A 72,089-nucleotide genomic window follows, 5' to 3' on the forward strand; every position below is an offset into this window, starting at 1 on the left:
TTAACCTAGGAAGGAGAGCTGGTATGCCAAGCCTCTTATTTCTGAGTCTTTGCTCTCCCCTTTTCCTCTGGGTCAGCCTCTCTTTCTTTTTTCTCCTCTCTGGTGCTCTATCTTTTTCCTCTCTATCCCCCTGGATCTCCCTCCCCTCTCCTCTAGGTCTCTTCCTGTCTCTCTGTGTCCTCTTCTCTCTAAATTACTGTCTGTGCTGTGTCTTTGTGTTCTCTCTCCTCTGGGTCTCTACCTATCTGCCTCTCCATCTTTTCTCTCCTTCCCATCTCTCTCTTTCTTGGGTTTCTGTCTTCCAGCCCCAAGTTCATCTCTGTACTCCAAATGATACATTATCCTGTATATTCAAGAGAAAAAACATGGCCAGAAGTGTGGAGCCATTATATCTCACAAAAAGCAAAATACTTCAGAACAAAACCCTGGAAAATGATGTCTTAGCAAATGGACTGAGCAATCATATAAGACTTTGAAACTTCTACGGTAATGACTCTTGGGTATACATAACCAAAGTGAAGTGAAGGGTTAATGTCCAGGTAATTGAACCAAACAACCTTAACAACCTGGTTATGATCTGAATTCCTGACTTGAAATTTGAATTGTTCCCAGACCCTGAACAGAATAGAGAGGTCTCAGTGTACAATAAGTGCTGAGTTCCTAGACTTAGCCCTACATTCATATGAACTTGGGAAAACTAGTACTGGATTTCCTCTCCATGACAGACATGATCTATATTCTGAACTAAAAACAGCAATTTCTGGGCAAATGGTTTTCATCTTTTTTTCAGCATCCTACATCTTGGGATGGAAACCATTCCCTTTGGTCTTATTAACTTTATTGTTGTTTTGTTATTAATTTGAAATGAAACTTGGGAACATTAAAGCAACCAATACTTCTGAGGATGCTTAACCCTGGGCAGAGGGATCTTTTGATGTAAATGCTCCCAGTGTGGTCCCTCTCCCACAATAAACACATTATCATTTAAGAAGGCAGGTTCTGTCTTTTATTATAAGACAAGAAGAGATTCTGCTCATGCAGGAGGCATGGGCCCACTTCACTGGAGTGCAGCTGCACAGCTCTGCCATTTTCCAACATATAATGGAAATAAAATGAGAAGCTTTCCATCCCAGGCTCTTCGGTCATCTCAAGGTAGGTCCTTTTGCTGTTGTACCACAAGCGGTTTAGACAAGAGTCCTTGGCAAAAAAATGTAATCTTGTGTTAAAGTACTCTGGATTTATTAAAAATATTCTGCAAAGTTACCCTGTTTCTTGTGAAGGATTAGTTTGGCTCCAGAGCTGATACTCTAGGTACGGGTACCTAAGCAATTTACACTCTTTAGATCACTGCTTCTTCACAAGCAGTACTGATTCACCTCCCAGAGGTGTCCCAAGAGGTAACTAAAGCAATGAAAACCTATATAAATAGAACAATGCTGAGTACAGTGGAGCAAATGCCATAGAAATCAGTGAAATCCTAAATGGGAAATTAGTACTATCTAAAGACCAAATGGAATAGAGTCAAGGTGTCAGTGCTTCTAATAATAATAATAATGATAACATTTAAGTGCTTACTATGTGCCAGGCACTGAACTAAGCTCTGGGGGTCAGGGAGAAGGGGAGAGAGAGGGGGCAATACAAGGAAATCTGGTTGGATGCACTCCCTGTCCCACATGGGGCTCACAGTCTTAATCCCCATTTTACAGATGAGGGAACTGAGGTGCAGAGAAGTGAAGTGATTTGCCCAAGGTCACACAGCAGACAAGTGGTGGAGCCAGGATTAGAATCCCGGTCCTTCTGACTCCCAGGCCCATGCTCTATCCACTAGGCCACACTGCTTCTGTGCCCAGGGACTAAAAAAATATGACAGGTCCCAAACAAAATTGGGAGAGTGTCTAAAATAATCCAAATTAACACTATCTCTCTTTTTAGTGCCCCTTTTATGAGGTTTCATAGAACTTGGTGTTTGTGTTGGAGAAGTGAGTACTCTGACCACATTTCTGGAACCCAAGTTGGATGGTAGTGGGGCCAAAAAGAAGAGGAGAGACAAAAAGTTCAGGGAGTGGGGGGGGGGGGGCGGGAGGCTGAGATGGGGGAAGGATCAGAGTAGTGGCCAGAGAAAGAAAGGGAGAGAAGGGAAAAAAGAGACAAAACAAAGAGCAAGGGAGAATAAAAAAGGGATGAGGATAACTCACCGAGAACCCTATCCTGTCTTCTGTTGCTGCCACCCAGGTTTAAGTAATAGCAGCCTGACTTCAACAGAACTGTTTTTTTTCTGGGCCAAAAATTCAAGTAATGGACTAGAGGAGCTACTTCTGCTATGCCCAGAGAGACAGGCAGTTATTACAATCAGTCAGCAGCACTACCATCAATTGAGTCAGGGATGGGTGGGATAGCAGCCATCCTAACCAGGTAAGGAGGAGGATATGGGCACATGATGGGGAGAAGGGCATGTGTTTATGGTGTAGGGAGACAGAACCAGGGTGAAAAAATGGGGTGTTCCAACTTCCACTAGTTCCTTTTATGAACTCAAAATATTAGGGGAAATTAAAACTCTGATATATGTATACACATACATATATATATGGATTCTTTTATCCAGGCACTCATGTATGGGCTTCTTGCAAATCCAGAATAGGTTTATTAGAGTTTCCATAGAGCTGAAGTGCTGATGGAGTCTGAATACCCAGAGGAGACCTGTCCAGGGAAGAAGCACTGCAGACTATCATCATTCATTTATTCATTCAGTTATATTTAGTGGGTGCTTACTGTGTGCAGGGCCCTGTGCTAAGCGCTTGGGAGAGTACAATAAAACAATAAACAGACACGTTCCCTGACCACAATGAGTTTACAGCCTAGATGAGGAGATAGACATTAATATAAAGAAATAAATTACAGATATGTATATAAGTGCTGTGGGTCTGGGAGGAGGGGGAGAACAAAGGGAGCAAGTCAGGGTAACACAAAAGGGACTGGGAGAAGAGGAAAAGGTGGGGCTGAGTCAGGGAAGGCCTCCTGGAGGAGATGTGCCAGCGTGGCTTAGTGGTAAGAGCACGGGTTTGGAGTCAGAGGTCGTGGGTTCTAATCCCAGCTCCGCCCCTTGTCAGCTGTGTGACTTTGGGCAAGTCACTTAACTTCTCTGTGCCTCAATTACCTCATCTGTAAAATGGGGATTAAGACTGTGAGCCCCACGTGGGACAATCTGATTACCTTGTGTTAACCCCAGCACTTAGAACAGTGCTTGGCACATAGTAAGTGCTTAACAAATACTACCATTATAATAAGGCTTTGAAGGGCCAGGAGGAGTAGTTGTCTGTCAGATTTGAGGAGGGAGGGCATTCCAGGCCAGAGGCAGGATGTGGGCGAGGGGTTGGCAGCAAGATAGATGAGATCGAAGCCCAGAGGATCGAAGTGTTTAGGCTGGGTTGTAGTGGAAGAGTAGTGAGGTGAGGTAGGTGGGGGCAAGGTGATGGAGTGTATTAAAGAACAATGGTGAGGAGTTTTTGTTTGATGCAGAGCTGGATGGGCTAGAGTTCTTTGAGTAGGGTGACATGTCCTGAACGTTTTTGTAGAAAAATGATCCGGGCAACAAATTGAAGTATGGACTGGAGCCGGGAGAGACAGGGGGTTGGGAGGTCAGCGAGGAGGCTGATGCAGTAATCCAGGTGGGACAGCATGAGTGATTGTCTTAACGAGGTAGCAGTTTGGGTGGAGAGGAAAGGGAGGAGTTTAGCGATGTTGTGAAGGTGGAACAGACAAGATTTAGTGATGGATCCTTCTCCAACAAGTCATGAGAAGACTTTATGAGATTGCCAGGCACTCTTTGGAAAAACAGCCAGGTGAGGGACAATTTTCTCTCTCCTATCCCCGTGTGATGTTAGACAGTTTGCCCCAGCGTGTTTGCTCTGCCTGTAAAATCAAAGCACTCTAATTTGTGGAGAGGAACCCTGCAGAGTACTTTAATGAGTCTTCCCCGGCAGCGTTACACAATTCTCCTTTAGCTTCCATCAGGTGACCTCACTAAAACTGCCATTGCTCTGAATTGATATTGTGCATTGATAGGTTTCCAGTATGGGCTGCTGCATTACCAGTCTTTCTGTGTAGCAAAAGACCATGTAAAAATTCCATAACTGGACCACGCTTTTCCCACAAAACAGGGATAATATGTGTTCTCTAACTCACCCTGGTGTTGTGAGAAGAAATGAAATGATGTCTCTGTTGTTGTTTGAATTCTGGAGATACAGGTGCTTTGTAATGCTAAGGCATTTGGAATTCCACTTCTGTATCCTGCCTGCTCTCCTTATCTAAGATTATATGAAACACATTTATGACTTATTTATTGGAACCTGCTCTACCTGGCTGTATTACACAGCTGCCCCTCCCCAAACCACACCATGCCGTCAGCTTAAACTTGCTCACCTGTGATATCATTCAAGTGAAAATGGGAATTTTGAAACTACAGAGAAGCAGTCTGGTTAAATGCAATTCAGTGAGCTGGCATCTTAGCTATTCTGTCATGGCCAAGAGTAATTCTGTCAAAACTTCAGCAGGAAAACAATTTGACAAAGCAGCTAAAGCAAGAGATGATATGATATGCTTGAGTTGTCCTAGAACAGGAGAATGTGGGGCAAAACTTTGCAGACAAATAATAATGAAGAAGAGACAGTGTGACCTCATTGTCATTAAATTTCCAGTACACAAGTAGAATGCCAGTTAGGAAAATAGGACTTGGAAACCATTCCTTGAAAGCATAACATGGCTTGCTCAGCCATCTCAGCTAGGAGTCAGGAACTAAACTAGATTAGTTGCCACTAGACCATAAACTCCTGTGAGCAGGAAATCTGTCTACCAATTCTGTCATATTGTACTCTCACAAGTGCTTAGTACAGTGCTCTGCACACATTAAGTGCTCAATACATACCATTGATTGACTGGTTAGGAGCTGCCTCAGAAAAAGATGAACAATGCAAGTTTAGGGTGAGGTCCCAGCTGAGACATTCTTCTTTAAAATTGCCAGTACTCCAATCATGTCCCTTTTTTTAGAGATCAGCTTCTAATTGGGGTCTGGGTAATTTCCAGGAGTTTAACTTCCTCATGAATTCCATTTCTCATCCCTGACCTCAGAAGTAGTCATGTACAACAAAAGACAGTGGTGGGGGCAAGACCCATATCAGCAAAAGTCAACCTAAACCTGCCCCACCCACCCACCACGAGGAGCCCACTAGCTACTTGCCAGACTGCCCTCTCTTAAAGGGCTATTTATCTGCTCTAACCAGGGCCACAGTTGGGAGGTTGTGGCAGCATAGTGGTCTCCCCTCCCTGAACAGCACAGCTACTGCACCACGGACCTCTCCAGCCCAGCTTGGAATTTCTGCCAGTAAGCATGGTTGTTCTTAGTTGGAGGGAAACTCTGTACCATAGTAGTAGTAATAATTATAATATTTGTTAAGGGTTTATTATATGCCAAGTGCTGTGCTTAGTTCTAGGGTAGATATAAAATAATAAGGTCAGACACAGCCCCTTTCTCACATGGGGCTTAGTCAATTATATTTACTGAGCACTTGTTGTGTGCTGAGCACTGTACTAAGCACTTGGGAAGAATACAATATAACAGAGTTGGTAAACACATTCCCTGACCACAAGGAGCTAACAGTTTAGAGGCTCTCAGCCTAATCACCTTGACAGAAAGCTTTTCTCAGCCTCAGGGCAGTGCTTCTTCCCAAAAGGAACTCTGGATCTAAACTGGTGAGGGGAAGGGAGAGGGAGAGAGAGTGAGCATGTGTGCATGTGTGTGTTTGTGTAGGGGGGAGATAGTGGCTCAGAGCTGGTCCCAGCATCCAGTGCCATAGATCTACCAGACAAGGGACAGAGGAACTAAAAGTCAGTTTTCCCAGGGTAAAAGACCAGGCAAATGGCCACCCATAAATCCCGGAATAGGACTGATTGACAGATGCCACTAGGACTGCTATGGGATGACATCTCTTCCCTCACCCCATTGTTGGCCTGCAATGAGCATCCTCATGAAGGCAGTTGAGGGGAAGGGCAGGACTGTGGACTGGAAAAGCCCAAAATGCTTTTGTCAATCAAACATGCTAATCCCAGAGTACACTCAGCGGTAAGATTATTGGAAACTGGTCTGGGATGCAATGGTGCATTATCCACAAGTGTTAGCCTGGCATTGACATTTGCTGCTTGTAGAATTTGCCACTAGACAAATCTTTAAAAAAAATGCCTTTCTGGATGCAAACCTGATCAGTGATTTAAATTAACTTACCTGCACTTACACTCCAATTTTCAATTGAAAAATAAGCCCAAATTAACCAGCACTGACATGGGAGCTAATCTATTCAAATACTATCCCAATCAAGGTAAGGCATTTTCCGTTCATTGAAAGTATAAAAGGTTACTCGATCAAGAAAGATTAACTATTTGATATTTGGGCCCTCAAACATCCAGAACTGAAAAACTGACCCACCACTCACAAATATGTTACCATTTGACAGAGAAAAATACGCTTTTGGCTACACTGCCTGCTGCATTCTTTAAAGGGAAAATTGAAACTATACTTCCATAAGGGTCGGCTGGTTATTATCAGGGAAAGGTTCTTGTAAAAAGTAATACATACCATTTTCTCTCCCTAAATTGCATTACCTTGTCTGTGTGCAAGCTACTCACTAGTATGCCCCAGGATAAGATGTTTTCCTGAGGTAGATAAAACCCCCACATGCTTCTGATTGCCCATCCATTTAAAAGTGGTGGATGAAGAACACCACCTGTGAAAGAAAGCTAATATTTTTCTGTAAACTCAGCATCATGGAAATGCTTTCAGAGGAAATGCAAAAAAAATTAAATCCCGAGAAAAACTTTATTAAAATAAACAAGTAGTGCTATTTTCTCCAATCTATGACCATTAGCTAATTTCAGAACTGAGGCATTTGAGGTCATAACATGAATGGGAATATTTAAAAAGTTTGGAAAGATTTAGAGATATGAAAGTGTCTCAAAACTAATGAGTCTTTTCATGTTTACATACTGCACGTGTATGTGTGCACACATGCAGAATGTTACACATGGAAAGGCCTTTAAAGCTCACCTCCTCCAAGAGGCCTTCCCAGACTGAGCTCCGCTTTTCCCTCTGCTCCCTCTCTACCCCCCCTCACCTCTCCTCAGCTAAGCCCTCTTTTCCCCCCTTTCCCTCTGCTCCTCCCCCTTTCCCTTCCCCTCCCCTCAGCACTGTACTCGTCCGCTCAACTGTATATATTTTCATTACCCTATTTATTTTGTTAATGAGATGTACATCACCTTGATTCTGTTTATTTGCTATTGTTTTAATGAGATGTTCATCCTCTTGATTCTATTTATTGCTATTGTTTTTGTCTGTCTCCCTCAATTAGACTGTAAGCCCATTAAAGGGCAGGGACTGTATCTGTTACCGATTAGTACATTCCAAGCACTTAGTACAGTGCTCTGCACATAGTAAGCGCTCAATAAATACTATTGAATGAATGAATGAGATAATCATAGTGAGAAAGTATTGCAACACAGTAAGAAAATGCAAAAAAGACTATAGGGAGCACAGTGGGTCTGAGAAGAAACAGAACTTGAGTTCTGTGCAGGGGACACATGCCGAATTGGGAAAATGTGTACAAGGTAGACAGAAGAAATATTTTCAAACACACTGAAGCAAAACCTTAAACACTGTGGTTTATCCATGGGCATTTGGGGGATAGCAGTAGAACACAGATCTGTCTGGAGCACAGCAGAGATGGAGTGATTGAGAAATGAGGCTTCAGAAAGATTGTGATAATGAGGGAAAACAAAAACTGTATCAGGCACTGTGGGAACCAAAGTTAACGGATCAACAAGGGACAAACTTTAAGTGCACAAAATGTGGATGGGATTGTCAGTCACACATTGGCTATATAAACCAAACATAAGCACACATTGATAAATGCCTCACCATCAGCCATAGTATCTCTAGGGACAGTATGTATTTTCTCTTTTCATGTATTTCTCTGTATCTCCTTCTCTCTCTCATAGTCTCTTTTTCCATATGGACACCTTTATGTATATGTGTACATAGATATATATTTTAGAATGAGAGAGAGAAAGGTACAGACACACAGTTCTTGAACTGCAGGACTGCCAATGTAACTCCCACATATATGAAGAATTCAGAGGTTGCCATATATGGGAAATTGGTAGAATCTATAATTAAGCTTAGGATCAGTAAGCATTTAGAATAACACAACCTGCTGATGGAAATACAACTGTTTCTGTTAGACTGTAAGCTCCTTGAGGGCCTGGATCATGTCTACTATCTCTACTGTATTGTAGTCTCCCAAATGCTTAGTCCACTGCAGAGCACAATGTAAGCTCTCAATAAATACTATTGACTGGTTGATTTCACTAAGGGGAAATCATGCCTCACTAATCTGTTCTAGTCCTTTTGAAGGGGTCAACAAGCAAAAAGGATCAGGAGAATTTACTTAGATTAAAAAACAAAAAACTTTGACAAAATTCCACACCAAAGGCTTTCAATAAAACCTGAGGAATGTGAGAAGGGGTTTGTCACGCAGAGAAAACGGTCTAAAATGTAGAAAGCAACAAGGACAAATAAATAGCTACTTTTTAGGATGGATAAGTGCAATGAGGTGAGTCTCCCAAGGATGGGTGCTAATATCGATTTTGTTTAACATCTTCATAAATGATCTGGGGGAGGAAATGTGCAGGGAAGTGTCAATGTTTGCAGATGATCCAAAGCTTTTGCAGGTGTTGAAATGGTCTGCAGATAGGAAGAAACTGGTAGATGGGTTTCAACTGAGCAAATACAGAGTAATAGGCTTGGGGGAAACTAAGCTCAACTGCAGCTATGAGATTATCGGCTCTGTGCTATCTGTCACAAAGAGATCTGGGAATTATTGCTCGATGTTCCTCTAAATTGATATGGGGTGGTAACCATAAAGGCAAACCAATATAGGGCATCATCAAGAAATGGATATCAATCAATTAATCAATGGCACTTACTGAGTGTTTGCTATGTGCAGGGCACACTACTAAGCACATGGGAGAGTACAACTGAAGAGAGTTAGCAGACACATTTCCTCCCACAACAAGTTTACAGTCTAGAGGGGGAGACAGACATTAATATGAATAAGTAATTTATAATATATAATTTAAAGATATGTACATGTGTGTTTTGGGGTTGAGGCTGGAGTGAATACCAAATGCCCAAAGGTCACATACCCAAGTATCCATCCAGTGCCACAGCCATACTGGGCAGTTCGTATGGGACTAACATGAAACTGGACTACGGCTCACTCTAGTTACTTACATAATCCAGATTTGGAATGTCAAGAGAGATCATGGCAATGGTAGTCTGAGAAAGGAGACTGTTAGGAAGAAAATCAGTACTCCACCCACATGCATATTAGCCATTCATACCTTGTCAAAGGATTTCATGCTCATCTTTTGCCATCAGTCAATGATGGCAATTAGCAAGTATGGGCACTGTGCAAGGCCAAGGGAAGAGTAAAGGCAGACATTGCCCATAGCCCACGTGTGGTTCACAATTGAAATGGGGGAGGATAGACTCCCTCCCCTGCCACCCAGGGTAGAACTAGTCTCAACAGAACACAAAATCATCAGAGGTACTAACAATCTCCCTGTCACATCCACCTTTTGTTTAACCCATTTTTTTTCCTTTATTCATCTAGCTCTCCCTAGAGTATTTAGCTCCATTTGCCACACCCTCCTTTAACCTTGGGTCTCCATCTCTGTGCCTTGGCTTTGGGGATATTCTCCATCCCTATCACTATGCTGGTCCCTCAGCCTGACATTCTGAACCTGCACATCCACCGCTCCTGCAGGGAAGTAGCACTTCCAACCCCTGGTGTCTAGCAAAAGGATGGAGGTGGTGCTCTGCCTCCAGTCACAGCCCCTGGACCTGGTACCCCACTATTGAAGGAGTTTCTGACTGCAAGAGGGAGGCTTGGAGGGCCTATTCTAAACTGATCTAGCCTTTTGGCCTACCCTGATCTCCACACTTCCCATCTTGTTCTCAAGAGACATTCCTCTCATTCTGGGAAGATGGGAAGGCATAGTCCTCATAACACAGAATTCCTTCCTCCCTTTCCTCCTTACCATAAGCCTCTTGAGTTGGCTAGCCACATCTTCTTGATGGCTTTTTACAAAATATTTTTTTTCCATTCCTCCTCATTTATCCCAGGCTTTCAAGGGCAGCATGCATCACAATAAGTAAATTCAAGAAAGAAGGGAGGTCCTCTTCCTATTGTGTACTACTTGATCCAAAATGAGTAGTATGAATTGATCTACAAATTACAGCCCCAAAAGACATTAAAGATGCCAGCATATTGTGATGGATTTAATAATAATAATAATTGTGGTGTATGTTAAGTGTTTACCTTGTGCCAGGCACTGTACTAAGCACGGGATGGATACAAGCAAATCACTTTGCACACAGTATCTGTACCACATGGGGCTCACAGTCTCAACCTCCATTTTACATATGTGGTAACTGAGGCACAGAGAAGTAAAGGGACTTGATCAGGGTCACACAGCAGACAAGTGGTGGAGTAAGGATTAGAATCCATGACCTTCTGACTCCCAGGCCCATGTTCTATCTACTATGCCTTGCTGCTTTTCTTGAGGAATAAACAGAGCACACTAAGCAATCCAGTCTTTATCACCATTACCCTATTATAGTCAGCTGTGTTGAGTAAATTGGCGGCATCACATGAGGGTCTGCTCCTAGTTTGTTCAGGTGACCTCATACACAACAATGAATACTGTACTAATACTACTCATAGGAATCTGAGCTACCAAATAGCATATTCTTTGGAAGGAAATTAAAATTTGCTCAATCTGCTTTCTACCTAACTTTGGGGTCAGGCAATAGCATTTGTTGAGTGCCCATTGTGGATGGAGTGCTATAAGAGAAATATAACTCTCAGACTCTTCTAAAGAAAAGCTTATTTTCAATATGGTAGCTTTTATATAGGCAGTTACCATCTTGGATTGCTTACTCTAGAGGCTGAAATGTGAAAGATTTAGCCTGAGAAATGTGCCTATATTACCATTAAATCATTCTTTGATGGAGGAAGGATATCCTGGAAATACATTCCCCTTGCCTTCCCTTCCATCACTGACTGAAATATTTTTATTGTTCTGCAAATTTTCCATGAAACTAGTCTTGACTGACTCTTCCCCACTGCCTTACTTTTCCATCTGGAAGGCTGCATATTTGATATCTGTGAGATAGTAGTTTTAAACCCCCACCCATTTAGATTTTGAAGTCACCTTTGACATCAGTTAATCAATGGCATTTACTGAGAGCTTACTGTGTGCAGAGCACCGTACTAAGACCTTGGGAGAGTACAATATAACAGAACTGGTAGCTGCAATCCATCCTCAAGGAGTTGACAATCTAGTGGGGGAACCTTACAATCTAGTGGGTTGGGCTATGGTAATCCCATGACTTGTCAACTCAAGTATGACTTCATTCATTCAATTGTATTTATTGAGTATTTACTGTGTGCAGAGTACTGTATTAAACACTTGGAAAGTACAATTCAGCAATAAAGAGAGACAATCCCTGCCCATACCGGGTTTACAGTCTAGAAGGGGGAGACTGTCTTCTAGGTCTTTATTAATAATAATAATAATAATAAGGTTGGTATTTGTTAAGCGCTTACTATGCGCAAAGCACTATTCTAAGCACTGAGGTAGATACAGGGTAATCAGGTTTTCCCATGTGACGCTCACAGTCTTAATCCCCATTTTACAGATGAGGTAACTGAGGCACCAAGAAGTTAAGTGACTTGCCCAAAGTCTCACAGCTGACAGGTGGTGGAGCCAAGATTAGAACCCATGACCTCTGACTCCTAAACCCGTGCTCTTTCCACTGAGCCATGCTGCATGAACTGGAAACCTTTGGCTCCTAGCACTCTCATGTATAACCTACTTCTAATGGTTAATCTTCAGAGAGGGCAAAATTAAGCCATAAAGCTCAGTACCCTGCTATTACAGTGTTTTTTCCTAAAGCTGTCATATGGTCAGATTTTGTGCCTTTGTCAGATTATATCTCCCATTCATCTGTTGCCAAGCTCTTTCACCTCTCTCTCTCAGCTAACTTGTTTCTTTCTACTTGAACAGTAATACTTTGAAGTTTAGATTCCAGATTCGCAAGCCCCCTTTTATGACATACTTACAGGCCAACCTGCCACTTTGGCCTTCATTCCAAACTACTTGCACCATTATAATTTGATTGACAATTGGCTGCTTTGAGCCTGCCCATCAATGCCCTGCACCACCTAGGTGAGTGGGAAGTGGGAAGTTAAAAATACAACCTAGACTTCTGGTGATTCAGTTTGACTTGTTTCAAAGTGTTTGACACCCCAACCGCCCCCTCCCCCATCTTATTTCAAACCTTATTTCAAGTATTTATTTTTAAACACCTTACATAGAGGTAATAAAGGAAAAGCACCTGGTAGAAATAGTTTTGCATAATGGTAGATAAAAGATGAAATGGCTGAATTAAGTGAGAAAGCAAGCAGAGAAACATAAAACACTACTTTTGAATTTCTTCATCTCTTACTACTCCAGGCTGAAGAGTAAGAGGAAAAATTTGAGACCATTCCCTTTAGAAGACCATCTAACTCTCCCAGTGAAAGTAGGAGGCAAACAAGACACTTGCTCTCCTGTTAGGAAAAGGTTTCCATTAAAGACAGCTGAGGGCTGTGCAGAACTCAAATTGTCCAATGGAAAGGAAAATCACTTGATTCAGATTGGAGAGGGTCTGTTCCTTCTCCAGGCCCAGGTCCCTCAGGATGCCATTTCAATAAGGGCTCTGTACTACTCTTCCCCAATAGAACATTTCTATGAAATCTAAGAGCTTGCCCAACCCAACTTAGACTGTGGGTTGTTAGTAAATGATAACTCTGAACTCAAGGGCCAGACAAACCTCCCCTGCATGATTGGGTCAGGGTATGCCATGTCAATTCCCAATCAGCACAGTGTCAAAAACAAGTCTGTCTCCAATCAATCAATCAACTGTATTGAGTGCTTACAGCATGCAGATCATTGTACTATGTGCTGGGAAGAATACAATACCGTAGAGTTGATAAGCACAATCCCTGTCCTCTAGGAGTTTACTATCTAGTGGGAGAGATTGAACATGTTGGGAAAGTGTCTAATAACTCTGTTATATTGTACTCTCCCAAGTCCTTAGTACAGTGGCTCTGCAATACAGTAAGAGCTCAACAAATACGATTGATTGATTGATTGATGTTGGATGCTGGATCCAGTTGGAGTAGTGGCCACATTTTGAAGCATGATTCTGCCCAGCCTCTTCTTTTACAGGGCCCAAATGGCAACAAGACCAATGTTCAATGCTTACTTTATACCAGGGCTTTCTAGGGCTGAGTCCTGGAATCTCTGAGCTTAGCAGTGCATAACTTCTGCACCTCTGGACTTTTTGTTCAAGAGTGCCAGCTCCTTGTGGGCAAGGAATGTGCTTCTGTGGCATTTTCTAAGCTCTTAGTGCACTATCTTGCACTCCATAGGTGCTCAATAAATGATATTACTACTACATCTATGACTAATTTTACTACTACTGCCTGTCTGGACCTTTACACTACTGCTTTCGTGGGCCCAGGCACTTAATTTGTAATGAAATAAGGGCTGGTCACAATGCAGAAGCAATGAAATATGTATGCAACTACTTCTGGAAACAAAAATGATGTATGTGGCAACAGGGGACATGTTAAGAAAATGGGTCATCTTTACTTTTTTTTTCTCATTGTATTATGGCAATTAGACAAATTACAGACCTATAGTGAGTGCTCCATAGATAGCCACAGGATATTCACTGATAATCATCCAGTCTGTTCTACTGACAGATAACTACTAGCTGATGAGATGAGTCTCCTTTCCTTTACACACATTACATGAAAATCAATATTTAATTACAGCTGCTACTGCTTGTGTTTTTGCTGTGGAGTTCTGTAGAGGAACCTGGAGCTGAGTTCTACAAAACAAAGTGTGCTTCATTCCTCTTGTTGTTAAAAAAAAAAAAGGGTTTAGAGATGACATATAGCCTGAAAATTACCACCACCACTGACCACTGATAAGATTTAGTTCTCTATAAATAAGCCCTAAATTTACCCCCAGGAGAAAGGAAGCATTGTGGCTGCAACGAACACAAACTTTAGCAAAGCATTCTAAACAAAGTCAATCTGTGAATGCTACTAATAGAAATGAGATTGAATTGGTTTGTGGATAAAAATCACTTCATGATGTGAAACGTAGATGTGAGAAGGAAAGCTGGCCAAGGGAGCAGATTCATAAATAATCTGCAGAGTAAAGTTAAAGGTTACTAAATGATTAAATTTATTAAATTCCCAGTTGCATACAAGTCAACAAAAAGAATAAAGTGAAGTGTGTGCCACCAGCTATGGCTATTTGGGGATGTTTTAATTGGAACTTGGGGTTGTGGAGGCAGAGTTGGTCTGGATGCAAAATTCTTATTGGGAAGAAGCATTAAGAATGGAGAGGGGAATGGAAGGAATCAAGATTGTTTGGTTAATGCAAGCACGTAGTCACTCGGAGCCAGTTAGGATAGCAGCAGGGAGCGGGGAAGTAAAGAAGCCTCTGGGAGCTTCTTGGAGACATATGTGACCCACAGGCTTGAGAGTCAGAGGTTGTGGGTTCTGATCCTGGCTCTGCCCCATGTCAGCTATGTGACTCTGGGCAAGTCACTTAACTTCTCTGTGCCTCAGTCAGCTGATCTGTAAAATGGGGATTAAGACTGTGAGCCCCATGTGGGACAACCTGATTACCTTGTATCTACCCCAGAGCTTAGAACAGTGCTTTGCACATAGTAAGCACTTAACAAATACCAGCATTATTATCATTATTATTTTTATTATATTGAGGCTACTGGGATTTTCCCACTAGCCAGTAGGGTGAAGGGCAGTGGGAAAATGGGTGAATTGAGGTAGTCCCTCCCAGGCTACTAATTCTACTCTGCTAGGGATGACTTCATACTATGATACTTCAGGTTGCTGAAGGACCCTATAATGTGGAAGCCATTTGGAGGTTAGTAGTCATAAGAATCTTCCTCACTGATCGCTTCCTCAGTCACCTCCCTATAGAAAGCCAGCCCTTTGTCCTTCACTGATCACTATCTTACAACCTTTTCCTTTGTTACCCCAAGAAAAACAAAAAGGCTGTTGAGGAAACAAAAAATATTGATGATTATTTTTATAAAACAAATGGAACAAGAAGGTAGATTAAACTAGATATAGGGGAAAATAGAGATTTAGAAAGAGCAAGATGGCATAAGCTGTACATTTTACAGAAACATAAAAAAGGCTGTTACCCAGAAAGACTGATGTTGAGCAATCTTTTCCCAAATTGCCAACTCTAGTACCTCAACATCCTTTTATCTACTTCTCTTTTTCCCTCTTTCATCCCTTTAGTGAATTTTGGCTTTAGTCCAAATCTTTCCTTGAAGCAGACATCTTTTCTAACCTCAGTGAGAGTATACATCTTTTGCTGGCATTCTATCTGAGGCCTTACACACTCCCTAAAGCAGAAAGACCTTTATTTTAAAACAGAGCCCTGATTTAAAGGAGAAAATCAAAATACTGTTTGGTCTTGGGATGTCAGAAGAGTCATACAACATTCATGGCAATGGTATCTTAGAAATGTTATTGTCTGTAACTTCACTTTCTCTTTATGGTATTTAAGTGCTTACCATATGCCAGGCACTGTATTAAGCCCTGGCATAGAGAGAAGCTCCATCCCACCTCCTCCACCCACCAATTTGGACACACAATCTCATAATCTCTAACCGCTGCACAATCTCTACCCTCAGCAACTCTGAAATCCTTCTCTCTGACAATAACCTTTTTACTTGCCTCCTCTCCCACACTCCTCCTCCCCGCAAATCTGTACTATTCCCCCCACAGAGACCTCCACTCTCTCAGCACATCACACCCCACCTAGCCTCCATACCCATTCTACCCACTCTTGATGGTCTCAACTCCACCCTCTCTACTCAACTCACTCGCTCCCCTATCCCTTCGTCGCTCTCGCACCACTAATCTACAGCCCTGGATCATCTGCAGTGTCCTTCACTCTTATGCTTGAGCTGCTAAATGCTGCTGGCAGAAATCTAAACATCAGGTCGACCTTGTCCACTTCAAGTTTGTCCTTTATTGCTTTAACTCTGCCCTCTCCTCTGCCTGGAAAAACTATTTCTCTTCCCTTATTGACACCCATGCCCATCACCCTTGTCAGTTGTTTCAGACATTTAACTCTTCAGGCCCCCTGTGTCTTCCTCCCCCCGCCCCCAGACCCATCCCTTGCCCCCAACGATCTGGCCATCTACTTCATTAAGAAACTTAACACCATCAGGTCTGAACTCCCCAAAATCACCCCTCCCCCTCGGCCCCCTTTTCAACTTTTCCATCCTTTCCAACAGTGTCTTCAGAGGAGATCTCCTGCCTCCTCTCAAGTGCCATCCTCCCCACACGCACATAGGACTCCATTCCTTCGCACCTTATAAAAACTCTTGCCTCTTCCCTCCTTAACTACCACCTTCAACGGTTCACTCTCCAATGGCTTCTTCCGCACTGCCTTCAAACACGCCCACACCTCCTCCATCCTAAAAAAAACCCTCCCTTGACCTCACAGCCCCCTCCAATCATCGCCCCATCTCCCTCCTACCCTTCCTTTCAAAACTCCTGGAGCGAGTCGTCTATACTTTCTGCCTCAAATTCCTGTCCTCCAACTCTCTCCTGGACCCCCTCCAATCTGGCTTTTGCCTCCTCCACTCCAAATCCAGATGATCTCCTTCTAGCGAAAGCCAATGACTCCTACTCCATCCTAATGCTCCTAGACCTCTCAGCTGCCTTTGACACTGTGAACCATCCCTTTCTCCTCAATACGTTAACCAACCTTGACTCCACTGACTCCGTCCTCTCCTGGTTCTCCTCTTATCTCTCTGGCCGTTCATTCTCAGTCTCCTTCACAGGCTCCTCCTTCCCGTCCCATCCCCTAACTGTAGGGATTCCTCAAGGTTCAGTTCTTGGTCCCCTTCTATTCTCCATCTACACTCACTCCCTTGGAAAACTCATTCGCCCCCACAGCTTCAACTATCATCTCTACCCAAATCTATATCTCCTCCCCTGTTCTCTCTCCCTCCCTCCAGGCTCACATCTCCTCCTGACTTCAGGACATCTCTACTCGGATGTCCTCCTGACAGCTAAAACTCAACACGTCCAAGACAGAGCTCCTTATCTTCCCTCCCAAACCCTGTGCTTTCCCTAACTTTCCCATCACTGTGGACGGCATGACCATCTTTCCTGTCTCACACGCCCACAATCTTGGTGTCATCCTTGACTCCACTCTCTCACTCACCCCACATATCCAATCTGTCACCTAATCCTGCTGCTCTCACCTTCACAACATCACCAAAATCCACCCTTTCCTCTCCATCCAATCTGCTACCACGTTAGCACAATCACCTTTCCTGTACCGACTGGATTACTGCATCAGCCTCCTTTCTGACCCCCGAAACTCCTTTCTCTCCCCACTTCAGTCCATTCTTCACTCTGCTGCCTGGGTTATCTTTCACCAAGAAACATTCAGGACATGTCACCCTCCTCCTCAAAAATCTCCAGTGGTTGCCTATCAACCTGATTCAAAGAAAAACTCCTCATTATTGGCTTCAAAACTCTCCATCACCTTGCCCCTTCTTACCCCCCCACCTCCCTTCTCTCTTTCTACATCCCAGCCCACACACTCTGCTCCTCTGGTGCTAATCTTCTCACTTTGCCTTTATCTTGCTTGTCCCGCTGTCAACCCCTGGCCCACATCCTACCTATGGCCTGGAATGCCCTTTCTCCTCAAATCTGCCAATCACTCTTCCTCCCTTCAAAGCCTACTGAAGGCTCACCACCTCCAAAAGGCCGCCCCAGACTAAGCCCCCCTTTTCCTCAGCTCCCCCTCCCTTTAGTGTCAACTCAACTCGCTTCCTTTTCTCTTCCCACCTCCTCACCCCACAGCACTTATGTGTATATGTATATTTCTATTCATTTATATTGAATCTTGTTTACTTGTATTGATGTTTATATCTATAATTCTATTTATTTATATTGATTCCTGTTTACTTGTTTTGATGTCTGTTTTCCTCCTTCCAGACTGTAAGCCCAGTGTGGGCAGGGATTGTCTCTATTGCTGAATTGTACTTCCAAGTGCTTAGTACAGTGCTCTGCACCCAGTAAGCGCTCAATAAATAGGACTGAATGAATGAAAGCTAATTAGGTTGGACACAGTCCAGGTACCACATGGTGCTCACAGTCTTAATCTCCATTTTACAGATGAGGTAACTGAAGCACAGGAAAGTTAAATTACTTGCTCTAGGTCACACAGCAAACATGTGGTGGAGCTGGGATTAGAAACCATGTCTTTCTGATTTCCAGGCCCATGCTCTAACCACTAGGCCATGCTTCTTCTTCTTTTGTCAATTTAAAAAAAATTATCAATTGACTTGCTTACTCTGTCATCCATTTAATGGTTACCTAAGGCTGTGTGTTAGTCTGCAAACTAACTTACTAAATCCAGTAATTGATTAATTGACTGTTGCCCAATCTAAATAATAAATTTAAATTTTCTGGTGCTATATCATACTGTGTACCAGGAGGTCGAATACTCAGACTAGAAGTTCAAATTTCCAATTCAGTTTTGATGTTAGCTGATCCTTCTCAATAGTGGCTTAGGTGCTCTAAACCATGCAGAAATACAATCCCATCTACTATTTATGTGTATGTGGATCCTTCAAATTAAAAAAAAGTCTCTACTACTGATCATTCAGCATCTAACCCATGTTGACACATTCCCCTTTTCATCTTTGAAAACTTCTGAGAAAAATTTAATAAGTATGCCTCATGATTGAAAACTAGAAGTGTAATTAAATAGCTCCGTTCCACTTACCTTACCTCACTGATCTACTACAACTCAAACCCCACACTTCACTCCTCTAATGCCTACCTTGATCTCAACTGTCTCTCCACTGACCCCTTACCTACATCTCCCCTCTGACCTGGAACTCCCTCCCCTTCACATCCAACAGACCACCACTCCCTCACCTTCCTTAAACCCTCACTTCCCCTACTTGTTTTCCCTCCTGTGATGCCTATGCACATAAAACTTATGTACACATCCATATACTCTGCCATTTCCCCTATCTGCAATTTATTTTTATGTCCATCTCCTCCTCTAGATCGTAAGTTCCTTGTGAGCAGAAAACATGTCTATTAACTCTATTATATTGTACTTTCCAAAGCCTTCAATACAGTACTCTGCACGGGGTACAGTACAGTAAGCACTCAATAAATACCATTGATTGACTGATTGATTAATTTGATACTGGTCTAGTAGTTGCTCACTGCAACTGCTTTTCCATGTCAAGTAAATAAATGTCCCAAATAAAAATTATCCAATTGCTTTTCTGAAAAACTCACAACTTCTACTAAGCCATTGCGAATCAGGAAACACCAGAATTTCTGCACAGAGATCAAATATATGGCAGGTTTAATTACATTTTTCAAACCCAGATCATTCCTTCTATTTTTTAATTATTATACCAGTAAACCAAAATACAATTGCACTCCCAGGACAGAGTAGTGAAATAAATTAAGTATATCCTGAATCCCAGGCTCTGAATTCACACCTATTATCTTTGTAATGACACTTTATGCTAAAAAATCTATGTTGGATTTCAAAAAAATCATTTGTAATCCATATAATGAAGATGGCAACACATACAGAAAATGTGCTCCATCTAATTCAGGATGGGTACTCAATTCTTTACTGATTGCAATGTAAAGAATTCAGCCCTCTCCCAATTTAATGCCTTTTACTGATACCTGCATTGATGTGTTTACTTCATGATGGTCAGGAGAAGTTGACTGAAAGGGAAATTCAGAAGGGAATTTTCTTGCCATGTGGCCCCACTCTCAAAACTCTGTTAAATCATATCTCATCCAACAGTCTTTCCCTCCTTCTGTGAGGCAGTGTGGCTTAGTGGAAAGAGCACGGGCCTGGTAGTCAGAAAACCTAGGTTCTAAACCCGGCTCTAATACTTTCCTGCTGTGTGAACTTGGGTCAAGTCCCTTAACTTCTCTGGGCCTCAGTTAGATGGGGATTAAATCATACTCCCTTAGACTGAGTCCCACATGGGACAAGGACTGTGTCCAACCTCATTAACTTGCATCTATCCCAGTGCTTAGTAGAGTGCTTGGCACATAGTAAGTGCTTAACAAGTACAATAATTATTACTACTACCTATGTACTTGGAACTGTACCCCTTAAGCACTTGATATTCACCCCACGCCCAGCCCCATAGTACTAATGTAAATATTCTTATACTTTGCTATTTCCCCTGTCTGTAATTTATTTTAATGCCTGTTTCCCCATTGAGAATCTAAGCCTCGTGAGCAGGGATCATATATTTGCCAACTCTACTGTATTGTGCTCTCCCTATGCTTAGTAATGTGCCCTGCACACAGTAAGTGCTCAATAAATACCACTGATTGATTGAGCAGCTTCCAGGATGATATTACTCATACTACTGAAGTAAGAAGGTGGAACTCAACAGACATCTGTTATTTCTCAAGACAAAATTATGAGGATTTGGGAGTGGGAGGTTAAAATCATGAAGCAGTATTTCTTAAAGTGACCACATATATTTAGGAGTGGCAAGGAAGAAGGCAGTAAGTCTAAGAGTGGAAGAAAGCCTAGTACAGTACAGTTCATGGGCTCAGAACAAAAGTTCTTTCAGTTTAAGGATAGTAAGTCAATGTAAAAGGTCTAATGGTCTGCTGATGCCCTATGTTAAAAATAAAAATAAAATAATACCTCATCAATAGGAATTAAAGCATCAAGTCACATTGCCTTGTATTTTTAATATTACATCACTTTCAAAAATTATATGATTGAACTTCATTCTTAGCACACCAAAAAGGGGTTTGTTCTTTTCAATAAAGACTCAGAAGTACTTTCATGGACAAATCCCAACCCTAAACAATTTCTTGCTTTCAAAAATATTGCTACTGCAATATTTATAATGCCCACTCTCCACAAACTCCTCACTCCCAATTCAGCTTTCCAAATTTTGATTTTATTTAATATGACCTTTCAGGGTAGCAGGCACATACACACACAAATTTGATTTAGAATTTATCTGCAGCTGAAAATATTATGACAATGTATAACAATTAAGAAAGTCTTTAATATTTTTCTTGTACTATATATACAACTGCCTTTGGGTTTAAAGATAATGCTAGTGTGGTGAGATTCCTTCACACTTTATATATTAAGCACTTAGTACAGTATTCTGCACACAGTAAGCACTCAAATGACATTGATTCATATTTTAAAAAATTATTTAAGTGTTTATATGTTCCAAGTGCTGAGTTAGATACAAGTTCATTAGGTTTGACACAGCCCCTGTCCCTCATGGGGCACACAGTGTAAGCAGAAAGGAGAACAGGAGAACTGAGACACAGAGAAATTAAGTGACTTGCCAAAGGTCAAACAGCAACAAATCATAGAGTCAGGATTAGAACCCAAGTCCTCTAACTCCCAGGCTCATACTCTTTCCATTAGACCACACTACTTCATATAGGCAGAAAAATGGAATAATCAAGTATAGTTTCAAGAATGCTAGAAAAGTTATGGGGAAAAATACACTAAATGTGTTTTGTAGGTGGTATAGATATATATATTTTTAATACGCCTGCCTTAAATCTTGCCAGATTTAGGTAGAGTTAGTTTCTGATCTCCTGATGTGAAGTCAATTAGGAATCATTTGAAAATTAATCAACTAATTTCAGAATGCCACCTCATCTTGGAAATTAATTTATAAATTTAAGCTGAATACAACAACCAACCCCCAGCCCACAAAGATTCTTATTTTATTCTTATTTCAGTCTATGATTAATTGGCCAGTCTAAATCTGCATTGGGACAGTAACATGAGGTTACCTGAACTTCCTATGTTCTGCCTTCATATCAGTCCCATAGATCATGGAAAATGAGGTTGTTTGGAATAAAATCCATGCAGTTTATCAAAAGCACAAATTAAGAAATGTTAAGTTTTCTCTGAGTAGCTGGAAGCACTATAGAGTGATAGGTTCAAGAGGGAGCAAGAAAGGGAATTGTCTAATCAAAGATAAAGTTCTCCATCATCATTTTCTTTCTAAATCACTCTTCCACATTTCTTTTCATGTGGAAGTGCATGGAGAAGCACAGGGAACAGGCACTGTAGATATTAGCTTGGCCAGGCATTTTGTATTAGTGCAATAGAATAATTATCACCAAGAATTCAAAAGAACCTGTCAATACGTTAAAAGTAATGAAGATCTGTCCCCTTTCGGCCATAACTCTCTAATTTTCATCTGTATGTATTTTTAACCTTTAGGTCCGCCTATCCCAAGTCTGATTTTCCAAATTATGTCAAAAGGAGAGGAGCTCAGGCCCCCAAGATTTAGGATAGATGCTAAACATAGAGGATTGAAATATGTGTTTCAGTTTCATTGAGTAACCACTACCTAAATTTGGAAAATGTCAATGTTCTGTAACATTTCAGGAGTACCAGAACACCAATCTCTCCCAGCAAGTTCTGAGTTCCAGCCAGAGTCCCGGAATCCTGAATAGAGTTAAGGGGGAAAAATATTCGTAATTTTTCAGAGACTCATGTACAAAAAGGCAACTTCTAGCCACATTTTCAAGGAACAGAACTCTTCTGTATCTTGAGCTAATGCTCAGATGGAGCATGGACTGGGGAGATAGTGGAGGAGAGACCCAAGTTCAGGGGTACAGAGAGAAGGCCTCTAGAAACAAGAGAGGGGGAAAACAAGGGGTTGGGGATTTGAGGCGCATCATAATTTCTGGGTAATTCTGGAAATGAACCTAAAAATTTTCATGTAAGTCTATGGGTAAGTCTATGGGAAAGTCTATGAGGTATATCCATGATAAATTATTCACAATACATCTACATTGCTAAGGAACATAGTGTGGCCATATTGTAGGATTCATTTGTATTGGCCATCAATTTTTCCTGATCAATAAAAACTAAATATAGTATTCACCATTAAAACAGAAAAAAATCAAAATCTTCACTGTTCTCTCAGAGTTAACACTGCAGACCTAAAAATATTGGGGCATTTGGAACAAATCAATATTTTAATCACTTAAGCAGCCAACCAAATGATATTTCAGGAGCCCTTGATATACTATCACCTGCTGGTGACAACTGTAGGCCGGAACCCTTTAATACTGCAGAGGAACCTTTCTTGTAGTAAAATGAGACAACCTGCCAGCATGTATAGTATAGACTGAAAGATTGTCTGGGCTTTTAAAAGTCAGTTGATTAAAGGAGTTATTTCCTTTGCTGTCTCTCATGCTTGAACTATTATTTTTCCAGCTCTCAGTAGAAGTCCCTAACTTCCAGGTTTTTATTAGAATGCAGACAGTCATGCCAGTGAAGTTACTGGGCTCATCTCCTTTTATTTTTTCTTTTTGCCTGATAGAATGATCCGAACAAATTCTCAGACTGCAATCTGCAATCTTCCAAATTAAACTTTTTACTGAAGAAAAAGGCCTTTTCAGCAGCATTCACAAAACTCATAGGTCAGCTCCAAAACATCCAGTGGAGGCTCTCCCCAGGAACTCAGTAAGATCCTACCTATTCTCTGCCTCTCAAACACATAGTTCAGACACATAGTCTCATCTTCAGAGTTTTGACTTCCGCTATGCAGTTGGAATTAGTGCAATAAGAACTGTTAAATATCTAAAGACGTTGATGCACCTGCAGCTTACTAGACCTATGAGAATAGAGAGCAACGGATAAAATGGATGGTTCAAGCTTCAGTCAATTTTATTTCTACATAGCTTTCTCAGCACTCAAAATTCAAAGAAAGTCATACAAAGAGACAGGACCACACCATGACCTCTGAAAGGAACAAATTTCTTACTGACAATTCAGAATCCAACGCCGGACTGCGAGACCAGAATGTGGTCTCACACCTACTATGGAGAAAGATGTTTAGTTCTTTAGCTATGGACCTAAGTATTTGTTGTTAGTTTTCCAATACCAAAAATATAATTGGAAGCCCCAGATCTTATCACTGGCTAAATGGGACAGCATCCAAGTTCCAGCTGTAGTTTAATTCTAAACATGGTCACACATGAGCTCTTCCATTAACCTGTCAAGCCCTGAGTTCAGGATGGTAAGTCAACCTCTGCCTCAGGGAGGCGGTCACCAACACCTGAATTAGCACTTTGCCAAATCCTTCATTTGGTATTGATGCAGACTACTGGAAACAGATGCCATTAATCAGCAGCAGTGGTAGCTTATCATGGACTCTGATTCAGTGAATAGATAAGTCTTCCTTCCCACTAGACTCCCCCCACTCCTTTAAATCCAAAGCACTGAGCTCTGTTTTGTCTCAGGTTTAAATACCTCTTTCTCCCAATACCAACCTCCCAGTGTTTCTCCCTTCCCCCAGGGAGAGGACACAGTCACACTGTGCATTGAAAGCATTGGCATGTGAGCTATTCTTCTCAATCAAATCAATCAGTGAGAAGCACCATGGCCTAATGGAAAGAGCACAGGCCTAGGAGTCAGAGGACCTGGGTTCTAATCCCAGCTCTGGCAATTGCTTGCTGTATGACCTTGAGCAAGTCACTTAACTTTTCTGTGCCTCAGTTCTTTTGCTCTCCTTCCTACTCACACTGTGAGCCCCATAGGGAGAGGGACTGTTAATTAATATGTACCTACCCAGGTGCTTAGAACAGTGTTTGACACATAGTAAGCACTCAACAAACACCATAAAAAAACAATGGTATTTATTGAGCACTTACTCTTTTCAGAGCACTGTACTAAGTGCTTGGGAGAGTACAGTAGAGTAGGCATTGATCCCTACCCTCAAGAAACATACAGTCCAATCTTCTGCACCAATTCTTAATAATAAAGATTAGAGAAGCAGCGTGGCTCAGTGGAAAGAGCACGGGCTTTGGAGTCAGAGGTCATGAGTTCGAATCCCAGCTCTGCCACTTTGCATCTATGTGACTGTGGGCAAGTCACTTAACTTCTCTGTGCCTCAGTTACCTCATCTGTAAAATGGGGATTAAGACTGTGAGCCCCACGTGGGACAACCTGATTCCCCTGAGTCTACCCCAGCGCTTAGAACAGTGCTCGGCACATAGTAAGCGCTTAACAAATACTAACATTATTATTATTATTATTATGAGACTTGTTAAGCGCTGTTAAGAGCAAGCACTGTTCTAAGTGCTGGGGGGATACAAGGTAATCAGGTTGTCCCACATGGGGCTCGCAGTCTTAATCCCCATTTTACTGATGAGGTAACTGAGGCACAGACAATAAGTGACTTGCCCAAAATCCCACAGCTGACAAGTGGTGGAGCCAGGATTAGAACCCATGACCTCTGACTCCCAAGCCCATGCTTTTTCCACTGAGCCACAATGGACCACTCAAATTCAACAAATTGCAGGCTTGCTATCTTTAAGTTCTCCTCTAAAATGGCACTTTTTCAAGGGAAAGGAGCACTTCATGCCCTTTTTTAAGCATTATGTCACATCTTCAAGGTTGGGGGTTTGGCTGATCCTATGGCATGATGACAATGTGAGTGGCTGGGGAAATGAAAAGTCACAGGCACAACAAATGGCCCACTTCTTTCACTACTGGGATAATATAAGACAGGTGCTCTCTCTCTGGAGCTCACTAAGGTCAGGACCCAGGCCACATAATTGTATGCCACTCAGCAGCACTGTGGGGTTAGAAAGAGGGGATGGGAAAAGAGGAGGAAGAGCAGAGACAGAGGAGATAAGTGTTCTCTCATGGACTAAGCACTAGAGGACAGGTGAAGCAGGGAGCAAGAGGGATTTGACAGAGTTCACGATATTGGAGAAAACATTTGAGACACTTGCCAGTTTGAAGCCTCAGGTGTGGAAGTGGGCCAGAAGGTCAAAAATTTCTCCTTTATGCATCACCTCTTTATAATATACCTTTGTTCTTTTTGTTGATTTGGGATCAGAAACCTTTTAACAGTGTTTTAAATCTGAAATGCAGTCCAGCTCACCTTTAAAACAATATGGCAAACTGCTCTTGTTCCAATTGTTCTGCATTCACTCTATATCAAAACCTTGTTTCCCTGCAAGGTCCTTTCAAGGCACAGACATATACCACTTTACCCACAGATTTCCAGCAGAAACATGACAGTTCTGTGCACCTCTCTATTTCTTTCCCACATTTTATTTGCCACTCCACCAAGCAAAGTTTAACTGAATCCATTTCTCTGTATGTTCAGTAAACCCTCTGAGGAAGCCCAAGACCCATTGGTTTCTCTTAGTTATTTATTGCTGTCTCCTTCATACCATATATGTTAAGAGATAAAAGACTGGTACTAAAATATTAATACCATCTCTAGTCCAAATGCAGAGAACAACAGCCAAAGTAGCAACATGGCAAGTAGGAAGGAATAAATCAAGGGCAAGAGCAGGTGTTGTCTTAGGGATTCCAAAACAACTCAGGTTAACCCCACAGATTGAAATGAGGAGGTCCCAGTCCAGACCTCCCCAGATAAAATACCTCTTGGGCTCTCCCATGCTAAGGCAGATCCTTCTCCACTAATGCCTAATGGAATAATTTTGAGGACTAACCAGGGCAATAAAGGGAAGAACTAATGAACTCTTTGGTGCACTCGCCTCTTTCTTTACATGAGGATAAAGGTCACTGACCATCTTCAGGAACACATTAGAACAGAAGAACAAGGATGTGTTGCCACTCAAGGGACTGTCAATTTGGGCACTGTCCAAATTCCATTTTGGAGAAATACACCATGGTCGGTTCTTTTCATTCTTCTTTTAATGCTCCCTTGGCATGCAATGGCATGGGCAGCTGTTGGGCTTCACCCCCAAACTGACATCTCAGCTGTAGCCAATACCTTCTTGGAGTTAAAAAGAGAGAGTATTTGAAGATTGGAAACTCTCCAGCCAACATGTAATTTGTAATGAATGACCTTTTCTGGATGCCAGTGTCTGGCATTATGTCATTTTACAGCTCAGCCATCTTTTATTATTCTGTAGTCTCAATCACTTAGTCGAGTAGGGGTGTTGGGTAGATTGTCTTGATGTGGCCTTACCCATCAGAGTAATCAGGAAAAAAACTCACAAACCCACCTCTCAGGGAAGTGAGTAAATGATTCCCTGCCAGATAAATTGATTTTGGAGCCTGAAGTTAGAAACTAAAACATAAATAACTTCCAAATCACTCAAAGTCAATCAGCTGGCCCATCCAGGGAATGTTCAGCAGATGGTGTTCCAAAGGCACAATGTTCATACTCTAGCTGGCATTTGAGACTATCTGCTAGAGAGCAGCCAGGTTTTTGAAGAGTAGCTCACAGATCTTTCAAAGAACTGGCCCCCCACCCACCCACCCACCCACTTAGAACAATGCTCGGCACATAGTAAGCGCTTAACAAATACCAACATCATCATCATCACTTCCTACTACCTCCTTGCGGGAGCCAGAAGTTCACTGTTCTCCTTAACCCATTCCCTGTACCTTTCCCCCCAGAATCCATATCACCACCTGCTATTGCTTCCATACCTTTCTGTTCACCTGAATTCCAAATTTCTTGGCCAGGAAAGAAACAATTTCTGGAACCATCTGCTACCAGATCCCAAGTCCTTCTCAGGCTCACAGATGTTTTCTACCTTTATCTTTGTGCAGATCATTTGAAGGGAGGAGCAAATTAAAGAGCCCCAGCCTCTAGGCATCACAGAAAGAGTCCTAATGTATACATGGCACATTTTTAGGTCTTTTCATGCCCCCAAGAACACGATTAGGTAGGCTGCAGTTCAACCTTTCAGGACAAACAAGAGGAACGTGATTCTGATCCCGGCATGACTTTTGTCTCATTAATTCTGCCTCAGGACACAATTTCATCATGGTAGACATCTAGGGCAGTGTTTCCAGCCAGATCAAATAGCTTCAAACCAAATAGCTAATTCATGGCTAACTCTGACTCTGTTGGCCATTCTTGAGGTTTGGCTGTTAATAGGATTATGTAATTTCATGCTGGAGATGCTATTGTTCTTGGATAAATCCACATATCTGGAGCTGGTGATGAAGAAAGATGTTGGAATTAAAAGACAGATTTCTTTGATAAGAACTGGGGGCATGTGAGCACAATTGGGTCCTTCAGTACCAGCAACTTTGGATACAGTGCCTCTTTCCCAGAAGCAGGTACATTTAGAAGATATTGATTTTGATTCTCTCATCTTAATTTAAAGGCTTGTGTCACCCTATGAATCAGGTCCTGCTTCCTGTCAGTACAAACATACCTTGAGAAGTTCTCTGGCTAGATTACTAGAATAAGGAAAGAAGTAGAGCTATTCTGTGCAACTTTCAGAGCATTATTAAAGCAATATTTTTTGATATTACTACTAAAGTCTAATGCTGTTTTGAATTTGCCTTTATGGAGTTCATTCTAAAGCACTTGATTATACCTTGAAAAGAAATAGTCTTACAAGTAATTTTCTCAAGCACACTTGAAGAAAGGATAGTCTATGCCTCAGTAAATACAACACTCTGAAAAGTTATGAGCTATCAAACTAAACTGAATTGACTTACTGATATTACCTACAATGAATGAGTTTTAGATAGCCCCTCATAAATAGAAGGCTACAGAGCCTATGATTTTATGGATTCTTGTGCTTATCAATATATATGAGAAATGATGCTGTCTTGGTTTGGAGGGGATACTGTGTGAGCCACTCTCCTGTCAATTTAAATTGGGGGATTAAATATTTGGTGCTGTTAGGTTATTTAATATTTAATATAACGGCTTTTCTACATAAATAACTCACCCCTTAACATAAGGCTGGGATGGATGATAGATGGAGAAGTATGCTTTGCAAAAAAGCCCCCTTTTCCAATTTCCTCTTAAATATCTTCCAGGTGCAAAATAATTTGAGTCTGCTATAAAAGACCCGAGGTATTCACAAATGCAAAATGTATAGAGAAGCAGCATGGCTTAATGGATAGAGCATTAACCTGGGAGTCAGAAAGATCTGGGTTCTAATCCAGACTCCACCACTTGTCTGCTGTGTGACCTTGGCAAGTCACTTCACTTCTCTGTGCCTCAGTTACCTCATCTGCCAAACAAGGATTAAGACTGTGAGCCCCGTGTGGGGCAGGGACTGTGTCCAACCTAATTTGTTTGCATGGATCCCAGCACTTAGTAAAGTGCCTGGAACATAATAAGTGCTTAACAGATACCACCATTATAATTAGTAGTACTATTAGCCCTAATCGCTTTATCAGATGTGCTCAGCATCTGACCTTAGCATTGAGCCTGTTTCAGGGTGTGGAGGTGGTGGGCAGTCACTCAGGACTCACAGCACGGGATGGAACTCTTTGTAATTTCAGAATTCCTCGGTTCAGATACAATATTCATTATTACAACGTTTCACTACCCATGTATGCATTTCTGTTTTATTTGCTAATGTTTCCTGGTAGTGATAAATAATAAGGATGAATGCTTGAAAGATTATAGCCTTGTTCCATTTTTAGCTGTAAATTTAGAGAAAAAATAGTGTGGAACGTTCATCCTGTTTTACTCTGTGAGACTGTAACTCCCGTGGTACTGCATAGGGTGAGTGTCTTTGACCCCTTGTAAGAGATTGTGAAATCTCATCCACATTACCCAGTTAGGCTTTGATGTAGCACCATCAATTTTAGAACCCTCCACAACTCTACTGCTCTAGTAAATTTCTTCCCACATTCACTCAGTCTCTAAATCCTACTGGTTCTTCCTCTGGAAATCAATCAATCAATTGTATTTATTGAGTGTTTACTGTGGGCAGAGCACTGTACTAAGCACTTGGGAGAGTACAGTACAACAGAGTTGATAGAAACAGTCACTGCCCACAATGAACTCATGGTCAAAAATAGCAAGGATTCATCCTTCCCATCACTCTTACTATCACTGACAGGGTTTGAGCTCTCATCAGCTCCTAGCTGTACTTCTTTAACAGCAATACAGGACTTCCTACCTCTATTCTTTCTCATTTTCAGTCTATGCTACATACAGCTGTAAATTATCTTTTATGAGACACTTGCCCCACATCACTCTCTCCTCTTATATCCCCAAAGGCTACCCATTTCTTCTTGGACAAAACAAAGACCACTGGCCATTGGCTTCAAGGCTCTCCTGCAAATGACTCCCTCTTACCTGGGATCAAAAACCAAATGACCTGGGTCCTAATCCCAACTCTGTTACTTGTCTGCTGTGTGACCTTGGGCAAGTCACTTGTCTTCTCTTTGCCTCAGTTATCTCATCTAGAAATGAGGTTTTAAGTCTGTGAGCCCCATGTGAGACATGGACTGTGTCTCTACCCCAGTACTTACCTGGTAAATAATAAGCGCTTACTAAATACAACAACAAAAAAAAACAAAAACCAAAGCTTCACCACCCATGGCAGAGCCCCAACTGGTATTCTCCTACTTCTGTCTGTTTCACCCTCCCATCCTACTTGGGTGAGGTATAGGTCAAATTTTAGGAGGATGTTATTCATTTGGTAAGGTAGTTACTCACTTGTGTTAATTACATCTACAACCACTCTTCCATTTACCCACTGTATAGCATCTATTTAGCAATTCGTTAGCTTGTCTCCCCCATAGCATTCTAAGCCCCCTAAGAGTAGGGATTGTGTCTTTTCTTTTTTTTATGTTTATCCAAGTGATGTCATGCTCACAATGGGTGCTCAATAAATACCACTAATGACGATGTTGATGATGGTGGTGATAGAAGGAACCTGTTTCATCACTCAGCAATAAAATCTGAGCTAGAAAAAGCATACACATTCATGTTTTAGCAGTCCATAATGTTGGTATTTGTTAAGTGCTTACTATGTGCAGAGCACTGTTCTAAGTGCTGGGGGAGATACAGGGTAATCAGGATGTCCCACATGAGGCTCACAGTTAATCCCCATTTTACAGAGGAGGTAACTGAGGCACAGAGAAGTTAAGTGACTTGCCCACAGTCACACAGCTGACAAGTGGCAGAGCCAGGAGTCAAACCCATGACCTCTGACTCCAAAGCCCAGGCTCTTTCCACTGAGCCACGCTGCTTCCCCATGCATATCCTTGGGTCTTCCTTAGCCTACCCATGGAGAAGGGAATGTCCAAATATGTACAACAGCACCATCTTTGCAGTTTTAAGATACACGATTCCAATACCAGAGGATGTTTAGAATCCTGAGGTGATTTTGGGGTGCCTTGGAACCACCACAGAGATATGGGTCATCCTGGAATGCATCGTGGACTTTATCCAGGCCATCTTATTTAAGTCAGGTGACTCCCATTTGGGGGACCTCACAAGACTGAAAAGCTTCTGAGAGTTTTACTTGAGTTTAGGAGAAATGTCAGTCTCCTCTCCCTCCAACTCACAGGAGCCCTACAAGGGTCCAGAACAAACCCAGCTCCATGAGGTCACCCAAACCAGAATCTGCAGCTAGCCAGCCTAGAACTCTCAGGCCTGTGGTCCATAGTGGCTAAAGCCAATCTGGAACCTAGACATTCCAATAATTGCCTCAGGGTTGTGAAGGCCTTGGGTTCCACCAAACCAACACGGAATTGGAAAATGACCTTCCATGTTGCCTTCCTTCCTTCCTTCCTTCATTCACTTGTATTTATTGAGCACTCTATGCAGAGCACTGTACTGAGCACTTGGGAGAGTACCATGCAACAATAAACAGACACATTCCCTGCCCACAACGAGCATACAGTCTAGAAGGGGGGGACACAGACATTAATTTGAATAAATTACAGATATGCACATAAGTGCTGTGGGGCTGGGTTGGGGGGGAAGAACCAAGGGAGCAAGTCAGGGAAGGGAGTGAGATAAGAGGAAAGGGGGGCTTAGTCAGGGAAAGCCTCTTGGAGGAGATGTGCCTCCAATAAGGCTTTGAAGGAATGGAACATAATTGTCTGTCAGATTTGAGGAGGGAGTGCATTCCAGGCTAGAGGCAAGATATGGGTGAGGAGTCGGCAGTGAGATAGATGAGATTGAGGCACAGTGAGAAGGTTAGCATTAGAAGAGTGAAGTATGTGGTTTGGGTTGTAGTAGGAGAGGAACGAGGTGAGGTAGGAAGGGGTAAGGTGATGGAATACTTTAAAACCAATGGTGAGGAGTTTTTGTTTGATGCGGAGGTGGTGGACAACCACCGGGGTTTTTGGAGGAAGGGGGCGGGGGTGACATGTCCTGAATGTTTTTGTAGAAAATTTATCCAGGCAGCAGAGTGAAGTATGGACCGGAGTGGGGAGAGTCAGGAGGCTGGAAGGTCAGCAAGAAGGTCGATGCAGCAATCCAGGTGGGATAGGATGAGTGATTATAATAACATGGTAATAGTAGGTTAGCAGCCTGATAATGTACAATCCCCACAACAAACAATAGCTTCCGGCTGACCGTTGTCTTCTGGACTCCATCAGTTAAAACACTCTTACCTGTCCCCCCCTGATTGTTTCCCCCAGGTAGGATCTGATTTGTGGGCAAAACTAACTGATGAGTACTCTCCGTAATCTGATTGGTAGTAAAGTCTACCCATTAAGTCCCCCATGCCAGTGCAGAGGTGGGAAAAATTGGGAAGCAGAAACTTTCAGGGTGCCTAGCAGTTCTTTGCATAGTAGAAGCAGAAACTCTGGTAAAAGGATAATTAGGCACTCTGTTTTCCAGGTCTCATGACTACCAGTCTCATGCCTTTTCCATAGCAAAAGCAGAAATTGTGGGAGGTTGCAAAGGAAGGGGAAGCTGCTTGGATGCAACTGGGTGGAGGTGGGCTGAGCCACACTTGCTGCTGCTTGTCCTAAAATGGAGTCAGGCTCTGTCCCCAGCCCCCAGAGATGGGAAAGGCAAGAGAAGTAGCTCCGGAGCCAGGGTGTGTGGGTGCACTATGCAAAAGAGGACTCGAGAATTCCCCAGGAAATGCAAGACACACCACTTGGAGCCACTGACCCGGATGTCGCAGGATTCCCATCCTGCCTTCTCCCCCAGCCTCACCTCTCTGGGCCAAAACTGAAGCTTAGTACAGTTGGGAAAGAGTGTAGTCACCTTGATAAAGTGGCTCAAAGATAGCCAATCTTTGAGGAATTTGCCAAATAGAAGGATTGTTGTCCATAGAGTCAGATTGGCTTCATGGCATCCCCTGGGTTATACTCTGTTGCTGACAGAGTTCCAAGTGAAAATAACAGTTGTATTTCTGTTGTCACCCTTCAAAGCACTTTTTGCCACCAGCTGATGTCCTTTGCCATCCCTTTTTTGTATCTTGTGCCTCTCACAATTTAGAATCCATGCCACATCCATCTATTGCTATTTCTCTCATTATGTCAAGTATCATTCAGTGAATACTAAATGATATGTCTCATTTCTGCACATATTCTCATACCAGTCACTAGCATGATTCTGGTCAGGGTTCGGACTCCACTAGAGCACTACCATTAGCACTGTTCAAAATTGGCCTCTCAATTAAAACATCCACAGGCACCATGGAGCTAATTTAGGTTGTTTATGTGCATTCTCTAGGAGTAGGTGACATTGATTTTTCCATTATTTACTCAAATTAAAAACTAAAACCTCTTAATCCAGAATCATAACTCAAATAGCAACTTTTAATAGTCTCATCAGATGTAACCAACCCACAAAAAATTTTGAACAAGGGGAAATGATGATCCCCTTTTTAATCTTCAGCAGTTTCTCAGTCCCCTATGTCCTTGCACCAAAGAGAAGAGTGAGGGATTGTTGTAGAACTATCCTTAATTCATTCTTAAAATAGCATAAACTCTTAGGAACAGCAAAGAAGATAATGCCCAGGCTATCAATCATTCGTTTTACCATCAGACATTGCATTGCAAATATAAATTGTAGCTCCCCATTGACCATGATAAAATTGGTTCAAGACTCACTACCTTAAGAGTTCTGGAGAAATCCATGGCTTTTTCATGCTCAAGCTGAACCCAGGCTGAAGAATGAAGAGATGAGAATAGCTGCTATCTGGTTACATTTCTCCCTCATTTAGACTGTGATCCCGTTATTGGGTAGGGATTGTCTCTATCTGTAGCTGAATTATATATTCCAGGCTCTTAGTACAGTGCTCTGTACATAGTAAGTGCTCAATAAATACTATTGAATGAATGAATTTTCACATTTTACAGATCAGACCATGTCTGATCTGATTGTATTGTATCTAGCCCAGTGCTTAGCACAGTGTTGGCACATAGTAAGAACTTAATCAAGAAGGAGCATGGGCTAGTGGATAGAGCACAGGCCTGGGAGTCAAAAGGAGCACAGGCCTGGGAGTCAAAAGGATCTTCGTTCTAATCCCGACTCCACTATTTGTCTGCTGTGTGACCTTGGTAAAGTCATTTAACTTCTCTGTGCCTCAGTTACCGCATCTGTAAAATGGGGATTAAGACTGTGAGCCCCATGCAGGACATGGACTTTGTTCAACCTGATTATCTTATATCTGCTACAGTGTTTAATACAGTGCCTGGCACATAGTAAACACCTAAGAAATATCATGAAAAAATAAAATACCACCATTATGATTTTTTTTAACAGAAAAATATTAGTCTTTGTGAGTGCCTCATTGACAGGAGAGAAACCATGCTATGGTGAGGGGCTCAAGGGGAGCTCCTTCAACTGGAAAAGTCAGCTAATAAGCAATGTGTTATATCTCAGAAGCGGCATCTAGCCAGGGGAAGGAACAGGGGTTCTGTGGGCAAGCAGGGTCATGCTTTTTCTCAGGCAGAAGGAGGACTGAGGCTTAAATTGGCTGATGTTAAATTTGTAGAGCTGATTTTTCCCAAGACTCTTATGTGAAGTAGATATTGGCTTGAGTTATCACTCTCCTTGGTGACTAAGGACTGTGGCATAGTGCTTGGAAGAACATCAACACTTCCCTACCACGGACTGTTCAGCTACACATCTATGTCTGTAGTTGTTGATTCTTGTATTTTTATATCTTCCCATTGCCTGTAACTTAATGTCTATAATTTATTTCTCATTATGAGCCTTATGTACAACAAGCACCATGTCTGAACCATTTATTTTGTATTTGCCCCTGTGTTTAGCACAGCATGGCTCAGTGGAAAGAGCACGGGCTGGGGAGTCAGAGGTCTTGGGTTCAAATCCCGGCTCCACCGCTTGTCAGCTGTGTGACTTTGGGCAAGTCACTTAACTTCTCTGTCCCTCAGTTACCTCAACTGTAAAATGGGCATTAAGACTGTGAGCCCCCCGTGGGACAACCTGATCACCTTGTATCCTCCCCAGCTCTTAGAACAGTGCTTTGCACATAGTAAGCACTTAAATGCCATCATCATCATCATCACAGTGCTCAGTATGCACATAATACATTCCATAACTAATTCAATCAGTAACTAGGTGGCTGAACTTGGTAACTCTCCACTCTCAAATGATGGTTGCCTTCCATTTAGAATCTGTGAATGGTGTTCCAACTTGGAATGTCAAGTCCTCCATGCATTCAGTAGGAACTTGGAAAGGAAGAGATTTGCAGTGGTTTCACTGGTGTTGCATACAGCTCCCAGAAAATGGCTTGCAAAAATTTTATTGGGCCCATAATGTTTGCATTGACTGTGCTCACAACCATAAATATCTCCTCTCCTGGTCATTCTCATTTCTTTCTTCTAATCACCATATTAGTGGATTCAGAAATCATAAGCACCTGCTTGCAACAGAAACTCAGATTTGAGACAAACCTCCATGAATACTAAATGCAAAGAATGTATTCCATAATGTTGCAGTCCACTGCCTGATTTCTGATAGGTCACCCCTGATTTCGTTCAGGGCCTAGGGATCACAGCAATATTGTAATACAGGTATAGTACTGCACGAAACAGACCCACAAGTGGTCCCAAACCAGTGGACTTTGAGTCTTCCTTAAATAGGGCATCCTGCAAGACTGAGGTAAATCATGACAGGATCAGAAACAAACTGAAGAGTGGATAGCGGTGGGAAGCATCATATGTCTGAGGCAAAATGATCTTATCTGGAAACAAGGATCTGGAAGTCAATTGTACTCTGTAAATATCACTGTCACACACAGTAAGTTGGCAGTTGCACTGTATTTGCTGCTCATTTACCACAGAAGGAAAATGCAAAAGTGTGAACATAATGTACTTAAATATCTCAAAGGGGACTATAACAAATTTAATTAAGTAAGCAATGGAGTCCAGCTTCTTTAAATTTAGATCTGAAGAAAGGTTCCTAAACAGCTTTGTTTTCATTAGATGCTTTTACTTTCCCTCTTTTTAATGGAGGATCATTAATGGATTCAAATTAAGTGTTTCCTAAATACTAGCTGTTACAGTTATAAATTAGCTAACATAACCAGATGTTTCCTCTTAGGCAGGACTCTCCTGAACACTGGATCCCTGTCCCTGCCTTCAGAAGACAGAAGGACCCCAAGAGTTCTGCTTTAAAAGGTAGCCAAGGTGACATCAAAGACTCTGTGGTGACAGGATTGGGAACCGTGTGATGCCAGCATGGGGCAGACTAAGGCAGCTGAGCTGAAATATAGGAGCAGAGACACTGCAGCCCACATAGCTTCCTGCCCCATCCCCTGCTACCACCATGGTCCTCACTGCCACTGCTGTAGACTACTACTGTTTCCTGAACTTTCCTCCTCCGTCAACCTCTACGGGCTGGGCAAAAGGCAGCTGCAGCAGAGACTTCACTGGACTGTCCATGGCAGCAGCAGAAATAATGACGGGGACCATATTAGCAGAAGGGGAGGGTGGGAGGCAGGATCTGGCAACTGCCAATTCTTGCCTCTTAGTTTTACCTGCTTCATTTGCTCTTACTATGTCCTGTACCAAGGATGGTATTGGTGTAGGGATAGAGCTTGGGCGAGAGAGAGAGTCTGTCTGTCTATAGGTCTCGACTGTTTGACTCTATCTTCGTCTCTCACACTCATTCCTTCCTACTCTCCCTTCTACCTTTCTCCCCAACTCTGCTTGCACTACTGGCCCTGCTCATGTGCACTATCACCTCCTAGAAGCCTTCCTATGGTCCTAGTTGAATTCCAGGAAAATGGCCATTTTAATGTTAGCTCGAGCCTCAGTCAGCAATGGAGAGCACTTCTGAAAAGGAACATGGAACAGAGATTTCTATATCCAGCAATGTACAAACAAAATAAGAAGAAAAGACTATGTTCAAGAGGTCTATTTTGTAGGGTAAAGGACAAAGAATCCATTAAATGAATGTGGCTGACAACCAGCTATGGATATTGAGGCAAACAATTTGGAAGCCATCCTAAAAGGGGACCGATGCCACAAAAACTCTGCTTCTCTGATGTTCCTGAAGTGCTTTTAGGCCTTCTAACTTGAGTGGTCCATCCAGCAGTCTAAGAAAGAGAAATACGGCTGAAATCGTTCCAAGAGGTCTCTCCCTAAAGCCCTCTCATTTTCACATCTAAGCCATGGGACTAAAACCAATGCCAGAAAAGTAATCTCCTCAAGGCAGGTAGGTACCATAACAGAAGAAAAATATGGGGCGATTCCTTGGATCAGGCTGACTCAAGGGATCTTACCAAATTACAATTTGATTTGGATTGGTACTGTCAGAGATCCTGTATTACAAGTGAGAAATACCATTTAGACAGAAATGCCCAAGGCGTTTTTAAGAGGACACAGGAGCTCAGAGGTACCTAATATCAGAGTCTATGATTCCTGTAATATCGTACAATTTTGGCCATTAATGTGGGGCTGAAAATCTTGCATCTTCATCATGACACCAAGGCTCCAGGGTCCTTGGAGGAGGCCATTAGATGGCCAGGGGAGCCTCCCCACTCCTGTCCAACAATGGCACTTGGGAAGGTATTTGACAGTTTGATGAAGTTGTCCCCAACTAGGGCAATGAGGAGCTAATAATAATGAATTTGGTATTTATTAAGTCCTTATTATTATTATGCTGGGAGACAAAGTCAGAACAGGCAACAAACCCTGCCCCACATGGGGCTTGCAGTCTAGGAGGTGGGGAGAACAGATATCCTGTCCTCATTTTAAGATGAGAAAATTGAGGCCCAGAGAGGTTAAGTGACTCCCCAAGATCACACAGTAGGCCAGTAAGAGAGCTGGGCTTAGAACCTGGGTTTCCTGACTTCCAGTCCCATGCTCTTTCCATTAACCCCACACTGCCTCCTAACCTACTGTCATTTTTCTGTTGTTTTTTATATACATATAATGAAAATAATTATGGTATTTGTTAAGCTCTCAGTATGTGTCAAACACAGTACTAAATGCTGGGGTAGATACAAGTTAGGTTGGACACAGTCCTTGCCCCACAGTAGGGCTCATGGACTAAGTAGGAGGGAGAACAGGTATCGAATTCCCATCTTATAGATGAGGAAACTGAGGCCCAGAGAAGTTAAGTGACTTGTCCAAGGTCACACAAGCAGGCAAGTGGTAAGATCAGGATTTAGAATCCAGGTCCTTTCACTCCCAGGCCCATGCTCTTTCTATTAATCCCCACTGCTCCCTTTACTCTGTTTTGCTAACTTGTTGCTTTTTTAATTTCTTCTCCTTGACAGTCTCCTCCACTTCTCGCCGCCCTCACACACACACATTTTATATACCAAGCCCTGTATGGGCCAGGGATGCTATCTGAATTACTGTCCATGGATCTCCACAGGCCTTAGTACATAAATGTTACTGAATTATTTACTTGATCTTGATCTGATATTTAGGACAGGCATTGTAAATATTCCTAGGAGCCAATGTCAGCTTCACACTACTGCTAACTGGTTCCTTCTCTTTCAGTTCTCATATCTTCTTTACCCCAAGACCTAAAGTCAGGGTGGAACTCAACTCCCATTGGGTACTTTGCATTATAACCAGGTATCATTTATCCAAAAGGCACCCTTGCCAAAGATCCAAAATTCTAAGGAATGGGAGCACAGATCTGTCAGTGCCCCAGAAATGTTGCAGAGTCTGAGAATGTTCAGATATTTAAAGTCCAAATATGCAATTCTGAGCATTCTCAGAGCTTGAGGTAATGCTTTAACAAATATTTAAAAAATAAAAATGAAAGACAGATTTTTTTTAAAAAAAACCTTATTTTAGCCAATAATTTTGACCAGTCACTCCGTAAGTATGACCCCCAGTACAAATGCCCCATTTGCTTGCAATTCTCTGGGTAGATTGTCTCCCTCCCTTTTGCTTGTTTCTCAGGGAGGCAGGGGAGGGAGTGAAGAAAAAGCAGTGGAAGCTATATCATCATCAATAGAAATATCAATATATATCATCAATAGAAAAATGTATATATCTGTAATTTATTTATTTATATTAATTTTGGTCTCCCCCTCTAGACTGTGAGCCCACTGTGGGCAGGAATACGTCTATTCATTGCTTTAGTATACTCTTCCAAGTGCTTGGTACAGTGCTTTGTACACAGTAAGCGCTCAGTAAATACGACTGAAATTCAATTGAAAATGAGGTTCCCCGTACGAGGCTCCTGGGAGGTAGAGAATAAAGAAGCAACACATTTCCCCACCCTCCAAGAGCTTGTGACAGTTGGGGGTTGGGGGGGGGCCAACTCCCAGACTCCCATCCAGGCCGACCCCGAAGGCTCAGCTGCTAAAATGTCAGGTTCTTCAACTGGTTTCAACCTCCTCCTAACTGACCAGAGCTGCTAACAGTCTGTCGGTCAGTCACTTGTATTTTCTGGGCATTTACTGAGTGCAGAGCACTGTACTAGGCACTTGGGAGAGTACAATATAACAATATGAGATGCATTCCCTGCTCAGAACGGGCTTACAGTCTAATGCAGAACTGTCCTCTCTCTCCTTTGGGTCTGCTGTCATTTGGGAGGAGTAAGTTGTTCAACATTGTAACAATAATAATAATTATGGTATTTGTTAAGCACTTACTTTGTGCCAGACACTGTACTAAGTGCTGGGGTGGATAATAATAATAAGAATGATATTTGTTAAGCCCTTACTATGTGCCAAGCACTGTTCTAAGCACTGGGGTAGATACAAAGTCATCAGGTTGTCCCACGTGGGGCTCACAGTCTTACTCCCCATTTTACAGATGAAGTAACTGAGGCCTAGAGAATAATAATAAACAATAATAATAGTGTTGGTATTTGTTAAGTGCTTACTGTGTGCTGAGCACTGTTCTAGGTGCTGGGGTAGATACAGGGTGGTCAGGTTGTCCCACATGAGGTTAACATTTTTGGTCCCCATTTTACAGATGAGGTAACTGAGGCACTGAGAGGTCAAGTGACTTGCCCAAATTCACACAACTGACAAGTGGCAGAGCCGGGATTGGAACCCACAACCTCTGACTCCGAAGCCCAGGCTCTTTCCACTCAGCCCTTGGCCCACATTGGGCTCAGAGTCTCAATCCCCATTTGACAGATGAGGGAACTGAGGCACAGAGAAGTGAGGTGACTTGCCCAAGGTCACAGAGCAGACAGATGGCAGAGGCTGGACTAGAACCCATGGCCTTCTGACTCCCAGGCCTAGGCTCCATCGACTGCATGGCACTGCTTAGCCTGGAACCTGAAAGAATGTGAAGCTCTCTGAGTCTTGAGTCCAGGGCCCTCTCGCTCCCTGAGGCCTAGACTGTGAGCCCATTATTGGGCAGGGATTGTCTCTATCTGTTGCTAAACTGTACACTCCAAGCGCTTAGTACAGTGCTCTGCTCATAGTAAGCGCTCAATAAATACGATTGAATGAATGAATGCTTCTGGGAATATAAATTTGAGAAACATCAACCCTCTCTGGCAAAACTTCTAAACATTAGATTTCATAGTTCTACCTTGACTAATTGCCCTCCTCTCCCTTCCATTCCTATCAATCAATCAGTTGTATTTATTGAGCACTTACTGTGTGCAGAGCACTGTGCTAAGCTCTTGGGAGAGTACAGCACAACAATATAACAGACACATTCCCTGCCCACGGCAGGCTTACAGTCCAAAGGACGAGACAGATATTAATATAGATAAATAAATTATGACTATGTACATAAGTGCTTTGGGGCTGGGAGTGGTGAATAAAGGGAGCAGGTCAGGGCAATACATAAATGGGTGGGAGTAAAGGAAATGAGGACTTAGTCAGGGAAGGTCTCTTGGAGGAGATGTGCCTTCAATAAGGCTTTAAAGGTGAGGAGAGTAATTGTCTGTTGGATATGAAGAAGGAAGGCATTCCAGGCTAGAGGCAGGATGTGGGCAAGAGGGCCGCTATGAGATAGCAAGGTACAGTGAGTAAGTTCACATTAGAAGAGTGAAGTGTGCAGACTGGGTTGTAGTAGGAGAGTAGTGAGGTGAGGTAAGAGGGGGCAAGGTGATTGAGTACTTTAAAGCCAATGATAAGGAGTAAATCAATAAACAGTATTTATTTAAGTCTTTTGCCATGCCCAACACTAAGCACTTGAAAGACTATAGTAGTACTCATCTCCCCTACTCACTCTCCTTTCTGTATCACCTATGCACTTGGATCTGTACCCATTATTCACACCACCCTCAGCCCCACAACACATATTCAGATCTGTAATTTATTTTTTGTCTGTCTTTCCCTCTGGCTTTTAAGCTCCTTGAGGGCAGGGAATGTGTCTACCAACTCTGTTGTATCCTATTCTCTCAAATGCTTAGGAAACTGTCAGAAAATAAATACCTTTAATTGATACAATAGAGTTAATAGAAAGGATCCCTGGACTCAAGGAGTTTACAATCCGGGAGCTGGGGGTAGGAGGAAGAGGGGCTTCTCTGAGTAAACTGTCATTTCCCTTATCCGTCCTCCCTCTGTGTCAACTATGCACCTAGCCGTGTAATAACCATAATAATAATGATAATAATAATAATAATAATGGTATTTGTTAAGTGCTTACTATGTGCCAAGCACTGTTCTAAGCACTGGGGTAGATACAAGGTAATCAGGTTTTCCAGCATGGGGTTCACAGCCATAGTCAACATTTTAGAGATGAGGTAACTGAGGCATAGAGAAGTTAAGTGGCTTGCCCAAAGTCATACAGCTGACAGTGGCAGAGCCGGGATTAGAACCCACGACCTCTGACTCCCAAGTCTGTGCTCTATCCATGCTTCAGCACTATGATATGCACCCCAGACCCACAGCACTTAGGTGCATATCCTGATACTCTACTATTTCTCCAATTCATTTTAATATCCATCTTCCCCTGTAGACTACAAGCTCCTTGTGGACAGAGATTGATAGTATCTACCAAGTCTACTGCGCTGTACTTTCCCAAGTACTTAATACAGTGCTCTGTATACAGTAAGCACTCAATAAATACCACTGATTGATTGAAAATGGGACAAGAATGAAACAGCTAGCTGTTTCCAAGTAGAACAGGAGAATTAAGTCCATACACTACCCTATGAATTATATATTATCCCAGGCTACATACATGAAATAAATAGGGCAGAAATACAGATTTCTTCTGGCATAAAATACACTGAGGAAATTTGGGTACAAATCCTGATTACTGTAAATGTCTTTTCTCTCTTTTTTATTGCAGAGCCAAGAAGGGCAGAAAATTATGACAAAGCAATTATTATGATGGATGGAGAGTTGGTCCTTTATGTGGAAACACTGCTGGGGCAAGAACTAGCTCTCCAGACTGCACGCTTGAAGAAGCAGGACACTTCAGACGATAATGGGCAATGTAGATTAGCACCATTAGGTTAAAGCGGGATAATTATTCTTCTTTTCCATTTCCTAGTCCTTTTTCCTGAACCAGTTTTGGCTTTACATTTTGCTGTTCCAGGTTTCTAAGCCACCGTGTGTGCATATCGGGTAGACACTGTCTTCTGCTAATTAAAGGTGATGTTCTGCTTGCTTTCTCTGTCTTCTACAAACAGCGGGGGTTGCAGGGAATGGAGATTGATGAAACCATTGCAAAGAATTGTACCTTTCAAATCAAGGAGAAGGACATAGGAGGAGGTATTTTGAAAGACTGGCAGCAGAAAACAAACAAGCCTTGGAAAAAGGATCATCCTGCAGTTTATAAAATAGTACTCTGGGGAAAGTTTTAATAATAAATTCAGTGTTTAAGAGAGATTAACATGAGGTTTTCATGCATACATGTAGCAAAACATCAGCATGAACAAACTTAGTTCTCCTATAATGCAGGGGTTACCTTCTTGATGAATACCACATTAAGGAAAACTCACATTACTGCACGAGCAGCCTGCTCGACACTATGTGCAGGTACACAACTGTTTCTTTGGACACTGTGGCATTGCAGTACATTTTATCCAGATAGGCACACACCACTGAAGGAATGGTCCCTAATTCTCTAATTGCATTCTCTCTAAAATGTGCTTTAAAAAAACACTCTTTGGAAAGAATTAATGAAAAGCATCATGGTTTGGTGGATAAAGCATAGGTCTGGGGGTCGAAAAGGACCTGGGTTCTAATCCTAGCTCTACTATGTACCTGCTGTGTGACCTTGGGTAACTCACTTAACTTCTCTGGGTCTCAGTTACCTCATCTGCAAAATGAGAATTAAGACTGTGAGCACCATGTAGAAAATGGACTGTGTCCAACCTGATTATTTTGTATCTAGCCCAGCACTTAGAAGAGTGCCTGCCACATAGTAAACACTAAACAAATACCATTTAAAAAAAAAATGTGCCGACTTGGGCAGAACACTGAACTGGGTGCTAGAGAGCAAACACAGTCCCTGCCTTCGAAGACCTAACAATCAAATGGAAGCACTTAATACAGTGCTCTGCACAGTAAGCACTCATTCAATATCATTGATTGATTCTAGAAAACCTGAACCTACTTAAGTTGGCATCTCACTGATTGCACAAAAGAACTGTCCAGGTTTCAGGAACTGACTGGTCAAATAACCATTCCTCGCTTATTTCAGGTCTGCTTGAAGGTTTTAGGTTTGCAATGTACCTAAGGCAAGTTTCAAAACCTACCTCAGATGAAGCATGACTTCCTCATCTTAATAGAACAGTCTCATTCTGAAATGGTCAGGTCAGCCAGGGCTACAACCTGCCTATCGGATCCCAGGTTAAAAGTTTATAAGTTTACAAATTTGAACAAGATCCCTGCTTTTTGAGTGAGAAAGGCCATTCCACTTAACTTTAAGGTTATTTTGAATGATGCAGTGAAAAAGTTTGCTTATTCTCCATCCACGTGAGCTGTAAGATTTTAGAAAAGTGATAGCCAAGGTCAGAAAATGGAGTATTGTGACCATGCTGATTCAGAGCTGCAGCATAGAAAAGGGCATCAAGTTTTGTACATTGTTGGAAAGATTGGAAACTCCTATGCCAATGACATAGTGGATTCCCTTAGGAGGGGTTATGATAAATTACTACCTGAGAAACAGCAATCCTGGAAGTAGTATTCATGGATAGCTAGGGAAATTCAGGGTGCAATTGGGCCTGCTGACCTTTGAATAGGTTGAAGAAGGCAAAGTGTCGACTTTTCCCTGAGGTGCTTACTTCTTCCTGCCACCTTCTCAATCTTCAGTAACCTGTGCTCCTCCCAGTTACCTTCTTGACCCTAGACTAGGTTACCGCCAGAGGATGGCATGTCCAGGATGATGGTTCCACAGGCAACAATTTGTTATATGCTCCTCATATAACAATATATATATATATATAATGTGAGTGTAACTCACATTTGCTGGGACTAATTAATCTTGGAAGGTCAGTTTTAGGGGCATAATCAATTGAACAATTGGGCAAAGGGGGCAACTATCCTGAGCTCTGTGCCCTCAGGTGAACCTCTCCCCCCACCAACTGATAAACTCTGTTTATCCCACTGAAGCCATCTAGATCATCTCCTCTCAAAAAACACACAGCCACACACACACTCTCTCTCTCTTTCTCTCTATCACTGTTCCTACTGCTGCAGCTGCTGCTCTAGACTAAAATGAGTCTGCTGGGCTAAAACTAGCCTTGACTATGTCAGAGCGGAGGGCATGGGCAGGGAATGTGTCTGATGTTATAGTGTACTCTCCCAAGTGCTTAGTATAGTGCTTTGCACACAGTAAGCACTCAATAAATATAATTAATTATGGGCAAGGAGGCAAGTAGAGCATGTCTGCGGCAGAAGGGGAAGTGAGTGCATGCACCAGGGAGGACAAGATGACACAAATTTAGAGCACGGGCCTGGAAGTCAGAAGGGCTTGGGTTCCAATCCTGGCTTTGCCATTTTTCTGTGTGACCTTGGGCAAGTCACAACTTCTCTATGCCTCAGTTACCTCACCTGTAAAATGGGGAACAAGACTTTGAACCCCATCCAGCACTTAGTACAGTGCCTGGAACACAGTAAGCACTTAAATACCATAATTATTATTATGTGGGACTGCATTCAACCTGATTAGTTTGTATCTACCCCAGCGCTTAGTACATAGTAAGCATATAAATATCATATAAAAAAAAAACCTTTGGCCTAGACAACTCCTGGATTTGAACTGATCTGGGACATTCAGAACCTTAATCTGTCCCTGTTTAGGGGTTCTAGGTTATGTGCACATAGTAACTACATTGTCCACCGTGTATTTGTTTATCTAAAAAAATGTTCAGTCCATGTCTTCCCACTATTCAAAAACCTCCAGTGGTTGCCCATCCACCTCCACATCAAACAGAAGCTCCTTACCTCAGCTTTAAAGCACTCAATCAGCTCTCCCTCATCTTACCTTGCTGATTTCTAACTAGAACCCAGTCCACATATTCCACTCTTGTAACCCCAACCTACTCTCTGAAATTCAATCTGGTCTATCTCGCTCCTGACCCCTTGCCCAAGTCCTCCCTCTGGCCTGGAACTCACTCCCCTTCATATCTGACAGACCACCACTCTCCCTACATTTAAGATCTACTAAAATCACAAGTCCTCCAACTAAGCCCTCTTTTCCCCTATTCCCTCTCCCTTCTGCATTGCCCTTGAACTTGGATCAGTACCTTTTAAGCAGTCAATATTCACCCCACCCTCAGTTCCACAGCACATATGTACATATCCTCAAGTTATTTTAAGTCTTTCTCTTCCTCTAGCTTGTAAACTCCTTGTGGGCAGGGGACATGTCTACCAACTCCTTTGTATTATACACTCCCAAGCACTTCCATTTATTCATCGTACTTACTGAGTGCTTCCTGTGTGCAGAGCACTGTACTAAGCAGTTGAAAGAGTACAATAACCAGACATATTCCCTGCCCACAGTGAGCTTACAGTCTATAGGGGGAGACAGCCATTAACATAAATAAATTACAAATATATACATAAGTGCTATGGGGCTGGGATTCAGTTCAGTGCTCTGCACACAGTAAGTGCTCTATAAATACATTTGATTGATTCATAGGAACACAAACCTAAGGTAGAAAGTTCTGAATGTCAAGAGTTGTGACTGTATAACTGCAATCAATAATTTCTCACCCAGGAGGAGATTCTAACCCTTAACTTGGACCTCATTCCCACTCGGTTTGTTGACCTACAGCTCCAGCTCCAAGGGCCATCAATTTGTTCAGGGATTTTACAGAAAGTGGGTGGTGAAGGCCGATTTCTCTATTTACTGCCTGAGCTTGGGGGTAATGAACTGTAGGAACTAAGCCTGAAATAAGGAGAGTATTTCAGAGATAACAAGTTTTACTCATAGAATAATTTTTAATTGACACGCATGCCCCAAGAGGCATTTAATGGAGACGTTTTATAAATCTAAAACTAAAGATGAGCAGCAGGGAGATGTCTAAGGAAGAGGGGTTTGGAGGCGAGAGTTTCGCCCACAGAAGACAGCATGATTCTACAAGGAGCAGGAATGCAACAAAAAGGTCATTTGGAAAAATATGTTTAGCATCTAGAAAATTCTGCCAAAATGAACCTAGCACTTGTGGTAAAAAAGAAAACTGCAGTGTGAAATTTTACTTATGTCTTTCTCCAAGTAGAATCCTGAACCCAAACATCAGATCAAATGACTCATAGCACATCACTGCAAAATGCATTTGGCAAAAACCAGATTCGGACATATTTAGGACCAGATCTAATGTGGCTTCAGCAGTTGCAGACCCAGTAACTCATTTGTGTATCAACTTTGCCAATAGGGTTAAAAAAAAAAAAGCCAACCCATCCACTGGGAAATACTGGAATGAACATTTAACAGTATGGCAAGGGAGAGGATAGAGAAGTGGGGAGTATAGGGAGCAGTGTCTGTTTCTCTCCTAACTACCTCTGAGTGGCATTTTACTTGTTCTGAGCTCTTAACTAGTAAAGAGCTACTCAGAACCAGATACAGTCTAGAGTAGCCCAAATGGACATTAGAGTCCCAACTGGATTTTTACATCTTCCAACCTTGGTGTCTCCCGCTCTCACTCTTAGCGAGCACCTGAGGCACAGAGGTTGAACTGATAATACCGAAAATGGTATTTATTATGTGCTTTCAATGTCCTAAGTGCTGGGATGGATACAAAATACTCAAAATAGACACAGCCTCTATCCTTAATGGGGTTACAATCTAAGAGGGAGGGAGAGTAGGTATTTTATTCCTATTTTACAAATGAGGAAATTGAGGCAAGGAGAGTTTAAGTGACTTGCCCAAGGTCACCCAGCAGACCAGTGATACAACTGGAACTAGAATCTGGGTATTTTGAACTATGGTTATGTTCTTTCCTCTAGGCCATGCCACCTCACTCATACACACATACACAGTGATAGACACATATACAACTCCTTAGGGAAGGGTGGGAGATGGCAAAATCTGATCTGAAGTCCCTGCTCTGGGCCCCCCAAAAACCTTTAATTTGGACCAGAGAATAAGCGGATTATCTTGCCTCCAAGCATTTTCATAGACCACCACATCACATTTCAAAACAGTTCACTAAGTAACCTATGGTCACCCCTGTCAATGCTTCAGCAGCTGGTACCACCAGAGGCATACTGAGAAGAGGGGGTTAAAGTGAGTTGGAGAGGATATGATTGCCTTTTATATCAGATGCTCAGAGCATTTTACAAACATTAATTAATGCATTTTTAACACCACTGTGAGGTGGGGCCAGGGATTCATGGGATCACATCACACACCACTGAAATAGAAGACAGCATCTGTTGAGAAGCACACAGATACTCTCGACAACAGCTCAGAAAAGGAAATAAAGAATAACTTCCTCCTTCAGTAGCTTGACAGGGAACTCACATTGTCATAGTGTAACTGCTTAGTTTAGAATGAAACCAGAAAGACAGAGGAACACTCCTACTCTTGCAAAAGCCACTTTGGAATGACTTCAGCTTCCTTGGGCACCTAGAAGACTCATCACCTTGCATCTCCCTTAATCTCTATTTCCCTCAGATGTTGTGGTGGACCTGGACCTCGTATCAAGTTGCCAGGTCAGGGCTAAACTCCAAAAAAGGGCACCTCTTTTGAAAGCACTGCATACCCAGGAAGAGCATCTGAGTTTTCAACCAAAGAGTCCCCACTACTTAGATTGTCAATCCCATGTGGGACAGGGACTGTGTCTGACCTGAATAACTTTTCATTCATTCATTCAATTGTATTTATTGAGTGCTGTGTGCAGCGCACTGCACTAAGTGCTTGGAAAGTACAATTCAGCAATGAAAAGAGACAATCCCTGCCTTCACTGGGCTTACTGTCTAGAAGGGGGGAGACAGACATCAAAACAAGTAAACAGGCATCAATATAAATAGAATTATAAATACACAGCAAAACAAGCAAACAGGCATCAATAAAAATTGAAATATATTTATATATACATATATACATAACTGCTGGAGGGGAGAAGAGGGAAAGAACAAAGGGAGTGAGTCAAGGTGATGTGGAAGGGAGGCAGAGCTGAGGAAAAGGGGGGCTTAGTCTGGGAAGGCCTTTTGGAGGAGGTAAGCCTTCAGTAGGGCTTTGAAAGGAGGAAGAGTGACTGGCGGATTTGAGGAGGAAGGGCATTCCAGGCCAGAGGTAGGACATGGGCCAGGGGTTAACGGCAGAAGAGGCAAGATTGAGGCACAGTGAGGTTAGCACCAGAGGAGTGGAGTGTGTGGGCTGGGATGTAGAAGGAGAGAAGGGAGGTGAGGTAAGATGGGGCAAGGTGATGGAGAGCTTTGAAGCCAATAATGAGGAGTTTTGTTTGATACAGAGGTGGAGATTTTTGAGGAGGGGGGTGACATGCCCTGAATGTTTCTATAGAAAGATAATCCAGGCAGCAGAATGAAGTATGGACTGAAGTGGGGACACACAGGAAGTTGGGAGGTCAGAAAGGAGGCCTATGCAGTAATCCAGTCGGGATAGGATGAATGACTGTGCTAACGTGATAGTGGTTTGGATGGAGAGGAAAGGGTGGATCTTGGCAATGTTATGAAGGTGAAACGGACAGGATTTGGTGATAGATTGGCTATGTGGGGTGAATGAGACAGTGGAGTCAAAGGTGACTCCAGGTTGTGGGCTTGTGAGATGGGAAGGATGGTAGTGACGTCCACAGTGATGGGAAAGTTAGGGAGAGGACAGGGTTTAGGAGAGAAGATAAGGAGCTCTGTCTTGGACATGTTGAGTTTTAGGTGGCAGGAGGACATCCAAGTAGAGATGACCTGAAGGCAGGAGAAGATGTGAGCCTGGAGGGAGGGAGAGAGAACAGGGGAGGAGATATAGATTTGGGTGTCATCCATATAGAGATGATAGTTAAAGTCATGGAAGCAAATGATTTCTCCAAGGGAGTGAGTGTAGATGGAGAATAGAAGGGGACCAAGAACTGAACCTTGAGGGATCCCTACAGTTAGGGGATGGGAGGGGGAGGAGGAGGAGCCTGTGAAGGAGATTGAGAATGAACAGCCAGAGAGATAAGAGGAGAACCAGGAGAGGACAAAGTCAATGAAGTCAAGGTTGGACAACGTATTAAGGAGAAGGGGATGGTCCACAGTGTCAAAGGCAGCTGAGAGGTCTAGGAAGATTAGGATGGAGTAGGAGACATTGGATTTCGCTAGAAGGAGATCATTTGGATTTGGATTGGAGGAGGCAAAAGCCAGATTGAAGGGGGTCCAGGAGAGAGTTGGAGGAGAGGAATTCGAGGCAGCAAGTGTAGATGACTCGCTCCAGGAGTTTTGAAAGGAAGGGTAGGAGGGAGATGGGGCGATAATTGGAGGGGGCTGTGGGGGCAAGGGCAGGTTTTTTTAGGATTGGGGAGACGTGGGCATATTTGAATCTACCTCCATGTTTTAATTTACCACAGTGGTTAGAACAGTGCTTGACACATGGTATGCACTTAACAAATACCATATGAATGATGATTAAAAAATGGGCCACAGCACATTCTGGCTTACTCAAGGCTGGCCAGGCTCACTCATGGAATCTGACAGGATCACAGTCCAAGAGGAGGAGGAGAATAGATGACTGATTGGTATTGCCAAGATGTTACAGATTTCCCAGCGGAACAAACTGGTGGACAGAACAAAGGCATTTCTTGCTATTGTTTAAAACTCAGTCAGCTGCCTTGACCCAGGCATTGCTGCTCCACTCTCCTTTGCTGAAGTGGCTCAGAAAGCTCAATGCATCCTTGCAAGATAACAAAAACTGATGAAAAAATACTTATGGTTTTCCTACCACCAGCTAAGAGTTTGGGATTACAAAGTTCTATTGATTCTCAAGAAAGCAGATGACCTAAATTTGATGGATAAAGAAGAAGCAAATGGAGGGAGGAACTCAACGACACTCAGAGGTGTTCAGAAGAGGTCTTTCTGTTACAAGAGACATTAAGAAGAAAAAGAGAACACTGAGGTCCAAACTAAATTGGACAAATTCTTCACTAAAATTGAAAAACTACTACCTCAGTCAACAGGACAAGCTTCCATTTCAGCAGCCTCTTGCAAAGACTCACACATATATTTGAACTCCTCATTTACTTAATATTGTGAGGTTATGCTTTGGATTATTTTAACAAAAAATTAAATAGTTTAGTGATGGTTATCATTACAGCATATAGTAAGTAAAAGTCAGAGAAGCAGCCCAGCATAGTGGATAGAACATGGACTTGGAAGTAAGAAGGGCATGGGTTCTAATCCCAGCTCCACCACATGTCTGCTGTGTGACCTTGGGCAAGTCACTTCACTTTTCTGGGCCTCAGTTACCTCAACTGTAAAATGGGGATTGAGACTATGTGTCCCACATGGAACAGGGACTATGTCCAACCCAATTTGCTTGTATCCACCCTAGTACTTAGTACAGTGCTTGGCACATATCAAGCACTTAACAAATGCCATCATTATTATTAATAAAAGGAATATTTATTACTCTTCCAGAGGTTCTGGAATGGATCTTAATTTGCATGTAACAATGGGAAAATGTACCACACACTAGCTACAGTCATAATAGAACCATATTTCCATGGGACAAAACCCAGTTTTATCATGGGACACATCTCTACAAGAAAAAGTATTGTGCTTTTGTGGCTGGGCCCAATAAAAATCAACCGTGTGCACAGCACTGGACTAAGCATTTTGGAAAAATTTGTTGACATGATTCCTGTACTCATGGAGCTTACAATCTTGGTGGGAGCATTTCCTTGATCTTAAATGTGAATGGAATGGGAAGGGAACAACCACTGTTCATGAACAATAGGTGAAACTCCTGCTTAAATTCAGAAAAACTCTGAATTAGATGACAGAGAAATAGTTAGAAGTGTCTTGTGTTAGGTGTTATCCATCCCTGGGATTGAAGATAATGAGATGATAATGCAAAAATGGGCTTAACATGAATTTATGAATTGATAAGGCAGTTCCTTCTAGCAGTCTTCACATACTCACCATTAACTTATACTTTTCGGCTACCTGTTATGCACTCTATCCATGCTATCTGCTTTGACCTACTTTTTTTTATTTTACAAGTGGAAAAAAAATCCTCTCTGCTAGAACTCAATCAATATCCAAGTTCCAGTTGATTACCAAGTCTGGCCCATCTACCTTGCCTGCCTCCATTTTTTGCTCAATCCCTGAAGGGAAAACACAACCTCATTCTTTGGATTTATATTTGTTGTCATTTTACATAATTTGGAGTGTTTTATTGGCAAATCCAGTACAATGGAAACAGACAACAGAGGATTTAGCTCTGCAGTTACACGACCATAACCAACCCGCTGCAGACACAACCTATTCAAGCTAATAAAAAAACACATTGCTCAGGCTGCATATCCTGCAACTAGGCTTCAATACCGATTTTGAATTTATGCTGTCGATTTGCTTTGATAGAAAGACAAGCTTCATCCAGAGAGTCTCAAAGTGTTGGTGACCTGGAGTAACTATTGGTCAATCTATATTAGTAGATTTTCCTTAATCAGCTTCTCTTGCATGACAAGCTCATAGCCCAGCAATCTACATGCAGTTGGTGCTCAACAAATGATGTCATGACAAGCCACAGGCATCTGGCCAACAATGTCCTTTCATTAATACTACAAACGCGTCTCTCCCGTCTGCCAGATGAGACAGATTCTTCAGTTAATCAACTACTCCAGGGAGGTGTCTAGGGATCAACATGATCTCTTTGAAGCCTCTGTCTGAAAGCCATAGATTTTGCAGATTTGTAAAACTAACATTAGTTTGGCCCTGTGCAAAGTCAAGGTGGAAGTTATGGAAGAAAGCAGGGTCTGGAAAGACTATTCATCCAAAGGCAGTCGGCCGGGTGGAATGTGATCTGGAATACTGATACAGAAGAAAGTTTCTCAACTGAAAAACTGAAATATTTTAGTGCCCAAGTTCACATAGTACTGAAAAGAATGGAATTTTCGTGAAAGCCGATAAAATGACCACGTAGCATCCCTCCTAGAGGGATGTTACCCTGAGCCTGAGATCCCATGATGGGTAATTGAATACCAAACTAAAATTTTACTCCACATGGGTTTCCAAGCAGCCTGGGACTCATCAAACCTAATGCACTGGCACCCTAAGAATCCCTTAGGCTTGCTACAGACTATCGAAGGACCTACTCTGAACTATGGGATCCCATGAAATGCCACCATTATGTGGGGTCAGCTCTTCATTTGGATACCTCTGTGGGAGCAGGTTGTGAGGAAAATGAGGGGCTGGGGAAGATCTTATGCCTTCCCAGGATTCCAATGTACTTGGGGGATCTCAGAAAGTTAGAAGCTACGCAGAAGGAATTTAAATCCGGGAAAAAACCCAGAAATGGCCAATCTCTCTGGGATGCCAAAATCAGTGCCTCCCCACTTAGTCAACTGTAGCCCAGAATGGGATCCCTATAGCCTTACTGGACCCCCTAGTAGCGCAGTAGTATCCACCCTTGACTTCAGCATCACTGTAGACAACACCAATCAATCCATGGTATTCACTGAGCACTTACTGTGTGCTGAGCATTGTACTAAGCATTTGGGAAAGTACAATCATGGGGGCAGGGAACGTGTCTCCCAACTCTGTTGTATTCTCCCAAGTGCTTAGTTCAGTGCTCTGAACACAGTAGGCACTCAATAAATACTATTAATGATGATGATAGATGAAATCTCTGCCCACAAGGAGTTTACAGTTTACACGGGGAGGTAGATGTTAAAATAAATTACAAATAGGATAAATAGTAGAGTATAAAGATATGCACATAAATGCTGTGGAGCTCAGGTGACTATGAAAGTACTTACCTCACTGATTTCCTACTACAACAGTGTGGCCTAATGGAAAGAGCATTGGACCTAATCCCAGCTCCGCCACTTGTCTGCCATGTCACCTTGGACAAGTCACAACTTCTCTGGTGCCTCAGTTCTCTCCTCTGAAAAATGGGGGTTCAATGCCTATTCTCCCTCCTACTTAGACTGTGAGCCCTATGTGGAATCTGATCACCCTGCCTCTACCCCAGCACATAATACAGTGCTTGACACACAGTAAGTGCTTAACAAATACCACATGTATTACTATTATTATTACAACCCGGTCCACACACTTGGTTCCTCTAATGTCAACTTAGTCAGTGGATTTCAGTCTCATCTATCTCTCTGCCGACCCCTCGCCCATGTCCTCCCTCTAGCCTGGAACTCCCTCCCCTTCCATAAATGGCTGACTACCACTCTCCCCACTAAAAGTCTTATCAAAATCACATACTCTCCAGAAGACCTTCCCTAATTAAGCCATCTTTTGCCCCTACTCCCTCTTCCTTCTGTGTCACCTATGTACTTGGATCTGTACCCTTTAAGCACTTGATATTCATCCCACCATCAGCCCCATGGCACTAATGTACATATCCATTATACATATATTTTAATGTCTGTCTCCCCCTCTAGATTGTGAGTTGCTTGTGGGCAGGGAATGTGCCCACCAACTGTGTTGTACTCTCCCAAATACTTAGTATGGTGCTCTGCACATAGGAAGTGCTAAATATGGCTGATTGATTGACTGATACACAGACAAGTACCCTTCCTCTTCATCCAAACTACTACTGCACTAATCCAAGCACTTAAATTCCACCTTGACTACTGGATCAGCTTCCTCATTGGGTTCCCTGCTTCCAGGCTCTCCCTCTCCAGTCCCTACTTCACACTGCTGCCTGGATCTTTTTCTAAAAAAAGTTCTGTGGGCCACTCCTCACAACCTCCAAATGTTGCCCAGCCACTTCCACATCAAAGAGAAACTCTTTACCACTGGCTTTAAGGCACTCAATCAGCTCTCCCTCTCCTACCTTACCTCACTGATCTCCTATTACAACCCAAGCCACACACTTTGCTCCTCTAACACTACCCTACTCTCAATCTCGATCTCATTTCTTTTGACACTGACCCCTTGCCCACATTCTCCCTCTGGCCTGGAACTCCCTTCCCTCACATCCAACAAACCACCACTCTCCCCATTTTCAAAGCCTTACTAAAATCATATCTCATCCAAGAAGCCTTCCTTTTTTTATGGTATTTGTTAAATGTTTACTATGTGTCAAACACTATTCTAAGCACTAGGGTAGGGACAAATTAATTAGGTCAGACACAGATCCTGTACTGCATTAGGCTCACAGTCTAAGTAGGAAGGAGAACCAGGAATTAATCCCTATTTTATGGTTGAGGACATTGAGGCACAGAGAAGTGCCTAAGATCACACAGCAAGCAATTAGCAGATCCAGGATTAAAACTCAGGTCTTCTGAATCCCAGGCCCATGCTCTTTTCACTAGGCCAGGCTGCTTCCCTGACTAACCTCTAATTTCCCCACCAACAGTGCTTTGCATATAGTAAGCACTTAACAAAGGCCATCATCATCATCGTTATTTATTATTATTATTCACCATATTTTTGCACCATATATGCACTTGTTCTTTACACCAAAGCACTTTGAAATGTGCCCCACCCCCACAGCACTTATGCACATAATAATAATGGTATTTGTTAAGTGCTTACTATGTGCCAAGCACTGTTCTAAGCCCTGGGGTAGATACAAGATAATCAGGTTGTCCCAAGTGGGACTCACAGTCTTAATCCCCTTTTACAGATGAGGGAAATGAGGCACAGAGAAGTTAAGTGATTTGCCCAAAGTCACACAGATGACAAGTGACAGATCTGGGATTAGAACCCATGACCTCTGATTCCCAAGCCCGTGCTCTTTCCACTAAGCCATGCTGTACATATTCTTACACTCTGCAGCTTCCCCTATCAAATTTATTCTAATGCATGTTTCCCTCACTAGATTGCAAGCTCCTTGAGGGCAGGGATCATGTTTACATACTCTCCCAAGTGCTTGGTACAATGCTCTGCACACTATATTCTGATGTGGTGAGCATTCCCCTTCATGTCCAACAGACCACCACTCTCCCCACTTGCAGAGTCTTATTAAAATCACATCTCCTCCAACAGCCCCTCCCCAATCAAGTCCTTATTTCTGCTACTTCCTCCCACTTTTGCATCACTCTTGCACTTGAATCTGTTCCCTTTAAACACTTGATATTCATTCCACCCTCAGCCCCACAGAACTTATGCTCATATTATAATTTATTTTAACATTTATCTCCCCCTCTAGACTGTAAATTCAGTATGAATCTTATATTGGCATCATACTCAGCCTGTCATCTCAAAAACGACATGCTATTTGTTGGCCAACAAGTAAGATCTTCCTCTCCCAATGTAATAATAATAATAAAGGTGTGTGTTAAGCACTTACAAGGTGCCAAGCACTGTTCTAAGCACTGGGGTAGATACACGATACTCAGACTGGACACAATTCCTGCCCCACATAGAGCTTACAGTCTAAGAGCTATGACTTCTGCTTAACACAAGCTTGTGCTTTGAAAGCCAGTGAGAGCAGCATGCCATCTGCCTCAGGAGAACTTAAATAGCTGAGGCCTTGAGGTCAGATAGGAATGTGGATGTCAGGGCTCAAGGCACATAGAGATAACTCCATGTTTCACCTTGCTCCTGCAACTCTATGGGTAGTCCTTGTCGGCTCTAAAATCTAAATGCTGGCCTGGCTGGAAGCAGAAGCAGGGAGCCAAGGTTGAGTGACTACCTTTAGACTTAGCTACTTTCTGTCGGTGGGGCTAAAGTGCTGATGTTATGATAGCCCAAATGTATTTTGAAGCAGAACTAGTGGTACAACGTGGCAAAATTATCCTTGTCAGTATGGTGCACTCCCCACTAATATTATTATGGCACTGAAGAGTAGATTTGTCAAAAGAGGGTTTTTCCCCTTTGAAAATTCCTTTCCAAACAGATGCCTTGCTCTATGCAGACCTGATCACTGTCTCCTAAAATAATCAAGTTGCCCAGCCAAAGGAGGGTCTGAGAATTAACTGTAATACACAGATGATAGCTTTAGGAATCTTTCAATCTAGGTCAGGGGGTCTTCAAAGATTTGTTGGTGTTGGTTTTTTTTTTCAAACCACTGAAGGAAAGAGCAATTAACTTGCTGAAACATTTTTGCTGAATTTACAAAATTGTGATTTCAGCATTTCTGGTTCCAAGCAACACTAGGTGCTGGGACTGGAGTCAGCTTTTTCTTTTAGAAATCAAATTGGTCAGAGGGAAGGGGAGCAGCTGTGCTTCCTGCCCTATGATGTGATTCTTCAGCCCTTGATTCCACAGTTATTGGAAATATTGTTATAAAGTGTATCTTTGAAACACTCCCAGTTTAAGAGGAATTGACATGTTTCTTCACTGGTTAAGCACTCAAATTATGCTTTACTGTACTGAGGAGGCCAGAGATTTTAAAGTTGCTGTAAAATTCAAAGTTTAAAAAATCATCATTTTTAAAAGGAAAATAGTTTCTGCCAAAGAGCAGGGCCCATCCATTAAGGTGACAGATTCATTATCTGCCTTAGATGAGAGTTGAGCCAGCAGAATGAGGACCATTATGGAAAAAAATAAAAAGAAATAAAATTCGTGGGAAACCACAATTGGGAAAATTATTATTTTTAAAAGAGAAAGAGAAAAATACACCTCTCAAGTTAAGGGAGCTGCTCCAGTGCTTAGAACATAGTACGAGCTTAATATATACCACAATTAACTAGCTTTGTAGGCAGCAAGATTTCTTGATCTGATAGGCCCTTTGGGTCTTCAGAAACTGGCTTTGTATTTTGGTGGCTCCCCTGGAAAAGAAACATGCATCTTCAGAACAATAGCTCCACCAAGACTCAAACCCTACAAATAGAGCTCCTCCACATTGTACAACTTTTTATTCTAAGAGAACGTTTGAAATAATAGAATTATGATACTCATTATGCACTCCTTCCTAAAACCACTCCTCTTCCCAACTTTCCTATCTCTAATGATACCACCATCTTCCACATCCAAGAAGCTTTGGTGTCATTCTCGATTCCTCACCGTCTTTCAACTCCAAAATTCAAACTACTGCTAAATTCTGTTGGTTCTTCCTACACAACATTTCCCACACCTGCCCATCCTTCTCTATCAAGATTGCTACCACCTTGATTCAAACTCTTGTCGCCTTGTGGCTAGACTCTAATATTAGTATCCTAGCCTGCCTCTCTGCCTCCAGGCTCTTCCCTCTCCCATCTATAGGCTCTGCTGCTGCACGAATCATCTTCTTGAACTGTCACTCATCTCATATCTTCCCTTTCCTCAGAACCCTCTATTGATTTCCTGTGGCTCTTCACATCAAACTGAAGCTCCTCACAATCAGCTTCAAGGCTCTTCACCAATTCTCCCCATTTAACGTTTGCCTTTTCATCATTTACACTGCAGCTTTATTCTCTCCATTCCTCCCAAGCCAAATTTATGGCTGTACCGTATGCTCGACTCTCCCAACTCCATCCCCTTGCTCACACTGTTCCACTGGCCTGGAACTACCTCCCCATCTTCATCCAGAGACTATAAAGCCTCTCATCTTCAAATCCTCCAGATTGCCTCCCCCTCTAGATGGTCATCCCCCTCTACACTGTAAGCTGTGGACAGGAAATATGTCTACTAACTCTGCTATATAGTACTCGCCCTAGTGCTTAGTACAGTGCTCTGCACACAATCAATTAATGGTAATTATTGAGTGATTACTACATGCAGAGGACTGTACTAAGTGCCTGGTTGAGTAAAATGGAAAAGAATTGATAGACACAAATCTTGGCTTTAAGTAGCTTACAGTCTACAGGAGGAGACAGACATTAAAATAAATTTTAGATGGGAAAAATGGCAGAATATAAGGATATGTACATAAGTGCCAAGGGGGTTAGGTAAGTATCAAAGTGCTTAAGGATGATATGAGGTGAGAAAGAATCAAAGTGCTTAAGGGATTCAGAACTATGTGCCTAGGTGATGTCAGAGGGAGGTTGAATAGGTGGGGAAATGAGAAGTAGTGATTTTAGAAGGGCTTTGAAGGTGGGGAGACTGGTGGTCTGTGGGATATGAAGGAAGAGAGAGTTCCAAGCTAAAGGGAGAACATGGACAAGGGGTCAATAGTAAAAGAGATAGATTGGGGTACAGTGATCAGGTTGGTGTTAGAGGAGTGAACTGTTCTGGGTTGTAGTAGGAAATTATCAAGGTTAGATAGGAGGGAGAGAGCTGGTTGCTCACTGAACTCTCAACATCATCAGCCTCTCAGCCACCTCTGGCACTAACATATTTATTTATACCCGGCCTCAGAACTTATGTATACATGTATAGTAATACTGATAATTGTGGTATTTGTCAAAAGCTTACTATGTGCCATGCACTGTACTAGGCACTGGAGTGAATACCAGATAATCAGGTTGGACATAGCCCCTGTCCACATGGGGCAAAGAGTCTAAGAAGGAGGGAAAACAGGTATTGAATGCCCATTTTTTTACAGATGAGGAAACTGAAGCACAGAGAAGTTAAATGACTTGACCTAAGTCACATAGCAGGCAAGTGACAGGGTCAGGATTAGAACCCAGGTCATCTGACTCCCAGACCCATGTTCTTTCTCCGCCATTTGAGTGTACGCTCCTTGTGGGCAGGGAATATCACCTGCTTCTATTATACTTTCCCAAATGTTTAGTACCATGTACTGCACCCAGTGGGTGCTAAATAAATACCTTTCCTGCCACTACTGCTGCTTACTTTGTCCCACGGAGCTGGCGTAGATACAGTCACAGTCCCTGTCCTTCAGATTAAGTAGGGAGAACAGGTATCTTGTTCCCATTTTACAGGTGAGAAAATTGATGCATGGAGAAGTTAAGTGACATACGCAAGGTCATAATATTCTTGAGGCTGAGGATAGGTTCACTATGGGAGTTTGAACAGGATGATGCTTAAGAGCTGCTGGGCATGACTTGACTTCTATGCTACGGTCTGGGTCCAGTGAGTTATGGGGGGAATGGGGGGTGGGGAGGGGAATGACCCCACATAGATAGATGTATATACACATACACTCACATATTTATCTGGCCTTCAATTTTGAGGCTGGAGCTATTGATGATAAGATCCTAACCATGCATGTGAGTGGGGCTGAGAAGACTGAAGCGTAACCAACAAACTTTGATGCAATTTTGCACTTATGGGCAGATCCCTGAAATATGAAGACAAAGAGTAAGCTGCCAAGATTGTTATCTTTGACTTCTGAAATTGGATATCTAGCCTCCAAGTCATATCAGAAACATGAAGGGCAGTATTGTTTTTGTTAAATAAGATTTTCCATTTATTGAGCACCCTTCTATAATAGTGCTGAGACTATTTTCTCAAAAAAGAAAATGACACTTGCCAAAATTATAGAAATTTGATTTCATGGGTAACTTTATGTCACTCACTGGCTTCTACATGTTGTTTCTCTCCGAGACTTCACTGCATTTCCTCTTGCATTTTTACTTAAAATTCTAGTTGGGGAAGTCATGCTAATCACTTAAATGAATTTCCTACATAAAATATTCTTATGTTGGTAAGCCATGAAAGAGTTAGAATTACTTCTGCCAAATAGCTCACTCATTTCCACTCATTTTCATAGTCTCTAATGTTAACATAAGAGAAGATATAAGAATATCATTTGATGCTAAAAGTGAAAGCTAGTTCATAAATATTGTGTTTGGGGGAAAAATGTGAAAGGACAGAGAGAAATTCCAATGATCATCATTCATCTATCCTTCAAAGGCAAGGGTCAGGATTTTGGGAATACATAGCATTCAATCATATCCAAGCTATTTGCACTTTGATTTTAAACAAATGCTATCAGGGAAGAAAACAGCTTTGAAAATGAAGTTGAACTTTTAGTGGATAAATAAATGAATGCATTTTTAAACTCATGAATGACTAATAAAGTTTTTAACCTTCTTGGAAAGAAATCAGATATTTGCCCATAGGTGAGGTTGAGTACCCTGATCTTTTTAGAATTTTTGGAATGAAAGTTTCAAGAAAGAGTTTGTGAAAAATAAAAAACAGTCAGATCTCTGACCTCCAGAAATGATTCAGACCGGAAATTGCTTTCTTCAGCAGAGGCTCTCTGCTCAGAGTTGATACTGAAAATGTTTAAAGAGCTAGGAGAACAGTTAAGCACCTGAAATGTCATTAGTAAGCCAATCATGTTCTGGAAATAGCAAATATTAATAATGACAAAGTCAATGAGCAATGCAGATGGAGAGACTTGAAAGACTGATTTATCTTGGGCAAAAAAGTAGAGAAGATCAGACACTTGATTTTTCTATGTACTTTGAAGATAATTACACTGATCCTTTGAAATTCTGAATCAAGATGTATTAAAGTAATGTATGAATATAAAATATGGGGGCAGACTTCTGCCTCATGCCTAGAGATAATGGAGACCTCATTTTAATGCACCCCAGTTTGGCCTCTGCTTTTTCTTGCAAACCCAAGTAGCACATGGTAATAATTATTACTTGCTGCTGGCTAATTAGCAGTTCATTCTGCCATGCACACCCACAAAATGAAGGGTAAGTGGGTAATTGGGGACGTAAGCAACAGACGGTGGCCACAGTTAGCCAATTATGGACTCAACAGCACACATTATTTTACACCTGCTAATAATTAAAGATCGAATGACTGCATGCACAGAAAACAGAATCCTTCGTGAAAAAATATTTCTTAGTGTCACAGCTCCCAATACAGGGAAGTGGAGAAACCTGAATGCCTGCTGTTTCAGTCAGAAATCCATTTGGCTATCTTTTGTGAACTTGGCTGGTTTTACACTGTCAAAGAGAAACATATTGCCTGCAAAAATGACAGGGAATTCACTTAAGTGTTTGCAAATAATCCACTGTGCCGGTGTAGAAAAAGCCATGGTTTCTGGCATTTTGGGACCCATATACTTCAATTTGCCAACATGTGCCAAGAGCAGCCTGTAAATTATCCTTCCTGCCTTATCCTTCTATAGGCTTTATACATTTGCAATCATTTAGTATTTTTAAGAGATGCTTATAATGAAAAGACTTGAAAGACTAATTTAGAACTACTTTGCAGATAGATTGAAAACATTCTATTTACCCACCCAAATTTGACCTATCTTTTGTATACACAATAATACCAGGACAACAATCCAGTGAATAGCAAGCCCCATAAACCTGAATTACAATACCAATACTATTCTGGATTTTTAATTCCTAAAAAATCAAAATTCTCATTTGTCCATAACATTAGTTTCTTAGCCACATATCTTCCAAGCTCAGAACTCGTGAATTGTGTCTGATTTTGCCAGGCTGATTTATACATCCAGGAAAGGAATATCAGGTGACTTGAGGCACAGCTAAAGATTTTCATCAGCAACACATTTGCTGTCACTAAATCCTGCTACCTAAGCAATTCACTATTCAACCATGTACGATTAAACAAAGGAGAAATCTCTCCATGAGTTCTCTCCATTTTACAGGTTGGCTCTCTTCACACCTCCCAATCTCACCTTTGAACTGAACTTCACCCTTGACTCTCCCACCTATGACTCATTGCTCACCCTATCACCCATCCCTGGAACTCTCTCCTGTGGCCCCAGTTCACAGGCTTTTCCCATCTTTAAAGCTCTCCTGAAATATCCCACTTCCCCCAACAAGCCTTCCCTGATTAATTCACACCACCTCAATTGCATTATCCAGGACCTATCCAACATTTATATAGCTTATTCCTATCATCAGCATTCATGCACATATGTTTATTTTATTAATTGACATTTATTTGCACATCAATTATCTATTCAGCTTTTCCTTCCTGATGTGCTTGCATCACTGCTATAACTGTACTATTACTTTTGCTTTCACCATTTGTAAATCATTTGAACCCCTCTCAGGGTCACTTCTGGAGAGTTTTCAGTACTCTGTCAGTCTCAACTATGGGAGGGAGAGTCAAGCAGAGGCATACCCGTTCCATTCCTAGTTTGCGCAGTGGCTAGCAAGTGGAAGGCAATCTGCTACAAGTCAAAACTCACCTGTGCTGGGCAGCAGCAGCATGGAAGAGAGTTGAGGGCAGAGACTCAATTTACTGCCTAGAAGGAGGCAGTGGTAAACTATTTCTGTATTTTTACCAAGAAAACTCTATGGCTACACTACCAGAACAATTGCAGCTGGAGATGGGGCCTTCTGAGAGAGATGTGTCCATGGCATCACTACAGGTCAGAGTCTACTTGATAGCATAAGGCAAGACAAATCATTTGGGCGAGGAATGTGTCTACCAACTCTGGTATACTGTATACTCCCATGTGCTTAGTAGAGTGCTTTGTTCATAGTAAACACTCAATAAATATGATTGATTGACCTGTCTCCCTTTAAATTGTAAGTTCCTGGCAAGCAGGGAACATGTGTCTTGCTACTGTTGTACTCTCCCAAGCACTTAGTACAGTTCCTAGTGTTTAGTGGCCACTCAATAAATATTAGTCAATCTTATTTACTGAATGCTTACTGTACTAAGCATTTGGGAGAGTACAATATAACAATAAACAGACACATTCTATGCCCACAACGAGCTTACATTCTAGAGGGGCATGAATTAATTGATGGATTGAAATAGAAAATCTAAACAATAGGTCCAGCCTGCTTTTGGAGAGACTGACAGAATCAGAGAAATGAGATCTCAAGCACTGGACTAAACTAAAGGTGTACTGAGCTGTGGTAGTGGCCAAACTTCTAGATGACTGCACTTACCACAGAATCAATCAATCATATTTATTGAGTGCTTACTGTGTGCAGAGAAGGCACATCCAGCTAGTCAAGAAGTTTCAGTGTCACCTATGAGTTATATTCAGGATTAAATGGCAAGGCAATATCATCCTCGATAAGGTCAAGCAATGATTTCAGTCCATCAGCACTAAGACAATGTGTGTAGCCATGCGGCTTCCCTGAATGGGATAAGTGAGGAGAAGGGATAGCAGCAGGATACTACAACAGCTGCTGTATCGTAAACTAAAATATGGTCCATGCAAGTAGGGAGAACAGAACCAACATTTTAAAAACAAAGTGAAGTGAGGTCTAAAAGGAAGTGCTATAGTAATTAACTTTTAGGAGACAAGAGCAGATAGACTTGCCTGAAATGTGGCAATCAGGAGAGGGGTTGCTCTCCTTGAGCAGATTGGAAGACCAGGAGCCAGATTCCAAAGCAGCAACAGTCTGCAAAAGTGCCAAATGCATCATTGGGATACAGGACATTTTGATGTGCACAGTGCAGAATTGATTGTCAGTCACTACTCAACAGGAATTGATGAGAGCAGGATGCAATTACCTGAGTTGGGTGGCTCACAGATGCCAAAGATAAACACTTTGGACTTGAAAAAAGGACAAGAAGATTTTTCACTCATATGTGCAACACGGCAACTAGATTCAGACCAAATTGAACGCATATAAGACGATGGTAACATCCAACCTTCTTTAAGACTGGACACCCTAGACCTACCAGAGAGGCTAAATTCAATTTCTAGATCTGTTCCACCAACTCCTATATTGAATATCAAGTAGTAAGACAGTGAGGTCCTGAAAGGCAGTCAGACCACCACCTGTAGACTTCAAGCTCACTGTAGGTTGGGAATGTGTCTGTTTATTGTTATATTGTTCTCTTCCAAGCACTTAGTACAGTACCTTGCACACAGTAAGTGCTCAATAAATACAATTGAATGAATGAATGAAATGCAATGCTGGTCACATCACACCCTAATTTGGCAGAACATGTGAGGAGAATGGAAAACAGCAGGCTATCCAACCAACTGCTATAGGGTGAGCTGAAATGAGGTAATCACAGAAATGGTGCAGTGAAGAAACACTTTAATGCACGTAGGTGAAAATCGGCTGCAGAAAACCAGTCAGCCTGGCGTGCTACAATCGGAAATGGGGTATCTGTTTTAGGGAAGGATTTTGACACCTAAAGGGAAATATGCAAAAGACACCAGGCACTGGGTTAGAGGCTCTCATCAAGAATCCTAAGACTCTGTGACCGAGATTCTGCTCAGAGGAATTGATTCAAGTGCTAATGATTTGTGCAGCATCATTCATACTTTATCATCTCTGCCAGTCATGTTCCTGCTGGAGTTTAGAGTGCGATAAGCAAATAGGTGGACAGAGTGTGCCACATTGCAAGGTGGGGACTAGGCTATAGAAAGAAATCAGTGAAGTAAGGTAGGAGGGGGAGCAAATCATTTGAGTACTTTAAAGCCAACGGTAAGGAGTTTCTGTTTGATGTGGAGGTGGAATGGCAACCACTGGAGGTTACTGATGAGTGGGGAAATGCAGACTGAACTCTATTTTCAGTAAAATGATCCAAGCAGCAGAGTGAAGTATGGACTGTAAGGGGGGAAAGACAGGAGGCAGGGAGGTCAGTAAGGAGGCTGATTCAGTAGTCCAGACAGGATATGGTAAGTGCTTAGATAAGCACGACAGTAGTTTGGTTGGAGAAAAAGAGGGGGATTCTACAGATGTGAAGGTAGAACCTACAGGACTTGGTGACAGATCAAATATGTGTGCTGTATGAGAGGGATGAGTCAAGGATAATGCCAATGCTATGGGCTTGTGGGACAGGAGAGATAGTAGTGTTTTCTACAGTGATGAGACAACAAGAGGATGACATAGTTTGGGTGGGGAAATGAGTTCTGTTTTGGACATGTTAAGTTTTACACCCTAGAGACACACATTCAAAGAATTGTAAACTGATTTATTAAATCAGTTAGGTGTTATGGGTGGTTGATAAATCTAAAGAAAGCTGAGGGTATGTACCAGCCTGTACAACATAGGCAACCCAGAGCTAAAGTGTCATAAAATTTTGACACCAAAGCAATACGCTGATTAACAACATAGTAATAAACAAGAAAGTAGAAAATGAAGTCAAAAGGCCATGGCCTAATGGATAGAGCACGGGCACTGTACTAAGCGCTGGGATGGATACAAGCAAATAGGGTTGGACACAGTCCCTGTCACACACAGGGCTCACAGTCTCAATCCCCATTTTACAGATGAAGTAACTGAGGCATAGAGGGGTTCTATTTGAGGCAGGTGATTGCTGGCCTATGGGAATGGAACATGGAGGGAGGCAGGGCTTTCTCTCCCTGTTGTACCCCACGGGCCTGGACCAATCAATGACTGTACGTAGAGCCACAGCAGCAGGTAAAAGGTGGTCCTTTCGAATCCTGAGGAGTCACACACAGAGCTCACACTGAGGCACTGAAAGCACAGAGGGAAATACCTGGAGCAGAAGCATGCAGAGAAGCAGCAAGAAGGAAGCACAATGAGAGCAGCAGAAGCAGCAGGAGAAGACCACTTGAGGGCAGCAGAGGGCAGCTGAATTTGGAAGCAGAGAGAAGCATTGGCAGGACGGGCTCCCTTCACCAGCAGACTAGTAATGGACCCTTGGTGGAGTGGATTGAGTGAGTATGTGTATATGTCACTCTCTTGCACATTGATAAAACTAAGTAAAAAACTTTCACAGTAACCTTGGTGATCAGAGGTGTGGTTTGACTCTTTACGTGTCACCGAGGGTCCCCCAGTCAGGAAGGTACTAGTTGGTATGAGCCAGGGGAGCTCGCGGCAAGCACCATCTTCCACGACAGCTATCAATACATACCCTGACATTTCCTGTAAACCCCCACTTATATCTGTTCCACTTAAAGTGACAGCAGTAGGAAAGATGTTGGCATTCAGAGCTATGACACCTCTTCTTGCATAAATTGGTGATGATCATGATTATGCTGATGGAGTCTCCCATTGTGTCTCCCACAGCCCCATGACTTGACTGGTGGTGGTTGGTTAACTTGGTAGCCATTGGAGTCTTGCTGTTCATATTAGCCAGCTATTTTTCACAATTTCCAATGGACCTCTCCACCTCACAGATTGCCCTAAGTAACAATAATAATAATAATGATGGTATTTGTTTAGCGTTTATACTATGTGTCAAGCACTATTCTAAGTGCTGAGGTAGATACAAGCTAATCAGATCAGACACAGTCCCTGTCCCATATGGGGCTTACAGTATTAATCCCCATTTTACAGTTGAGGTAACTAAGGCACAGAGAAGTGAAGTGACTTGTCCAAGGTCACATAACAGACAAGTGGCAGAGCTGGGATTAGAACCCAGGTCCTTTTGATTCCCAGGCCCATGCTCTATTCACTAGGCCATGATACTTCCCTAAGTAGTTCTTCAGTCAGGAACCTCAACCCCTGGTGGCATAGGCCCATCCGGCACAACACAGACTAGAACCCTGATCTTGGGGCTTCCAGAACAGTGCCCTTTCCATTGAACTAATTGAAGCAACTTTAGTATAAATTAAGTACTGCGTGGAAGCATCCACAACTTCTATCTTTCTGCGTGACCTTGGTTATATAGCTCAGTGCCTCTATTGCTAATTTTCCCACTCTTCCTTTAAATAACCACACAGTGAGCTTAGGACAAAAACAAAGATACTGAAGTGCCAAATATTCATAAGATCTGTGGTGAAAGGCAATCCATAAAATACCCTTATTTATTTTGCCACAAAAATCATACTACATGTCATTCCCTTAATGGGTAGATTTCAATCATGCTTCAATTCCTACTCCATATATAAATGATAATGTGCAGCATTTTAGAATGTTCTAATGTAGTTTCAATATATGGAACATCTCATTTAGTACTACACGTGTTGCTATTTTACAATATTGGCTTAGTGCAAAACTGTTGAAAAAAGAGGTTTCTATATAAATTACAAAAATAGAGATTTGCAATTTAATCTTTTCATGTTTACTCCCATGTGTTAAATATATTCTGCTAGCATCATCCAACAGAGCATAGCTCAAGTTATCAAAGAAAGTTTTATTTCTAAGTGGTTAGCAACCATTTTTTCTAACACTGTCACTTAGCTGACCTAGAGATAATCTACTCAGAAGAAAAATGAAAATTTTCTTCACATACTGTTCATTATAGTTGGAAATAGCAACCGTCTACTTTAAAAAATGAGTTGATGATAGATTTTCCTGAGCAGTGTCTCCCCTTTAGTCATTAAGTAGCAAAATGTTTACTCCTGGAAAATGCCTGTTTCTAGGGGATTATTAATCATAGTTTATTGGGAAGTAATCAGTTATATAGTTTACTTTCCCACCCCTTTTAGAAAATTTAAATGCTCAGATATTCGTTTTTGCATGAAAATCTACCTAGTAATTACCATATTTACTTTTCATTTATGGGGGAATAATCTGTTTTAATTAAGCTTAACTGAAGAACTTTTATCAGATGTAATTATCCCTTTCGATAAATATGTCTCCACTAATTACATTTAACCATGGGATTTATAGCTCTTAAGTCATTTAGTAGGAAACATAATAAATCTTTAGTAATACATGTTAAATTACTATAAATTAATTCAGATCATTAACATAATAAACAAATTAGGATAATTTTGCTTAATTAGTTTGGGTGGTTAACTCAAAATCCCATGTAAGCTTCATGGTAAGAATTTCACCTCTTTTTAGAAGATACATTTTTAACAAATCTATTTGAAAGTTTAAATAGAAGTCAGTCTGTTTCATAAAGAAAAAGACATGCTTCCCTTAAGCCTTTTTCAACTGATTATGATTCAAATGGTTGAAATAATCAAAATGCTAGTCTATTAAAATACATTTTAATCTTTTAAACTTTAAACATTGGGACTAATATTTTCACATGCCTTCCAGATTTAAGAACACTCGTTTATAAAATCAAACTTCTGTGTTCATCAGTGGATCTCAAAGCTTTGTATGTGCATGGATCAATCAATCAATGGTATTTATTGAGCAATTACTATGTGCAGGGCACTGTACTAAGTACTTGGGAGTGTACAATACAACAGAGTTGGTAGATGTGATCCCTGCCCACAAGAACTTTGATAGCAACAGAAGCACAGGGTTAGAACTAGTCCAGGCAAGAGAAGGCTAGCAAAGAACAAGAAGGAGAGTGTGGTGACAGGAGAGAAACATTAGGAACACTGGTCTTGAATACCAGGAGAGTGGACGAGTAATGCTGAATTTTTGCCTTCGCACCCACCTCCTTTTTTCACTCACATCTTCAGTGTCACATCAGAAACTAAAGCCTGGCATTTGGGAAGGTCAAAAAAAGAAAAATGAGATATCGAGTGGAGCGGGAGGAATCAACTGCAATTATGCTTCTGGGAATACATGGGTCCTCCCCCAACCAAGCCACCATTAACCAGAGAAGAACAAGGCAGAACTTAGAGCTCTCCTTTCTAGAGAAAACACTTTCCAAGTATTGTTTTTCTATAAGAAAAAACGCATCTAACTTTGAGCACCCACTGAGTGCACAGCACTCTACTAGGCACTTAGGAGCAAAAAATAAATATAGACAACATGGTTTTTGCCCTTGTGGAGCTTACAGCCTAATGTGGGAGACAGGCAGATGCAGATAGCATCCATTCAAAGAGAACGAGAGTAAAAACAAAAGACAAAAAGTACATACTGAATACATTAATGAATAAGTGGTGCATGGAATAAATTGAAATATGTTTTGGGTTGCTGGTGGGGCAACATGATCCCATAAAACCAGGATCTCTGGGATCCCCACAGACAGTGTCAACCCAGCTTTGTTGCCTCCAACCAGTCCAACAACAAGTAGAAGCAGCCTCATTTCTCTGCAGGAGAGGGGGTGAACCCACGAGGGCTGGTGCCTCCCATAAAACTGGCAGCTCCACAGTCCCACATCACCCAATCCCCAACCAGCCCTTGCTTCCTCCCACTAGACTAATGCAAAGCAGATCTTATCTTCAGAACTGTTCCAATAGTGGGGAGGCTGAGTCGTTTGCAAACAAAGAAGGCCAGTTTCTGTGAAGAATGGTGAGGACTACTCACTCCTAAAACTGTGTTGAGTTACTTAATTTTACAATATTATCTTGTATTGTTGATTTTATAAATCTATTGTTGTTTTGTTTTGCTATCTGTTTAGATTGTGAACCCCAAGTGGGATGGGCTTGGATTTACTCCAGGCTTAGCACAATCTTTTGCACACAGTAAACATTTAATAAATGCCCTTACTGCTAATTTTAGGTAGGAAGCAAGAAATGCCTCCTGAAGAAGGTGATTTTTAGGAGAGCTTTCAAGGTGGAGAAGGGCAGGGTTGCGTGAATTGAAAGGGGCATTCTATGAAGGGGAAAGGGTGTCCACAGTGGATCAGAGATGGGAGCAAAGAGTGAGGTATAGCTAGGAGGTTAGTTTGGGAGGAACAAAGAGTGCAAGATAGGACAGGGCAAGAAATGGAGAAAGCCGACAGAGAGTTTGATAATCAATCAATGGTAATTATTGACCACTTACTATATGCAGAGCACTGTACTTAGTGCTTGGAAGAGTACAGTACAACAGATTTGGTAGTCACAGTTCCTGCCTCCAAGGAGTTTACAATCTAGTGGAGGAGATAGACATTAAAATACATAAAGGATATATACATTAAGGAGCAGCATGACCTAATGGAAAAAGCCGAGACCTGGGAGTCAGAGGACCTGGATTCTAATCCTGGCTGTCACTGTCTATGTGACTTTGGGCAAATCACTTCACTTCTCTGGGCTTCAGTTTCCTCATCTATACAATGTGGATTAAATCCTACTCTCTCCTATTTAGACTGTGAGCTCCATGTGAGATTGGGACTGGTGTCTAACCTAAATGTATTGTATCTGGCCCAGCACTTAGTACAGTGTTTTGCACATAGCATTTAGTAAATACCATAATTAACTAGTAAATTAATTACATAGGTGCTGTGGGGCTGGGGGGAGGTTGAATAAGTGCTTGGGGTATAGACCCAAGTGCATAGACTATGCTGAAGGGAGGGCAAACAGTTATAAGGAAAAGAGGGGTTCGTCATTTTGACCCCAATGGTCAGGAATTTCAGATTGACAGGGAGAGAAATAAGCAGCCATTGGTGGGTTTTGAGGAAGCAGAGAATGGCATTTTAGGAAGATGATTTGGGCAGCTGAGTGTTAGAATTCAGATCTGTGTCTGGCTGATTGATTGGAGATGGGGAAATTTCTCAAAAATGTTAGTGAGTACCTACAAAGGTAAATCCAAGATAGTTCTTTTTAAAAAGCCTCTCCCCTCCCTAAGCTTTTCCTACTACAGGTGTTTGCTCTCTTGCTGTAACTGCTAGTATTTATGGAGCTCCTATTACATGTTTTTCCCATCAGTTGAGAAAAGTAAAGAAGCATTCCTATTTTTTAAAATTCCTCTGGTCGTTTTAGTCTCCAGTCATTTTCTTGCAAGACTGCAAAATCAAGAGGAGAGAAAAAGGCAAGTAATGGGAAAAGTGATTTAAAGGAAAAACCCAGAACTCATGCGATTAGTCTCAGTGAAGAAGGGGGGTGGAGATGAAGTGGAAAAGAGGAGCAAATAACCAGTAGTCTATGAAGACTGAGTGTCATCTTTCTATTGGAGAAATAATATATTTTATTGCTGCTTAAGGTACTATTTCCCTTTGACTTCTATTAGATGAAATACTCCTCAGCCTTGGTTAAGATCAAACAACACATCCCCTCTCTGGGCATTATATCCTCTGCTGGCAGAATGCTGGACTCAGTGATCTAATAGGACGTGGACCCTGAGCTTTGTCTTGGTCTGGAGAGCTTAAGGGAAAGCTTAGAATTGGAGAAGAACCTAGCATTAGAGGACTGGAGATTTTTCCCAAGTTGGTGGGATGGGTTTCCAAGTTAAATCTTGTTTTACTTGGGGGTGAGGGGCAAAACACTTCAAAGCTCTAGTTTATTAGGTCCTAGGACCTCCCTCCATATATCATCCTATGATATATTATTTTAATTATTTCTTTTATGGTATTTGTTAAGCTCTTACTATGTGCCAGTCACTCTACTAAGGTCTTGGGTAGATACAAGATAATCAGGTTGGACACAGTCTCTGTCCCACACAAGGCTCACAATCTTAATACACATTTTACAGATAAGGTAACTGAGGCACAGAGAAGTTAAGGTCACACAGCAGGCACATGGCAGAGCTGGGATTAGAAACCAGGTTCTCTGGCTTCCAGGCCCATGCTCTTTCCACTAGGCCATGCTGCTTCCTGTATTTTGACAGAAACATAATGTTAATCATAGATCCATTATCAGAAGTGACATGAAGCTCAATATATCATGTCAGAGATGTCTCTGTTAATAATGAATGGAAATTTCCATACAGGATAGTG

General features: G+C 42.0%; 1 long non-coding RNA gene and 1 other non-coding gene across 2 annotated transcripts; both read left to right on the forward strand.

The window, feature by feature from the left end:
• The first annotated feature begins 3,773 nt into the window (after nt 1-3,773).
• LOC120638015 lies at nt 3,774-43,163 on the forward strand. Its single transcript, XR_005659465.1, has 3 exons — nt 3,774-3,839; nt 36,539-36,615; nt 42,670-43,163. It is a non-coding gene; the product is annotated as an uncharacterized LOC120638015 (long non-coding RNA).
• A 19,590-nt stretch (nt 43,164-62,753) lies between these two features.
• LOC114807049 lies at nt 62,754-62,891 on the forward strand. Its single transcript, XR_003755102.1, has one exon. It is a non-coding gene; the product is annotated as a small nucleolar RNA SNORA7 (small nucleolar RNA).
• The last annotated feature ends 9,198 nt before the right edge of the window (nt 62,892-72,089 follow it).

The sequence above is a fragment of the Ornithorhynchus anatinus genome, chromosome X1 (genome assembly GCF_004115215.2).
Source record: "Ornithorhynchus anatinus isolate Pmale09 chromosome X1, mOrnAna1.pri.v4, whole genome shotgun sequence".
NCBI lineage: Eukaryota > Metazoa > Chordata > Mammalia > Monotremata > Ornithorhynchidae > Ornithorhynchus > Ornithorhynchus anatinus.